Raw genomic sequence first — 72089 nt, 5'->3', positions numbered from 1 at the left:
TTTGCTTTCTGGATGAAGACGTCTGCTACCTGGAACACAAAATCAGCAGAAACGAACTGCTGCTTTTTGAAAAGAACCAGTATGCTGTGATGAATGTTGCAAGTCCCAAGAAAGCAACCGAACTACGTTCGTACATCCGTATTATCACCTACTGTAGCAAGTTTCTTCTGAACATGGCTACTTTGCTTGCTCCACTTTCCGATATTTTAGTAAACAACTTCGCTGTCACTTGAGGTACCGAGCAGCTAGAGTCGTTCTATAAGTTCAAGCAAGCCCTACGACAAGCAGAGATGTGCGCGCTTCAATCCCACCAAGCCGCTACGCCCGCACTGCGACAAATCGTTGTACGGGATAGGCCTGGATCTCTCGACAAGCCGATTGGATTCCGATTCTGCAGACTGTCATAAGCCGAGAAAAAGTATTCACAACTCGAGCGTGAAACCTTGGCGTTGGTCTTCGGACTGTCGAAGTTTCGCGGCCATCATCTTGGGGATATTTTGGTGACGGAATATAATCACCTGTTTGGATTGTTTTGTGAGGACCGCCCAACACCAGTCATGGCCGCAGCTCAGAGCCTGTACCAGACTTTAGTGCTGGGTGCCTACAACTACAAAATCAGGTGCAAGTCCGTGCACTCAGTCGACAGTCAATAGAAACTTCCGAGGAAGTGACCGATGAGCTGTCAGAGTATTTACTTTCAATCAAACAGTTGGACAACACTCATCTGACGTCACAAGTACCGTGTCAACAGACTGCAGAGGATAAGGTGTCTATGTCCTTGGACTCCTGCATACTATAATGTTGGCCACGGGAGAAAAAAACATCTGATCCATGTATGCAAGCGCATTCTTTAAAGATGTTCAAGATAACCGTGGCACAAGGTCCCAAATACTGGGGCTACAAAGCGGTAGTTCCTGAGGCTGCGCAAGATTAGATACTGCAACTTCTTTACGGTACATCTCAATGGACCTCAGGGATGAAGTCGGTCGCACGCACGTTCGTGTGGTGGCCTAGACTTGACAGTGAGATCGAGCGTCTTGCTAGCAGTCACACTTGTGTGCAAGCAAAGTCGATGCCGCCGGCGAAGATTCCCGTTAACATGCCTGACACTAATGAAAACTGGTCAGGTGTTCATCTAGATTTCACGGGACCAGAAACAGCGCCATGATTTAAATTACAGTTGATTCGAACTCGAAGGTGTAACGGTGGGAGATTAGCACAAAGAGGAGACAGGCATGATTGCTGACACGTCTCGACGCCCGAGCCCTAGGCCGACGTTCCATTTATTGGCGCGTGCTGCCTGGTGCCTGCGCACCTGCAGACGATGATGTTGCTAGCCAATTGCCGATACATCCCCCTTTCTTTGTTTTGAGAGAAAAAAAAAGCGCACACAATACAAAAACAACACACACGCTCAATATATCATAGATTTGCGTATTCCTTCGTCTGTTGCGAGTCAGTCACACTACTTGTTGAAAGTTCTCGTCATATGGCAAGCGCTGTGGTGGGCAGACTTGTCGGTACGACCGCCTGAGCGAAGGTGACGATGGTGGCGGTGTTGAATTCTGACTGGTGGTGCTACTCGTACTGTTTCTTTGAGCCGCCTGCTCCGCTGGTGTGGATAAACTATCAGTGCCCCTGTGTCCCGCCAGTGAGGGCGTGGAAGGTGGCACACCTTCGTCGGCCTTGTCATACCAATCGGAGTCAAACTCATCGAGAAAGCATGGCGCCTCTTCTGTCTTCAAATGGTGTTGGCGGTTTCTGCGCATTTCTCGTCCCTGATCTGTGAGAATTCGATATGACCGCGGGCCTTCGCCTCCCACAACTTGCGCTTTTCTGTCCCAGGCTTTGTCACCTCTGACTCTAACACTGTCGCCTTCTTTTAACGGGGCGAGTTGGTGCCCGCGATTTAGGTTCTGAGTGTGCTTGCGTACGGAACGTGCTGTCTGGTCTGGTAGAAGAGTACGGGGCCTGCGGCCCATCAGTAGCTCTGCTGGAGCTGTTCCACACTCGAGCGGCGTCGCACGGTAGTTCAAGAGACCCAGCCAAAAGTCATCGCCGGAGTGTTCGCATTTTTTAGGAGCCTCTTGACCACCTGAACGCCTCTCTCGGCGAAGCCGTTGGATCTGGGGAAGTGTGGACTGGAGGTCACATGAACGAAATCGAATCGTGCAGCGAAATCTGAAAAGTCCCGCGCCGCGAACTGTGGTACACCATCCGTGCATACTTCAATGGGTATTCCATGTCTAGAGAAAATGCTTTCCATGGTGCTGTTGACCGTTCTTAACGTCGTGTCCTGCAGTTCCGAAGCTTTCGGAAAATTTGAATAAGAGTCATAGATGACCAGATAGTTCTTTCCCGCAAAATGACAAAGGTCTGCTCCAACTCTTGCCCAGGGCTGCCTGGGCGTCTCTCGGAGCAACAGCGGTTCATCGGGATGACGATATGTAAAGTGTTTGCAGGTGGAACACTTGCTGATCCACGCAGTTATGTCTGCGGTCATTCCTGGCCAGAACATTAATTGTCTTGCGCGAGATTGACATTTTCCCAGTCCTAGGTGCCCGCAATGCACGCGTTGTAACATCTCTAGTCTTAAGCTTCGTGGTATGACTACTTTGGAGCCCTTGAGTAGTACACCATCAATGACGGAGAGCTCCGACCGGAACGGCTTAAACTTGCCTTGCAGTGGCGCCTTTCTCATCAGGCCATGGATGACGTCTTGGAGTTCACTGTCTTGTGCTGTTTCTTTGACAAGACGTGCTTTGGTCTTGTCACTCACTAGGGTGGACAGAACACCTGTTGCGTGGACGTCGACATCGTCAGTAGTTGAAGCGCTGCTCCCGGTCCTTATGCAAGACAGTGCATCCGCCAGTATCAGTTGCTTGCCTGGGACGAACTGTAACGTAAATTCGTACCGCATTAGACGCAAAAATAGTCTCTGGAGCCGTGGTGGCATATAACCAATAGCTTTTTGTGCAAAAGCTAGTAACGGGCGGTGGTCTGTTTCGATCGTGATGGATTGGCCATACACAAAGTCGTGGAATTTTTCGCATCCGAATACTATGCCTAGATTTTCCTTTTCAATCTGTGAATACCTGCCCTCACTGTCTGTCAGCACCCGTGACGCGTAGCCTACTGGACGCCATTTTTTTCCGTGCTGTTGAAACAGAGCAGCTCCTAGAGCACCTTTTGACGCATCCGTTTACAGTTTAATTGGCTTTGAGAGATCAAAAATGGCTAGAACTGGACCTTCTGTTAACATCTGCTGAAGTGAACACCACTCACGCGTGTGGACATCGCTCCATTCGACGAATAGTGAGTCTTCCTTAATCAAGTCTCAAAGCATGGCTGTATTTGATGACAAATTAGGAAGGAACTTGCCGAAGTAGTTTACGGCTCCTAACAGGCGTTGGACCTCCTTTTTGAACGTCGGCAGTGGCATCTCGCTAAGACATTCTACTAGCTCAGGGTCCGGCTTGATTCCGCTCCGGCTGATCTTGTCCCCTAAGTACCGTATCTCGTCTACTCCAAACGTGCATTTCTCAGCGTTTAGAGTGATGCCACTTAACTGGGCTGCCCTCAATGCTGCTCTTAGCCGCAAATCATGTTCTTCGCGTGAAGTTCCCCAAACCAGAACGTCGTCAATGTAAACTCTGACGCCTGGAAGATCATTAAATATTTGGATCATGGTTTTCTGAAAAACTTCAGGCGCTGAAGCGATGCCGAAAGGGAGCCTTAAATAACGATAGCGCCCAAAGGGGGTTGCGAACGTGCATACCTGGGATGTGTAATTGTCAAGCGGAATTTGATGAAACCCGTTGTTGGCATCTAGCTTGCTGAAATATTTTGCGTCAGCTAGCTCTGCTTCAATGTCCTCCCTTCGCGGCAACTGAAAATGTTCCCTTTTCAAGGCGGAATTTACGTGCTTAGAATCCATACAAACACGAATATTCCCCGTTTTCTTTCTAACCACCACCAAAGTGCTCACCCAATCGGTCGGCTCCTGAACTTTCGCGATGATGTCGCCTGCCACCATCCTGTCGAGCTCTGCTTTGAAGGGGCCCCGGAGAGCATGAGGGACACGTCGGGCCGGTATTACTACCGGTTGTGCATCGTCTTTGAGCACCATCCTGTATTCAGTCTTGGTTTTTCCCAGCCCCTTGAACAAACCCGGGAATTCGGATGTAAATTGCAGAACCAGATCACTCTTGTTTTCTATAGAATCAACTCTGTTGACCAAGCCAAATTTCTCGCAGGCCTCAAGGCCAAGAAGAGCTTGCCTTCCTTTCTTCATAATAAAGAAGTTCAACCGACCCCTTTGTCCGTGTATCTGAACGTCGAGACACACTTTTCCCATGTGATCAAGCGTCGCTCCGCCGTAGGACCACAGGGTTGTGGAACTCGGCTCGAGCGGCGTTGACAGACGAAGACTTTTGTACATAGACAGGGGCAGCAAATTTGCGTGTGCTCCAGTGTCGACCTTCAGACGGGCTTCGTGACTGCCTATCTTCGCGGTGACCATCCAGTCGCGCTTTTCTTTTCCTCTTTCTCCGTTGACTTACAAAATGTCAAAATCGTCGGTGTCTGTGCGAGAACCCGTTGTTTGGTTAATCACGTTGTCCACGGACTTTTTTGCGCTATTACAGACTTTAGCGAAGTGGTTCTTTTTGCCGCATTTCTTGCATGCCTTACCAAATGCTGGGCACAAGCGGGGCTCGTGAACATAGCTGCAATTCTTGCATTTCTTTCTGCTAGCTACGGGGTCAACGGTTTCTTCCACGTGCTCGAATGTCTTGTTTTGGCGCTTCGAGATTTCTGCGGATTTGCTGAAATCTACAGCCTTACTCAGGGTGAGGACTTTTTCACGCAGGAGTCTTTCCCGCAGTTTCTTGCTGGCGGTGCCGTAAACGATCTGGTCGCACAGCATCGATTCCGACAAGTCCTTGAAGTTGCAGGTCCTTGCCTTGAGCTTGTGGGCACCCTGGCGGCTCCCAAGCCAAGTTGCCCGACTGCGAGGCTCAAGCCGAACTCTTCCCGCGTGGCGGCGACGTCACGCCAGCCACGCGCACATCGTATGCGCCGCCTTGATAAGGCAGATCAGAGGCGGCGCACGGAGAGTCGCTGCCTGGACTCCGGCAGCGCCGGTAGCAATGTTAATCGTCTTGTCCATGTCCAATTAAATGTAGTTTCTTGTTGTTGAAACCGTCGGCTCCGTGTTATTCCTCCGGGTCGGGTATGCAGCAAGGCAAACCGACCACAATGGCGCCCAACCGTGGTATGCTACCCACTCGTAGGAATTTCACGGGGCTTCGTTTCTTCTTTCGGTAAGCCTTTTTCATATTCCCCGTGTTTCCTATCGTTGTTTCGTACTTCCGTCACGTCCACGTTTGCTGTATTGGCGTGTTTGTGAATGTGTCTTTGTGACTGGCGGCAATCGTTTTGCGCGCTTGTGTTGGGTTTTTGGGGCGTTTCTTTTTTTTTGTGCTTGCAGGAATGCTTACGCGACGCAGCACCCGGATGAAAGTCTGGCCCGGTACGTTCGGGTCATGCAGGAGCTCTTCAAGAGGGCGGACCCGAAGTCACCGGAATCGGACAGATTAGCTCGGGTCAGAAGACAGTGTCACCCCAGGTACCACGTCTACCTGATCAACCGCACCTTTGAGACCCTTGAAGAGCTAGCCCGGGGCGCCCGCCTCATCGAGGAAGCTCTTCATGCCGAGCGGAACTACGTGCCGCCGCCACCAGCCAAGTACGCGCTCGAACCGGCATGCGCATGGCGGGGCCCCGAGGCCTCCATGCAAGTGGACTGTCCGAACGAGACCTCCCTTCCCCACCACGTCAACCAGGACTGTTGCCTCCCTCGCCAACAGGTGGGAAGGTCTGTTTCGCGTGCGTGAAAACTGCTCGCCACTCACAAACTAGTCAACAGTGATTCTAGTGAAGAAACCGGACCTGTTCATGCCACCGACCTTAAACGATTTTTCCAAGCAGAAGACGAAGATTCCTCGCAGGACCGGAACGACAATGACGGCAGTCCCGTTCCGGAAACCCCCTTGTCTCCACCAAGGCGGCGGTATAACCTGCGACGTCGGTGACACCAAAGAGAGAGGAACCTTTTTTTTTGTCTCCTTGGCTTTGCCTCTCTCGCATTTTGGGGGTAGTTTTCTACTTCCACGGATCTGCCCCTTTTTCAAGAGAGGGGGGAGGAGATTGTGTGCCCACCTCAGATCCGTTATTTCAAACTTTCTGGAAGGGGTCCGAAGATAACGTCAGGCTCAGCCCTCAACTGAGTCCCATGTCGTCTGCTTCCATGTTTTCTACGAAGCTGACTCATGGACAAAACCGTCGCCACACCCGCCATCTGAACGACACGGCGGCCGGTCTCATCGTGGACCACGGCCACCCTCTACAGGACCACGGGCAAAGCAGCCACCTGGTGGAGCCCTGATCCCGAACAAGCGACAAGCTGGAGCTGACCGAGCCGCCGCGCTCGTCAGCAGCCGCCGCGCTCGTCAGCAGCCGCCGCGCTCGTCCAGCAGGCGCCGGCCGGACTTACAACGTCAGTCCGCCCAACAGCGCCATCCACCCCCTGACGCCCACAACGTCTCTGTCATCGACATGCCGGACGAAGCTTGAGGGGGGGGAAGTGTGGGCACCCTGGCGGCTCCCAAGCCAAGTTGCCCGACTGCGAGGCTCAAGCCGAACTCTTCCCGCGTGGCGGCGACGTCACGCCAGCCACGTGCACATCGTATGCGCCGCCTTGATAAGGCAGATCAGAGGCGGCGCACGGAGAGTCGCTGCCTGGACTCCGGCAGCGCCGGTAGCAATGTTAATCGTCTTGTCCATGTCCAATTAAATGTAGTTTCTTGTTGTTGAAACCGTCGGCTCCGTGTTATTCCTCCGGGTCGGGTATGCAGCAAGGCAAACCGACCACAAGCTGCAGGTCACGGAAGAAGAGCTCGAAGGCTTCCCCAGGCTCCTGCACTCTGGTCCTGAATACGTATCGCTCGTAGGTCTCGTTGACCCTCGGGAGACAGTAGTCCTCGAACTGCTGCACTAGCACATCGTAGTCTTCTTTTTCGTCGGCTGTCAACTGGAACGTATTGAACACGACAATCGCTTCCTGCCCGGCTACATGGAGGAAAATCGCAGCCTTCTGCTGCTTCGTTCTCGGTTCCTTAGTCGCTGTGGCTATGAAGTACAGTTCCATTCGTTGCTTGAAGCGTTTCCAGTTCTCGGCCGTACCTTCCGATAGTCGGAGTCCTTCTGGTGGCTTCCGCTCAGCCATGCCAAATCTCGTGTTTCGCTCACCTCAAAGTGGAAGATTGTCGAGCCACTTCTGACACCATGGGACGCTGGGAGATTAGCACAAAGAGGAGACAGGCATGATTGCTGACACGTCTCGACGCCCCAGCCCTAGGCCGACGTTCCATTTATTGGCGCGTGCTGCCTGGTGCCTGCGCACCTGCAGACGATAATGATGTTGCTAGCCAATTGCCGATACAGAAGGGAATAGAGGCAATCGCTATGCAACACGCCACAACAAAGCGCACAATGACGGCACTACGCGATATTTTCGGCCGACTTGGCATACCCTGAAACAATGGTCAGTGACAATGGCACTCAGTATATGTTAGAACTGTGTGCCAAGTTCCTTTAAAAAAAAACAATGTGAAGCACATGCATACAGCGCCGTTTCACCCGTAATCAAACGGCCTAGCGGAGAGACCATCGAAAAAGGTCTCAAGAAACTTGAGTCAGGTGGTTTTTCTACCTGCCTCGCACAACTGCTATTCAACTACAGTAGGACACCGCTGGATGAAACAAGATCTCCATCACAGCGGCTTTTGAGATACCAAATTTGTTCCCGCCCGGAAGTTTGTGTTCCGCCCCCTGTTTATTATCCTCTGGGCTCGCCGGAAGGCTTTGCAAACAATATTGGCCCGGGCGGCTTTGTTTTGGCTCGAAACTTCAGTGAGGGGGAAAAGTGGATTCCAGGAAAGGTAAACGAAACAACTGGTTCTCGCATGGTCACAGTCGAAACGTCAACACAATAACTGAGGCGGCCTGTATATCTTAGATTTACTTCGCCTGCGAGAAAGCAGGGCTCATACACCACCGGTGAGCACGACGCCAGAGCCACCTGATCAAAAGGTCATTGGTGACCGGCGTAAGCAATCTGATGTAGACTTAGACAAAACGCCCATCCTATTTCTTCGGCGGTCGAACAGATGCAAGAAACCAGATCACAGCTACATGTTGCCTCTCAGATAGCATTTGACTGTATGTGCTTTCAGCATAAACACAATGGCATTGACGCAAAAAAACAGCCTTTTGACTGACGCGCGAGACAGTGGAACATTTTTTGGCCCGAACGTCGTCTGGTTCGAAAGCACAGCTCTTAATATCAAAATAAAAAAAATAAAATTCTTTCGGGATTGAATCGAGGATCCCTGGTTCCGCAGCGCGAGCTTTCACTCCACTCTATTGAGGATTTGTAACACCTCTTGCTACGTCGTTTATACACCTGGCATTCAGATTACCACGTTGTGAAGTTATAACTTGCGCAACGTTCAATCAGAATAGAACACCTGTGACGCCAATTTACAGCTATCATGCAAGATATGACAAATCTAAAATTTTATGAAAGTTTGGTCCGGAGTCTGAACATAGCATTACGATCTTGGTCGAACCTGAGTGGACGGTTGTGAGGATCCATTTCAAAGAGTGTCAGAGAGTGTGTCAGTAGAAAAACCTATGTTGATGGACAGGACACGCGACACACACCTTGTGTTGCTTTGAATGTAAAGGTTCTCGCAGTTTTTGTTTTATGCATGCAAAACTATTTTGATATCTAATGTTCGGGACGCTCATAATACACACGAAAAAGATAATTCACGAGATAAGGGGTACTTATCAAAGAAAGCTTGCTAGCAAATTATTTCCTTCTCTGGTAAAAGTGTTATTTAAAATATTTCGTGACGACCAGTTACTGGGCGATTTCCAATTTCCCTTAGAACAAAAAATGATACATAAATTATATTTTTAAACACTCACATTTACACATTTGAAGGTGCGTGGACTTTTAACTAATATATGCTTCCTTATCTCTGGCTAAAACTGTCATGTGTGCCAACCAATATTGTTGCCGAATAATAATGTTATTAGTACTACAAATCACGCGCGCTCGCGCACGCAAGCACGCAAAATATCAAATATGCGTCCGTGAAATAAGGCTTGGGTAAATAATGTAATAAAGGCATAGCTGTGTACTTAAACCGGCCTACTGCATTTATTAAATGCAGGATATCCCATTAGAACAAGGCTTTATTGTAACGAGAATTTTACTTTGCAGCGGCTCATCAGCACCAGGCGTTGCAACCCGCAACTCTTGACGTCTTCAGGTGGATTTTCACCGATTGCTCGTAAATAAAACTCGAGGGTTGTGTCTGTGTTGTGCGTCGATGCAGACGTCGCATTTACATCTTTTTTAAGGATGTTATATTCCGCTGAATAAATTGAAGCGAACCTCGTTCCCTCACTCAGCCCTTGGTCGTAGCAGAAGGTGGCCACCTCGCTTCTCTGTTCCTCGCCGAACACGCTTCTCTTTTTTCCGCCGTCTCATTGGCATGACGAACATGCTGAGGCTTAGTGGTCGGCCACGTCTCTCCAGCAATATATATTTTTCTTAAAACGGTCCTCCTTTTTTTTTTTTTTTTGCGAGGCAGTATTAAGGCGATTAGAGCACATCGAAAAAGCGTGACTTTTATTATAGCATAGATGAATGGAGGGTTGATATCGTGTGGCAGCTTTGTGTCCTACTCTGGATTGCGCCACACTGAAAACATTTACGCCACTCCGCTTCAAATTTTGCTCAAACTTTTGTCTCTCGTTAAGTTATGTAAGCAATAAAGTTTGCGTATTATCGCGCTTTTCTAGTCCTTTTCCAGCAATCATCAAACTTGTCGGGGGATTGTAATCTTTTGTTCTTTCGTTCTTCCATCCTCGTCTGAAAAACCCAGCGCTCCCACAAAATCAGTTACACCTTCACGGAGAGCAGGAAGAAGCCACGTACACTTCAGAACCATATGTTCTAGCGTCTCGCTGTCACTACTGAATACGACACATGTGTATATCTCTTGAAAATTCCAGCCTCCACGCCTTTGACCTTGACCCTCCCGTTCCCGCCTCAAATGGTTAAGAGAATTCAGGTGAATTATCAAACACCTCTTTTTATGTTCTGTTTTTTGTGACCTGCACATTGCCAAAACGAATTTATCATGCATTCTGCTCGCCCACTTCTTTCTTTTCTGCTTTTTTTACTATCCTTTTCAATGAAATAGCCTGCTCAAGCCCTTCATTATAGACCTCTTTATCTCTGTAGTTACCTGACCGGTAGATAGAGGGTGCTGACATACGCGGTGCTGTAAGGTGGCTCTTATTTGGTGGGTTACGGTTTCTGCGGGCTCGCGGCTGTGTAGGTGTGTTATGTCGTTTTCGCCAAGTTTTGTGGTATTGTCACGGGTGGTGACCAAAAAACAAAAAATAAACAGGAAGAAATAAACGTTTAATGTGGTGAACTTGTGCCAAAAATAAAAGGGTACAAAAGATAATAACAGAGCGTCGAGGGCGTCGAAGTCGGCGTAACACCGGATTTGACCGCTGGGGCGAGACTGAATGCAGATCGCCACGCGGAGCCCCTAATGTACACGTGTAGGCTTCTGGAATAATCGGCTTAGAAGGTTTGGCGTGTAAAACCACGGCCACTCGATTAGGACTCGGAGATGGAGTGGCCGTGGTAGAACATTCTGACCTCGAACAAGCAACATGGTTCTCGAATTTACTAGAACATTACTTTACAGAGTCAACAAAAATACGCCTCCGCGGCCAGGAATCGAACCCTCGCTTTCAGCGTGGAAAGCACGCGCGATAACCGTTAGACCACGAGCGCGCTGCCTTCTTGGTCAGCTGCGCTCGCGGCAGTATAACTGTATCCCTTGTGCTTCGGAACCAATGATAGAGTGGTAATGGGCCTCCTTGCGATCTACAACGTAGTTACGAGCCTAAATTGCGGACATTTTTAGGAACACCTTCATCTGATCATGTCTTTTATTCGGCCAGGCTTGGCAGCGAAACGACAGCAATGATGCTGGGGGAGGATTACCGATGTCTACGGCCATACTCGAAGTACCCGCTGATACTTTTTTCCATAAAATGAACTAATGAAGGGACTAATTTATAGGGGCACAGCGAAAGAAGCGGGTCGACGGACTGACTGACAATGTGCCGAATCGCAGAGAACAGATGAACTCGCAAATTTAGTGCTCACTGTTCGGTCAACCAGAAGGGTATTGAATTTTATTTACTCGTAGGTACATTTATAGTTAACAACCTCGATTTTAGAAACTTATGCTCGACACGTTACCAGAGAAGTGGAGCATTATATTACTTACTTAATGTAAAAACAAACATCAAAGACGGTTACCTAATGTTTCGCTCACACCCAATAAACAGAAAAGGCTCAAAACTAATATACAGTATACAGCCCGCTTATAACGAACGCCGCAGGAATCTAAAATCAGTTCGCTATATCCATTTTTCGCTATATGTGGACTTCGAAAAAAAAAAAGCGAGAAATCAGTTGTTTCAGCACGCGATTTTAATGCTTTCCAAAATAGCCGTCGATTCGCGACTGTACGCTGTGGGAAACACGTGTTCCCCGTCTCCCTATCTAGGCCTAGCACAAGCAGGCCGTGGGAGCGTTGTGGCGACGTCATCCCGGATACGGGGGTAAGGCCGCATTCCTCGGAGAGGGCGTGTCTTCCCTCGCCCTTTTGGGTGAAAGTGCCTCCGGCGCACCCTACGGAAATGATAGTGGACGCGGCCCATCTGCGGGATAAGTCACACTATCTACCCCGGGCGCGTCCACTTTCCGCTGGCTAGATAAGCGGCCCGCGAACGGCGGCGGTGGCTCTCGTTGGGGAAGGCTCTGGGCCACGGAGCCTCATTCTTTTTGGTGCTTTCCCCTTTCCATGAATCTGCCTAATACGGCAGTGTGGGCCCCCTCCAGGTGAATCTGTCTAATGCGACAGCGCCGACCTTTTTCCGTTCTTTTCTCTTATTAGTTTGGCCGACGGGCACAGCGTGGTGGCATAGCAGCCAAATAAATCCACTTCTTCAGTATCTTTGTGTTTTGGAGTGAATCCTCTCCTCGGAGTCCACGGCAGCCTCCGGACGGACCCGGCCGTAGCAGTCCTCAACATCGAGCTACGGAGTGGGATCGACCTCGCAGTGCAGTAAGGCAAGTCGAATCCCACAACGCACTGCGTAAGGGACGTCTTCACGATCGCCTGCTCGATTGCGTCGAAGTGCGGGAAAAGGCTTTGTCCAAGTCCGACCCGCTCGGCACCAGTCTCGGAGGGTCTCCACCGCGGCGAGAGTCGTTCCGGGGGACACAGACTTCTTCGCAGAGTCGTCGTCACTGTCGTCGCTTTCGCTATCTGCCTCCGCATTGACGGGGCCACAGTTCGCGAGGGCTTCATCAGTCAAGTCCTCGGTGGCCACAACGTCGTCCTCTGTTGCGAGGAAGATGGCGAGGTCAACGCCGGACGGTACAAGTTGATCCTTGCCCATGCTTTCCCACAGCCGTCCCAGCGGCGCACGAATTTCGGCGACAGCAGGGTCATCGTCTCCGGCCAACGCTTCGTCGCCCGCAGCAGCAGAGTCTGGCAGTCTGGTTCAGGTAAGACCACCACTTGTGAAGCAATGTGCGATCGTGTCGCTCCTCACGCCCGTCCACGCGCCACTGATCATTTGCACAGCTTTGGCCAATGTCACCTTGCGGTCCTTCGGCGTCACGTTGGTCCGTATATCGATGAAGAGACGCTCGACAACCCGGCGACGGTAATGGACCTTTAAGTTGGCGATAACGCCCTGGTCCATCGGTTGAAGCTTGGCCGTGGTGTTTGGCGGCAAGAAGAGGACTTGCAAGGCGTTAAGCAACGGATTGATGTGATGCGCGCTGTAGTTATCTTGCAGAAGCAGAACTTTCCGTTTCTTGCACGCTATGTCGTTGTCAAAGACGGTCGGTCAACCACGCCCGAAGGCGCTCCCCCGTCATCCACGCCTTCCCATTTTGCATGTACATCACGGGAAGCGAAAGCATGGCAGCAAAGCCCCGCAGTTTATTGGGTTTTCCGATGACGAGCAACTTCCGCTTGTCGCTGCCGTCCATATTTGCGCACAAAAGGACCGTGACACGCTCCTTGCTCGTTTTTGTGCCGAGGCACTTGTCGTCTTCTGATGCAAGCGTCTTGGCCGGGAGCAGCTGAAAGAACAGTCCCGTCTCATCTGCGTTGTAAATGTCGCAGTCGCACTCTTAGAAAAAAGGGTCAGTATAGTCCTCCCTAAAGGGAGGAACGCTCTTGACACATGTGTTCCTTCAGAAAGGGAGAAACTTTCGTCCCTTAAACATGGTAGCAAAAGTTCCTCCGTCGACTGCATCTCATTATGGCGGCCACGAATCGAGCAAATAGAGCTCGATAAGGCTTAAGGAGAACACTAAGTCTACTGTACGAAGCGAGAGGAGCACCAAATAAAAGCGTAACACGAGCTTTCCGCGAACTGTATTTATTTCCGAAGTTTCTTTACCCCTGCAGGTAAAGAAACTTACGTTTCGAATGCATGCAGTCACTCAGTCTTCTCATCGTCAGCACTGCGATGTTCAACGGAGACAACCGGCACCCAGTTCGCGCACTTTATGTCTTACCTTTGCTATTCCTCGAGCCACAATTCCTTCGTCAACCGTTGCGTCAACCGCACAACACGGACGAGTGAAAACCATTCGCCCGCAAAACCAAAAGCTGCTCTCAAAAAAAAAAAAGCAAATCCGAAGCAACCTCTTGGCTTATCTCAGCACGGTAACACGAAATTACGGCGTAGTCGCGTAGCGTAAAAGGATGTTAAATCGCTTGCCACCAGATGGCAGGGTCAAGCAGAGTAATCGGGAGTAGCTAGGCTAGGTGGCGCTAGGTACCGTCCAATTCATGTTTTACAAAAAATTATTTTATTTTCTTACGCCACAATTGCGTTTCCTTTTCTTCGGGAATCTCTAACACATGTAGACATGTTACGCACACTACAAGCATCAGGTGAACATATATTGAGCGCATATACAGGCATCGCACATACATACATCAATACAACAGCACACTACCCCGATCACTACTCCCGAGCCCTGCGTTTCCGTCTTTTATACTGGTCGTTTTGAGCGTACGGAACTTTTCGGTGACTCCCTAAGCAATAAAAAATATTCCGAACATGTTCAATTTTTCCAGCAATGTCATACATCTGAGACTACTTTTAATGGCTCAGGGGATGAATCTCTTATTAAAAAGAAAACGCTCGATCATGCCGTAATTATTTGAAAGCCAATATATCGAGCCGCTCCAATGTGGTTCGAAGCCATGAGTTTGTTTTCCCGCACGGCCCTTCGTAGCCAGTATTTATATTGTAGTGTTTGTTTTTCTATTTGTGCTGTTCGCGCACGGCTGCAATTGCCGTCTTGAATTAATCTTTGTAGAGCGGATATTCACTCAGCTGGAAGTGATGCTTCACGGGCAGAGAAATCGCTTTTCGATCAACTTGAATGCAGTCAAAGCCGCGACTTGCGGCAACTGTTAAGTGTACCGAGCGACGCCGTTGCGAGCTCGAAAACGTCTAGCGCTCATCCCAGCGCGCCACTTGGAGAACAGTTTCTACAGGAACCGTAATATATTTAAACAGTAAAATAAAGGATAGCGTTTTTTTTTTCGATTTTACCTTTTTTTTATGCTAAACTTCCATTGTAAATATACGTACTTTCCGTCATAGGTACTTTCGTATTGTTGGGTCTTTTCTCCAGAGCGCAATCGCTCTCGGGGACCGACAGTCACATTGGCCACGGTACGATAGGAGCTTACCGTTCAGACCAGCGTTCCAACATGACTATCCACACGTCGATCGACTGCACCTAATCCCTCAAGTGGTTTTAAACTCTTTAATGTAAAGCGGAACGTCATCCTGCGACACCCCGCCCCCTCCATTCACGGCCCGACCAGCGGCATCAATGCGCGACAGTTTACGTCATCGCATCTTGTTACACCACTGATACGCGAACACACGGTCACATCGGCGATAATTCTAGTCTTCTGTTCACAACCCACAACACTGCCATCACGATTTCGCTGACACGCAGAAATACAGAACCACGTTGACGATGTTGCTAACACGCAGAAATACAGAATCACGTTGAATGCCGGTTGGCATTCGGCACGGGACAACAGAACCGAACTCAGCACGGAAGGCACCCAGGCAGCCGGCAGGAAAACCTGCCTGCATTGGACGCAGTTCTCGCGATTTCCATAACGTCGAAAACGTCGACACAGTTCCTCGTGGTTTCGCTGCTGTAGTTCCGCGTGTGTCCCGCAAATCGGAGACGGCCGTCTTACCCAGTGTATGTAGCGCTGCTGGCACTGCTCCGGAACTTCGCTGTTTCTAGCGGCTTCGTTAGCTCGTTTGATATAATTAGTGGTAAAAACGTCAATGCAACCGAAATGTTCTGCACGTTCGGACTAGAAGATGGAATTACAGGCGGCCTTCGCTGCCGCTGAAGCTCAATCAACTCAACATTAATTTATTAAACAACGTGCGCGATGTGCTCGAAAAACGAAACCGAAAGAAGATGAGTCGGGAGGGCGAAAGCTTTCTCCGGTCTGCCTGGAGAAGGAGGAAAACGTCTCGGTGAATAATAAGGACTTTAATTTTCCTTTCATCGGTCTGGGTTTGTTTATGTGTGTTTTGGTAAATAAAAATTTAAAAAAACTTGACGAAAAAGAAAAGCTCGCTTTTTTAGGATCGAACCTTTGACCACTTGGTCAGTAGCGCGATGTTTTACCCCTGCGCCAACTCAACAAGGAGGAACTCGTCCTCCTCTATTCATCCGAACTGCCGTTCCTCCCTTCTCTGGGCAACTTGTCCGCAACAAGGAGGAACAGTCGCTGTTGCTACCTTTCTCCTCCTTTTTTTCTTACAGTGCGGCATACGGGGCGAAGATTCGGTCGAGATGTTTGCCCAGCCAAGCTTGGAGCACCGTGTCGTCTACAGACGCAGCCTCGCCAACAATGCTTTTGCAGGTGATGCTGTGTCGGTCCTTAAACCTCCGTAACCAGTCGGTTCCAGGTGTGATGTCGTGCCCGAAGATGAACCCCAGGTTGCGCGCTTTGTCGGTAAGAATCGAACCGCTGATCGGGACGCCCTTGGCACGGGCGTCCAGAAACCATTTAAAGAGCGCAGCCTCGACATCCTCACACATTGGCTTGCGTAGTTTCTTGCGGTCTGCACAGGCAGCATCGTTGTCTAGCGCCGCGTCAATTTTGTCGGCGTTCTTAATTAGAGTCGACAGTGTCGACGAAATAAAATGAAAACATACATGAGAACGCCAAGATACGTAGAAATACATAACTCATTTTAAAATAAAATCATTAAAAGAGAATAAAATTTTAACATTGTTTCCAATTCATTTTCTTATATATTCCAGTACGAAAATTTTAAAGAAGACAACTTCCTCGTCGTCAAGAACACAGAAAACAAGAGGCAGGACCAAGCGGAACAACAATTAATAACTTAATACCAAAGGAAAAAAACGAAACACAAATACTCATAATTGCTCGCAAGATTCTCCAAGTTCGTTCCAATGCCAATGTTCAGCTGTCTCCCTGTTTTTCTTTTTAATTGGCTTTAAGGACTAAAGAAACGTTTGGTCAATTACGGCCCTCATTTTTTATATTATATTGGATCAAACCTGTTATACCGTCAGGTGGTGCAGGTCGAGAGGAACAGTTTCTTTCCTTTTTTTTATCTCTCACTTAGAAATTGAGTGTCGACGGAGGTATCTCGTAGTTCTTGGCGATCGCGGATTTCTTCAAGCCAAGTCGAACGTCTTCCAGAACTGTCCGCTTCACCTTCAGCGACAGTACTTTTTTTTTTCTTTTTTCGCTGTTGATGGCCCAGGGAGCGACATATTTCTATTTCACAGATTCCGGGGATAGACAAAGTCGGCAGCGGTACGTCAAGTCAGGTAGGGTTTCGTGTAATCCGTCTACTTTCGAAACGAGGCGTTGACTTTCGTGTATGTCCGTACTCAGATGGCAGAACGGAGGAGAAAAAACGCGGATCCAGTGTTGCCACAGCTCCCCCTAATAAGTAGTAGATTGCAGCTTGAAAAATCCGCAAAAATCAGTAGATTTCTAAATTTTGGTAGTCTGTTTTTTCTATTATCTTGTTTGTGTTGTACGGTTATTGCATTGATTATTTGCACAGCACATGTGAAAATGCCACAAAAACAAAAGGGAGCAGTGAAAAAAAAGTAGAAACCTACCTGCAATATCCGGAAGTCAGTTGCAGCGCGACTATTACAGAATTACCAGAAATCGCTTATCCTTTATCGCTTTGTGATCTGCTCAATCAAGTAGTTTCACACTGAAGTAGGGTGGTGATTTGGGCCAGTTGGTAAGAGTTAAACATGATGAAAAACAGTCTCAGAAAAACAGGGACGAAGAACGAGTAAAGACAGGACAACGGCTGACTCGCAACTGAAGTTTATTGAAAGAAAAGGTGATCAAAGAAACTTGCTAGAAAGATAACTGACATAGATTAAAAACACACGCCCGCCAGGCGACCAAATGTGCAGATGCATCGGTTCAAAACTTCACACTCATGTTGGATTGCTGAGATAGACCTCAGGCAACGTAGTAACATGGAGAAATAATCGTGGTGGCAAACTTCGCAATATTTCGGAATTTATAAGCAAATTAAAATCCCTTGAACCGCGATGCACACGGCACGGCATGAAAGGCGTGAAGCGTGGTGCGCCCTCTCAGATGGCCAACCATGCCGTCGCTCTGCAGTGACTCTAGCTTTGACAAGCCTTCCTCCCCCTTTCCCATTTTGTACACCAATCCACCCGCGTTTGGTTTAACACTACCCCTTGCATTGTGTTGTCGCCTGTGCGCATCCACAATTGGCCCTCTCCTCCCCTCCTCCCCCCCCCCCCATCTTCATTGACAACGCTTAGTAGTAGTTGTCATCTGTGCGTATACTCTATTGGCTCTCACTTTTCCCCCTCATTTCCTTTTACAACGCCTGCACACACACACACACAAACACACACACAAACGCGCACGCACACACACACACGTGAATTGATCCGCCAAAGTGCGCCGAAATTACTCGAGGGCGCGCCCAGAGCAAATAGTCGTAGCATTGGACCGCGTGTAGGCAAAAATGAGAAAACTCAGTAGATTCTGTGGTATTTTCACTGAATCAGCAGAATTCTGAAAAAAATCTGTAGATCTACTGATGAATCAGTAGGAGTGGCAACACTGCGCGGAGCGGAAGGGAACGGCCGAAAACCCGAAATATCCCGGGCGACGTGCGCAACGGTGACGTCACGTGCAATGCGGAGAAGACAACTTACCGAACAGCGCGAATTCCTCCCCCGCTCGGACGAAGCGCGGCGGTGACCCTAGTTGCATTTTCGGTACGAGGTTGTTTGCCATTGCGGTTACTCTCTAGAAATATACCGTAAATAGACTTTTCTGCACTTGATTTGAGTACGTTTTTGTAGCCTTTTTTTCGCTATATTCGTGGCGGACCTCCCGTGATTTTTCGTTAAAAGCGGGCTCGTGTCTCATTACAAACGGTAACAGGAAATTGAGATCCATTCACTATATTCATTCTTTCGCTATTTCCGGGTTCGTTATAAGCGGGCTGTACAGGGTCCGATCGAGGAGAGTAAACCCTACTTTTCGGCCCGTGTAAAAAACTACGCATCGCAGAACGCTCAAACTCCGCCAGAGTGTAACCCTAGCGGTCCAAGCAAGATGCCAAAGTTTCAGAACATGAGCTTGCCTGGATCAAAAGATAAAAGAAAAAAACGAGAAATCTCTACGGGGAGACTCCGACCACGGAGAGACGCAGACGGAGACCGTCTGCTTCGCGTTGCATCGCATAGGTGGCGCCACCACCTATGCGGGTTGGCGGGTTATCACGAGCATCTGCGGGGCTTGGCGGCAAATTCGGAATTGTTCTCTATCATTTCTGAAGTTTCACTTACGCACTGCTTTTCACTGCAGCGGAAATAAAGATTACACGCTCTAATTTGCGGTACTTCGGTGCATTTGCTCAGGCATTACATTTCTTCAGGCTGAATATTTTAGCAGATGTCATCTGCTTTGCTCTTCACAAACCCGAACACCGGTTCTCCCGTTGATTACTTTTAATCTATACCGTGTTTCGCTGCACTTTCCTGCCTGATGAGGCAATTAACCCAAAAGCAACGCGCGGACGTCGTGGTTTGGTATTTAAAGCGCAGAAGCTTTAAAGATGCTCGCCGCCGATACCGTCGAGTGCACCGTTCCAGGCCGCCGTCAAAGAGAACCATCTGGAAGTGGGTCCAGCGTTTTGGCGCAGTGGGCAGCGTCGCGAACAAGAAGCACGTCTTCGCCAGCACGACAGAGAAAGAGCAGCTCGCGTACGGGATCATCGGTGCTTTTGAAGCGGACCCGCACCTGTCCACGAAGAGAGCGGCGAGTTTGTTTGGAGTTTCAGACTACACTGTGCGCCGGATTCTTCGCCGACATTACTGCATGCCTACAAGGGTCACGTTCTCCACGAGCTGAAGCCTGAGGACTATGAAAGACGATTCGATTTTTGCCGCGAAGAGGTCCTAAGGATTGCGGCCAACCCCTCCCATCTGGACTTCCTTCTGTTGTCTGTCGAGGCCGTCTTTCACCTCGACGGAAAAGTCAACGCTCAGAATTGCCGGTACTGGAGCAACGGCAACATGCACTGGACAATGGGGAGGTCTCAGTACTCTCCCAAGGTAACTGTCTGGTGCGGGATCTGGAGGGAAGGTGTTGTTGGGCCTTTTGATTTCGATGAGTCTGTGACAGGCAGAAGTTATATGCGCATGTTGAAGGAGGAGTTTTTTTCCGAGCTCGAGGCCCTCCAGATGCAACGACAAGTTTGCGTATTCATGCAAGATGGAGCGCCCCCACACTGGTGGACCTCCGCCAGGAAATGGTTAAGTGACACCTTTCCTGGACGCTGGATGGGAAGAGGCTCGCCCAGCATGCCATGGCCACCACGATCCCCTGACCTAACAATCTGAGATTTTTTGTATGGGGGTTCATTAAGTCACAGGTCTACACCGGCCGAATCTTCACCCTCGAAATCCTCAAGCAACGCATTGAGGCTGCGTTTCTGCTCATTACGGATGAAATGAGAGCTGCGGCGTTTGCCGAATACGAGGCGAGACTTGGACGTTGCACCTGGCAGCTGGGAGGTCACGCTGAGGCAGAACCGTAGGACTGCGGTGTTGCCTTCCAGTGCCTGCCCCTGACGAACTCCACATGCTTTCATCCGGAAGCAAGAATAGCTTCCGCCATGTGCGCGGTCTTTTCCCGTTTTTATTTCGTTTACCTCTGACAAATGGCCCGTTTTAGGGCTGCCGATTACGGTTGTCGGCTGCTGAGCTACTGCTGCTCGGCTCTCTCCCGTGTCTCTCTCATCTGGTGTCTCCGGACCATGCAAATGGTGAACCTGGTTCTTTGACGGGGCAGCTTAATTGTCCAGCATTTAATCTAAATACCAACAAATCAAAAGTACTGAATTCTTTTAATAATATTAATAATAATAAATTCGAACGTGTTCGAGACTCGACATGATGAGTAAACCGGGTAACAAAGTCGCTGACTTAGCATCTCCTGTCTCTCCTCTTTTTAATTTTCATTGCCAACAAAAAACAGAAAAAAAAAACAAGTACGCAAACATAAAAAAAAAATTATACAGAAGTTAAAAAAGGAAAATATATTGGCCCAGCTGAAGTTCATCTGCAACCGAAAGGAGGCTCCTCTGACGGCGGAACCCAGATATTGTAACTTTAAAAAAATTAATTAGGTTATGAACGGTTTATTGCCAGTGAGCAGACTTGGCCACTAGAGGGAGCTACCACGTCCATACCGAACTTCACATAATCTGCAGCACCGAGTGTCGAAGGTGCTACCGAACGGGAAGAATAGGTGCACCGCGGCGTTCGGGTTTGCAAAGAGCAAAGCAGACGACATCTGCTAAATTAATTAGCACGAAGAAATGTTATGCCTGAGCAAATGCACCGAAGTATCGCAAATTAGAGCGTGTAATCTTTATTTCCGCTGCAGTGAAAAGCAGTGCGTAAGTGAAACTTCAGAAATGATAGAGAACAATTCCGAATTTGCCGCCAAGCCCGGCAGATGCCCGTGATAACCCGCAAACCCGCGTAGGTGGTGGCGCCACCTATGTGATGCAACGCAAAGCAGACGGCCTCCGTCTGCGTCTCTCCGTGGTCGGAGCCTCCCCGTAGAAATTTCTCGTTTTTTTCTTTTATCTTTTGATCCAGGTAAGCTCATGTTCTGAAACTTTGGCATCTTGCGTGGACCGCTAGGGTTACATTCTGGCGGAGTTTGAGCGTTCTGCGATGCGTAGTTTTTTTATGCGGGCCGAAACGTAGGGTTTACTTTTCTCGATCGGACCCTGTACTTTATATATATATATATATATAATATATGTGGTGTATTTACAAGAAAAACGGGTTACAGAAATCAGCCCGGTTAGAACACGGCTGCATGCTGTCGCTCGGGTAGGCAGTCAGTCAGTTCACGCGATAGTCTCGCGCGCACGCTGCACGTCAAGGCACGAGCACTGCCACAGATATAACATTTCCCCCGGCGTAATTGAAGAAACCAAAGGAAAACATACACTGCACACAATGCCAAAAACGTTATGCGTCGTATCTGTCTGGAGGACGACGATGTCTTGTGGGGTAGCGCTGTTGCACAGCGGGACTGTCGGTTGCCCTCTGTGGGGTGGTTGCAAACTCACTGACCACAGGCTCGTCGACGCAGTTCTCTGGATCCCTCAGGTCGGGCAGGAATCCGTCTGATGTGGCTTGCATCGAGTTTTCACGATGATGAAGCATCTGGTCTTGGTGACGGCGCCAGATATATATGCCCCGAGCAGTCGTGACTCGAACCTGGAACGACACTGGGCCAGATTGCTTCAGAATTGTGCCGGGAATCCACTTCTGGGAGCCTCTATGGTTCCTCACGAGAACATTGTCGTTCACACTAAAAATCCTTGTTTGCGCCTTTCGCTGCGAGGTCTGGACGAACTGTTGATGTCCTACTCTTCCCCCAACGGAAGGCTTAATGGCATCGAGTCTTGTGCGAAGTCTTCTGCCTAAGAACAAACTGGCAGGTGTTTCTTTTGTCGTCGTGTGAGGGGTAATGCGGTACGTCAGAAGAAACGTTTGTACCGTCAACTCCAGGGAGTCTTGCGGTCGCCCTTTTCGGAGAGCAGACTTCAATGTCTGGACAAACCTCTCCGCGAGGCCATTAGTACTCGGGTGATAGGCCGCGCTCAAGATGTGACGGCCTCCTAGATTCTTAATAAAAGACTTGAATTCTGTTGAGACGAACTGAGGACCGTTGTCCGTAACAATGGCCTCAGGTACACCAAAACGACAAAACAAGTCCTGAAGACGTTGGATCGTGTGCTGTGATGTCGTCTTCTCCATCACATAGACCTCGGGCCACTTTGAGTGTGCATCTACGGCGACCAAAAACATCTTCCCCTTGACTGGACCCGCGAAATCCAAATGCACCCTTTGCCAGGGCGATGTCGGCCATGCCCAAGGGTGGAGGGGCGCGGGGACTGGCTCGTTCCGCTGTTGATAGCATTCTTGACATGCTTTCACTTGCTCTTCCAGGTCATTGTCAATTGAAGGCCACCAGATGTAGCTCCTGGCTAATTCCTTGCTTCTGACAATACCTGGATGACCCAGATGTATCTCTTCAAGCAGGAGATTGCGCAGTTTTGGTGGTACGACTACCCGCATGCCATACATCAGACACCCTTGATGCACAGTGAGCTCCAGACGTCTGTCAAAGAAAGGCTTCATTTCCTTGTCAGTGATGGACGATGGCCAGCCCACGTGTGTCAAGTCGAGTACTTTGCTTAACAAAGGGTCGTGGCGTGTGGCACGAGCAATGTCACGGCTGGTGACAGGTAGCGTATCTAGACGCAGAGAATAGAAAGTTTCGTTTCCTTCGGTAGATTCATCTGCCACAATGTCAAGTGGCAATCTTGACAAGCAGTCTGCTTCAGTGTTGTCACTTGATTTCTTGAACTGGAGCGAGTAGCTGTACGTAGACAGCGTCACTGCCCAGCGCTGCATCCGTGTAGCAGCCATTGCTGGAATACCTGTTTTCGGGCCGAAAATGGTTTGCAAAGGCTTATGGTCTGTAATCAAGGTGAAGAAACGGCCGTAAATATACACGTGGAATTTTTTAACTCCAAAGATCAGGGTCAGTGCTTCTTTCTCAATCTGACTGTAGTTCTTTTCAGCCTCCGATAAGGTACGAGACGCGTAAGCCACAGGTTGAACTTTTCCGTCCGGAGAAACTTGAGAAAGAACGGCGCCTATGCCGTATTGCCATGCGTCACAGGCGAGCTGCAGGGGTCTTTTGGGATCATAATGAACTAAGATCGGTGGGGAAGTCATCGCAGCTTTGATTTTCTGAAAAGCGGACTGGCAAACTTCGTCCCACGTCCATTCTTCTCCTTGTCTCAGCATCTTGTACAAGGGGTGTGCCAGCGCAGAAAGTTGCGGAACGAACTTTCCGTAGTAGTTCACCATCCCAAGGAACGACTGCAGTTGCTGCTTGTTTTTCGGAGCAGGAGCATTCAGTAGTGCAGACACTTTCTCAGGGGATGCGCAAACACCTTCAGCGTTGATGACGTGGCCGAGATAACGTAGTTCGTGCTGAAAAAACGAGCACTTGTCACGCCGCACTCGCACACCACGTTCTTGTACACTCTAAATGTGATTACTCATGACATGCGGCACAAAAGTGCATCTTTTGTGCCGCTTGATTTATGCGTAATTATGTTACTCATGCGAACGTTACTCATCCCATGAGTAGCAGGACGTTACCCATCCCATGAGCAAAATCGGTTTCTTATGTTTAAAACCTCCTCACCACTCGCCCCCCCCCCCCCCCCTACGTGCGAGGGGGACCAGTGAAAGAGTGGCGAGAAAATTTTCCCGCCTTTGAATGTTTCTTGCAGGCCTGGATTTAAGAGCAGCGCTGATCCCCGAGCTCTTGTGAGGGTGCTACTGGGTTCGGCATGCTGTCAGCTTGCCCACCGGACCTGGGAATTAATATACCTATCATTTAAAGATGACGCGTGATCCTCAACCGCAATGATGACGAAATTCTTATAGCTTGCTCTCCAAATAAACTGGAAATGGGGACGCAGCAAGTTGCCTGGCGGTTCGATGGCAACTTTATAGTGAATGCAGAGAAGCGGGATGAAATCTATTCGCCAACAACCTCCCAGGTGCCAGACGGGCTTGCTGGAAGGGCAAAAATAACTGTTTGGCATGAGAGAAGCAATACTCAACTTGAAAGAACTTTATTCCAAGCAACTTTTATCGCATCTCGGGATGATATGCTTGTCGCAATTTCTAACTTAAAACTACACCCTATTTTACTCAAACGAACTTTGAAATAAAAGTACTAGAAAATTTCGCAAAGGAGGAAGATCTGTACTCTTGTCAAGAACCAGAATAGCGCTCAATTTGTTAAGCTATTTCAAATACTGTTTGCAAGCACTTATCAGGGAGCAGAGGCGAGCTGATTGGTAACCTCTGTCGAAACTTGACCCCCGTTTTACAATGAATGTTTGCAAAAATCCTAAAAGCTGCCCATAGGAAGATGGATAGCTCAAGTTCAAAATATAATAAACACCCAGCAGAAGGACAGACGCCTTGAGGTCGGAGCAGGTGCTTGGTAAGTTGACCACCTGGGGACTGCTTCCGGGACAGAGAATACCCTTTGTTTTGGACCCCAGAAAGGCTTTCGGTCCTGGGCATCCTCTCTCAACTGTCGGAACGTCTTCCTGGAAACAAAGCGCCCAAAGCTCTAATAAAATAGCTGCTACCCATCTTCACGCTCTCACTCTATAGCTGCGCTCAGCGTCAATGTGGGCTTAAATTTAATTATTTTGATTCGAAGTCAGTTAAAGAGCATTGCTTTTTGGGTAGTCAAATGGCCGAGTTATGGGCGGTATTATCACTGAGCAAAAAGGAAAATGCCAGTATAATAGCTTTGAACCCACAGTCTTAAAAAGTATCTACGCGACTATACTTCCCTGCCGAGCACTGGGTAAGTCTATTACCGTGGTCCATGAAAGACATCTGACGAATGACAATGCCGCAGGTAAGCCTAGACATAAAAATGATGTCTCTCATGGGAGACTGAGCATGACTGGACAGGGGAAATCGTCGTGCTCAGTATCCCAATGCACACTTCATTTTCACGCTAAGCATATTTGCGATCTTTTGATTCATTGAATTCATTTCGTACATCACGCTGGTTTGTCCACCGAGCACTCTGCGGGAATGTAGTCGCGCAGCTATTCTTAAAACGCAACGAGGATTGTATTAAATTTCATGTCAATGCAAGCCCCCATAAAAAATGCTTGTTCCTAATACCGTGTTTCTAACATGGCCATTACATGAAGCGTTTATCTTATTAGTAAATTTGACTGACCGCGCTCAAAGCATCATCGCGGGATGATGTTGACCGCAGAAAGGCTTGAACGTCCATCAGTGTTGCTTGGCGTATCCCGTGATCCTTGCCGAAGCCCTCCAGTATGCTGGTGCACACGCCTTTCATGCTTGTAAAACTCATGGCGAAGTGCAGCTCGCATTCTGCCAGCAGCTATCCAAGAGAGTAGACAAAGTTCATTCTTACGGTAAACATAGTCAACAATGCTCTAAAAAGAGCAGCCTGTATGATTTGGTTGGCGTGCGTACTAGAATGAAATACAAAATGCTCACTTAAGCATTCAGCATTCAAGAAGTAGACTGGAAGTTTGTCCAAGACTGCCTTTCCTCTCTTCAAATGTCACTTTGAGGAGCTTGACTACATATGGCACATTTACTGAGGCTGGGCACTTGACAGCAGAGTCGATGGACTGAAAGAGGGAGGGGGGTGTGAGGCATTGAGTGCTGGAATACACATAAGAGAGCCAGAAGACAAATTTACCTCCAGTTCCTTGAGAGCATCTGGGGTGGACTGCTGCGCTAGAGTGTCTACATCATACTGATCCGCTCCATTGTTTGCCTGCGCCTTGTCTTTCTTTTCTCGTGCGTACCTCATCTTTCGCCTCGCTGTTAACCGGCACATGAATACACTCTGCCAGAAGTCAAAACAGATGTTTTAGGAACCCTCCCCGATACCATTCGAAGCACGGGGCAGTGGTAATTAAACAGTTGAAATGTATTTACCCAGAGACGTGTCTGTCTCGTTGAGAGCTTGGTCCCAGGTTTCGGTCGGTCCCAAAGCATGTCCGGGTATTTTTGTGCCAAAGTTGACCCAAGCAATGAATATTGCACTCTTCTAAGTGCCGCCTCCTTAACGAGACTGTTTTCACTGTACGAAAAGAAGTGCAGCAAAACTAGAACACTTTTCTTGAACAGCTTTGCAATATCAAACTTGTAACCAATAAATACGGCGCATGAATCCGGTGATCAATAATTTCGGTGATCGATACATACGGAAATACAGCAAATGAATTATTTCTTCATCACCCACCCCCCTTCCCCCTTGCTCAAGAATTATTTACCCTTTTTCCTTTTCCTACGCTCGAAGAAACGCTTGAAAAGACAACGGAGTTCGGACACTGCTGACATACAACATAATGTGAATGCTGAACTCAACCACACCCCACAGGCTGCCTTCACTCAAAGTATGCGAGGCACGCGTTGCCAGAAATCCGAAACCATGGGGAAAATTATTTTGAAGGACTAAAGCTGTATTCCTGCATATATGCACTGCCTCTACTGCAAATAAATAGATATTCGTATTTATCAGTCACAGGTTGTATATGAAAGAGTGGTTTCATCGCAAACCAAACGCTATCCTTGAGTCAAGGTTCTCTCATTCTACTCAAGTTTTTTGTTTTCATTTATGTAATGGAAGGAGGTGCTTGGAATAAGTCAGGAAATTATCCTGTTTTCTTTAAGATTACTTTCGAATTTCGATATCTGCAAGCCGCTCAGGATTCACTCTCTTAACCAAATGAAAAATTAAGTACGTGGAATGGTTCTGCACAGAGCTATAAGCATTGGATATTATACACATATCAAGGGATAAGCTGAAACCTAATATTTTTTTTTATTCAGTCCCTGTTTGATGTTTACGCCATTCGTATATGTTTGGCTATTTGTTGTGGTCGTGTAGCAAAAACCTCAACGAACATAAAAATATTTTAGGCCTCATTTCAAGGAGTTATTAAGAATGAAAGAATGGAGTTATTAATTTTGTTGAAAACTGAGTGTGACGAATAAGAGCCGGGAACATTCACAGGATATAATACAAACCAGGCCTGATTAGAGCGATACACGGAGCAACATATTTTTTCTAAAATTTATTGGTGCAAAAATAGTAGAGCTGGCCGAAAAAAAGGTATAAAATAAAGCGAAGTTTTAAAAAAGGCGATGTGGAGTTACTCAATACTTTAGTTTTCATAACAGGATCAGATGTATTGAAAAGAAAAAGGCTTATACAAAATTAAATTTAAAAAGTTTCCAGACAGAGCAATTATTAACCTATCTCATTTAGGCCATAGCTAAGTTTTGCGACCTTTGCCATAACCGACCTTTAGTTTTTGTTTCCTCTTATTTTGATCACTTTGCCCCATCCTTACCATAGCAGGTCAGCTTATTGTCATTTTAGGTCGAACTGTGTCTTTCTCCCCTGCGGTGTCCTTTGTGGAGGTTCGTGAAAGCCCGCTTGAGTGGCTTGGCGTCTCGGTAAGACAAGAGAAGGTCGGCAATGGCGGCTGTAATCGGGCGCGTGTGTAAAGCGTCTATATATTGCAACGCAGCGCAATCCGACGCGCGCGCGCCATCGCTACGTCACGCTAGCAAGCCGCCGGTAGACGACGAAGCACGCTGGCTGCACGAGGCGCCGGACTATAGACTGCTTGGCTTTCGCCAGCGTGTCGTGACGATGCCGACGGAGCGCGCTGAGTCGGCTCTTGGCGCTGCGTAGGCACGACAGATCAAGAAGCTTGAGCTCTAACCAAAACCAGCCAAAAGAATAGCGAAACAGATGAGGCGAAAGCGTCGTCACTGAGCTCGAAAAAGCCACTTGTGCTCCTAATGGAAATAAGTACATCGGGAGCGCACTCGGGTTTCGGTCGCCGAAGGTGCTCCTGTCCGCTCAGTGAATCGTGCGCCGGCCGAACGCGCGCGCTCCGGGACAGAGTCTGAGCGCAGCAACGTGAGACGCGGTCAAGACCAGCCCTGTTTCCACAAACTGACTCACCTAAAGTTCCGTGCTGTGCTGGTGGATGGCCACAAATCAAGCACCAACCGGCCGGACAGTCCGCATATCCAAATGCGTCCTCACGGGTCACAAAAGCCCCACACGAGCAGGAGCAGTCCAGGGACGCGCAGGAGCCGCGAGTGGTGCCGCCGAGGTCGGTGTTCGTTAGGCCTGGCCTGACTGACATTGTACAGGCTGCCTTGTCAGAGGAGTGTCTGTATGGATATACCGAGGTCAGAATAACAAAAGCGAATCCAAGGATTATGCCGCTTCGTACTCACCTTTCTTGAAAAAGTTATGCCCGCCGCAGCGGTCGTCGGTCTCCAAAAATTATAGCAAACAAACGTCCCCTTCTCGGAGAGTTTCGCTTCCCGGCACCCGTGTTATTTTCTTTATTTTATTTTTTGCTTCCATGGCTGCTCTTTGTTCGTAGACGACTTTTCGCGAAAAGCTAGATTTAGCGGCATTACATTTTGCAGCTCTTCGTGGTCCGCATGAGGAACAATGCGAAAGCATGGGTAACGATTCGCGAGTGAAGCGCTTCGTTACCCATGAAGCTCTCGTTTTTCACGTGTTACTCATGAGGCAGCTATCTATGCCAGTGCTTCGGAAATAAATCGCAAAAAGAGGTTTGATTTTGTTACTCATTACCATGAGTAACAGTGTGCGCATCAGTAACAACATGAGTAACCTGATTTAGAGTGTAATCTCGACAAGACGGCTTCGAGATTGCTGAGGTGTTCTTGATTCGACTTTCCGGTGATCAGGATGTCATCGAGATAGCAGCTGACACCCTTCAGGCCCTTCAGCATATTATCCATTATCCTCTGGAAGATGCCTGGTGCTGATGAGATGCCAAAAGCAAGACGGTTCATGGCGTACAGCCCTTTGTGCGTGTTCAGCGTTAGCAACTTTTTTTAGTTGTCCGCCATAACCACCTGTTGGTAAGCCCTGCTGAGGTCGATCTTTGAGAATTCTTGTCCGCCAGCTAAGGCCGCCAACAGCTCATCAATACGTGGTATGGGGTACCTGTCCACCTCCAGGCAGGGATTGAGCGTAGCCTTGAAATCTCCGCAGAGGCGTATACTGCCATCCTTTTTTACTACAGGTACAAGGGGTGTCGCATACTCGTTGGTAGCCACGGGCGTGATGACTCCCAACTTTTCCATTTTTGCCAATTCTGTTTCGACTGCTGCTTGCAGTGCGAATGGAATGCTTCTAGCCTTCAGAAACTTCGGCTGTGAACCTTCACGAAGAAAAAGTTCGGCTTGTTCTCCAGAAATGGTGCCAAGCTCATCTTTGAACAGGTCGCTGTGGTTCTCCAACAAGGCGTCCAACTTTTGTTTGAGACTCTCCGACGTGTCGAGCCTGTTGACAGTGACCAGGTTCTTCCAGTCTAGCCGAATTTCTCGCAGCCATTCTCTGCCAAGCAATGCCGGTCCCTTGGTTTCCACGACGTACAGTGGAAGCTCCTTACTTTGGTCGTTGTGCTGCACAAAGACCAAGGCCCGACCCTTCGGCTTCACAAAGTCTCCTGTATACGTGCGAAGTGTCAGCGTTGTAGGTTGTAGCTGCTTTCTTGGGAACAGCTTCCGAAATTCAGCCAAGGAGACAACGGACACAGCTGCGCCTGTGTCAAGTTCCATTGTAAGCTTCACACCGTCAACGTTTATGGGTACGGTGATCGGTTCCAAGCCCGCAGCCTTGACCGCTTGGAGAGATACCGCGTCGTGAACGGACGTCAGCGTTTTCACCTGCCTTTGTCGTTTCGATTTTGTCGGCTTCTTGTTACCCGAACGGCAGGCGCGCTGAATGTGCCCTTTCCGGTTGCACTTGAAACATGTGTCACCGACGTGGGGGCACGCATCACTGCGGTGGTTGGTCGAGCCACAACGGAAACAACTTGACTGCTCTGGTACTTGCTTGTCGATCCGCGCTTTGTGGTCGACCCGAACCTTGTGGACGTCAGGGACCAATGCACCGCTGGTGTGCGTTAACGCTGCACTTTTAGTTGCTATTTCCATCGCAAGAGCCCTCTCTACGGCTCTCTGGAAAGTCAGCTTTTTGTCTTCTGTGAAGAGGACGCGCTGCACATCTTCTCGGCGGAGGCCGCACACAAAACGGTCGCGTAGCGCCTCATCAAGAAAGCCTCCAAAATCGCAGCTCTGTGCTAGATCTCGAAGTACCGCTACAAATTCGGCGATGGACTCACTTTCTTCTTGCGAACGCTTGTAGAACTTCGCCCTTTCCGCTATGACGGATGGCTGCGGCGCAAGATGATCGCCCAGAAGCTTGAGTAACGCGGTAAACGACTTTTCGGACGGTGACTGCGGGGCCGTAAGCGACTTCAACAAAGCGTACGTCTTCGGACCGATGAGACTCAAGAAGGCATGGACCTTCTTACCTTCGGGAACCTCGTTTACCAGGAGGTATGACGCCAGTCTTTCTTCATAGGAGCGCCAGTCGCTCGTCGTATCGTCGAAAGACTCGATGTGCCCGATGCGACTCATGGTCTTCGCTGAGGGGTTGCCGCTTGATGGCCGCTCCAGGATTCCGAGGCTGGACAATCCTTGGCTCCAGTCAAGCCCCCAGCAGTCAGACGATGATCCAACCCGTGGACCCGAACATCCTCGCCGCCAATAAATGTGGTGTATTTACAAGAAAAACGGGTTACAGAAATCAGCCCGGTTAGAACACGGCTGCATGCTGTCGCTCGGGTAGGCAGTCAGTCAGTTCACGCGATAGTCTCGCGCGCACGCTGCACGTCAAGGCACGAGCACTGCCACAGATATAACAATATATATATATATATATAACAATATATATATATATATATATATATATATACATATATATGTATATATATATATATATATGGGCGATTTCATCTCAAATTGTGCAGGCAAAGAGGGTCAAATCTTTAATTTCGCTGAAACGAACATATGTTATGGAGTCATCTCTGAAAACGCAGTCGCCACAAATCGGTAGTTCGTCGGATTTTTTTTGTTCTCGACTTACGAATTTTAAAAGAGGCCGGAGCGGAAAGCAGCGTTTTCACATCCGTCGTGGTTCGGATGTTTCGCTCGATCTCCCGGCGTGGATTTTCAGTTCACATTATATTAAATTTTTCAAGCACTCTGTGAGCACAGTTAAAAGGCTCTAATGCCATTAAATATTTTTAGCCGCTTTGCTTTTTTTCTGTAAAAAAATCAAAAACACCCCCTCGGTTAATTATTGATGAACTTTGACAATTAAATACTGGCGATCTACTTCGATTACATCGATATTTTTTGTCTATAGAAAGCCCAAAACACGCTCTGTATATATATTATGAAATCACATGAACTGTATAAAATATCCTTTGTGGTGCGTTTACGTTAATGTTATGCGAAAACCAAAAAGTATCAATTTTAAAATCAATTTTCTAAAAAAAAAAACATTTTTTATTTATTTTTTGATAAGATATGATAGTTGTCTACTCAAAAAGCAAGTCGAGAAAGCGTGTATTTTGTTTGTATGTTTTATATTTAAGCATCAATATCGTAAATAAACATGTTTTTGCGGCCCGAAACGGACTTGCGAATTGCGCATCTTCACAGACTTGGAAATATTCTTGCCTTTTTTTTAAACGTTATCACATAGAAATGAAGTGGTTGCACCCTGTTATATTTATAAGTCATTTAAATTTAATTATAGGCGGCAAGCTACATTGGGGGAGCAGTTCAAAATAGAAAGCAACACTTCTTAAAAGACCAGCAGGCGTCGTAAAGTTTTAATATGTAAAAATCGTCAGACGTCGTATTGATTCGGGGCCTTCATTGGCCTATATGAACGTCCCGCCATTTCGGAACCGGCAGATGACCACGACCTTTCGCGGTCGTTTTGTTAGATGGGACGGCCCGTGACAGTAAAGCGAACAGCGAACCCTGTGTCACGAGGAGTGAAATGGTGCGAATCGTTTACGAGGCGAACAGTGACGGCCACCCAGGAGGAGTAAGTCAGTCAAAGTATTGCAGAAGGGAAAGCAAAGGAAGTGTTGCCCGGGAGGATGAGGACACCACAGCCTTACAATATCGGCGTTAAACAGCAGTTCTGGCGGCCAAAACAACGCCGTGTGCGCGCTATAACCGGCAGCCCGGGACAACAATCCCTCAGACGCACACACAAAGATGCGCCGGTTCCCATAGGGATGTGGGCAAATCTTGAAACCAGCCATCCGTGCACGCGTGAAACGATACCGCGTGTTTGACCAAGCTTCGACTGCCTTATCCTTGACACGGCCGAGCTCTATCTATCTCCGCGGTGATCAGATAGCACCGAAGGGTTATCTTTTTTTGGAAACAGCAAAGCCCGGAGACTACTTGAGTGGAAGTCAGCCTCCTTGTCAACTATAACTTTTTGTGAAGGGTGGTCTTCTCCTGAGATGAAAAGTTAAGCGCGGGACACATGGACAGCAGAATCATCCAATCCAACGTCCGATCTAACAGTCCGAACGCCGCTCCGAATTGCCGCACGCGACTGTTTGAGGCACACGCTTCCGACCTTGCATGCGACACGACGATCCGTTCGGCTCCGCCAAGAAGAACCAAGCGCTTCAGCGGAGGCCCGCTTACCTGTAAAGGATACGATCTCTGGTCCCAGATTGACGGTTCAGCTCGCACGAGCGAAATTGGGAGCTCGTTCTCGCTAGCACGTGCATATTTTGCTGGGGCCATCTTTCTCCAATGGGACAGCGGGATTCACGCGTCCAGCTTCTCGTCGCCCAGGCCAGTCCCGTTTTCTTGGTCGTACCGCCAGACCCATTACGTCATCGTGACATTCGCACTAGCTGTGCTGTCATTGGCTGGACGCTTCCGACAGTCCGTCTGCCTTGCGAAACTATCTGCCACGTCGGACGCACGCCGGATCGCCGATCGGACGTTGAAGCGACCACACTTTTCGGATCAGGCAGTCGTATTGCCAGATCGGACGTCGGATCGGATGGACTTTTCTCGTATGTGTCTCGCGCTTTAGCGCCGGCTGACGTGTTCTTCTTTAAAAGGCGAGGGCAAAGAGGAAGTCTGAGTTACTTCAGTAACTATACCTCGAAAGCTCCTCTCCCGATATGGAGCTCGAGGCATGTTATGTCACAGTTACCTACTCGCGCATAAAACTCGCTGCTCGAACCTATTCCGCACAGCCACGACGGCTGTGCGGAAAAAAGTGAAGAGTAGATTCGAGCATCATCTGGACGCCGTCATCCTCCCAGGCTTCAATGTCGTGGGACTGGACTTGTTGTCGGTCAGTTAAGACTTTTTTTTTATTTCGTGTGTGTTTCTTCGCCCCGCTGAACTTTGTTTCTCGGGTGCGGTTCTGCTGAAGGTTTTCTTAAAATGTTTTCTTACGAACTGTTTTGTAGCATTGTTTCCTTGTTGGGTTTATTTCGCCATGGCGTAGCGGCCTGGCAATGCTGTTGAGAGCGTGTTGGCACGCATTTGGCTGCGTCCCTTTTAATGAATGCCCGGAGTTCGTTTTTGTTCTCGCCGAGGGCGGCTGAGTTTTTCCGTCCTAATTAAAGTGTGTTTGTTTTTTTGTTTTACCTTGACGTGTCGTCGACTTCTTTGTCTCTTTACCAGGCGTGGACCTATCGCCTTGCCACCGGTCGAACCTAAATCTTTTATTTTTTTAACGTAATTTTCGTTAAGATGGGAGTTGGGTAACTTTATTCTTATTCATTTATATTTATTCCCTGCCCCTTTTCGTGACAACCTCTCCGTGTGTTGCGGACCGTTTCTGTGTCTTCTCCTTTGTGTATTACTGAAGTGAAAGGCCATTCCCCGGTGATCTGTGCGATGAACAAACCTTAGCGTTTGTTTTCGGAAGGAATTGTATATAATATATCAATTATGTGGTGACTTTCTTTGTCTTAATAATGTGACAGAATAGCTAGTCGTGCAAGTTTACAGTGAAAGTTTTATAAATCGAAACAATACAACATCTGTACCTCCTCGATATTGAAAATTTTTAGGCCTATTGATTTGATTAAATATATTGCTCGTGGTTTTTCACTCTTATCAGAACAAAAATAACTATTCAATACTACCAATTGCGTTTATAATTGATATCAAAACGCAAACAAAAATCCGAGAAAACTTTTTCAGAATTCATAGAAACGCACGGGTCGCTATGTCTGACTTATTAGGTCTTGCAAAACGAAGACGTCTTTTTTCCGATATTGAGGCTTAAATATAAAAAAATACAAACAAAATACACACTTTCTCGACTTGCTTTTTGAGTAGACAACTATCACACCAAGATTGTAACAAAAAATGAAAAAAACAATTTTAGAAAATCGCTTTCAAAATTGATACGTTTTGGTTTTAGCAGAAAATTAACGTAAACGTACCGCAAAGGACATTTAATACAGCTCAGTGATTTTATCATATATAAAAGGAGCGTTGTTTGGGCTCCCATAGGCATTAAAAATATCAATGTAATCCAAGTCCCCTCTTACTCAAACTTGCATATAATACACTTATTGCAAAAAAAAGTGCTAAGAATAATAGGTAACGTTCCCTACATACATCATACGGATTCACTGTTCAAGTCATACAAGATTATTAATATTCACCAAATCTATAACTATCGTTTAACGATGGCGTATAAATATGCGGCATTAGGACGCTCAAATGTAATTCTTCAACTGTCTGATTTAAAAGAAAAAAGTGATTATTATTCATCGAGAAATCACCAGCCCTGGCAAATTCCGAAATGTAGAACAAACTATGGAAAACAAAAAATAAGTTATGCTTTACCGTCTATTCTGAACGAATATTTTGTTAAAAACATAGATATTGTGCAATTGTCCAACAGCCAAATATTCAATTTTTTCATTTGATTTGTTTTTCTTTTTTGACCAGTGTACTGTATGTACTCCGTCGTAGCTGCTAAATGGGGTCCCGGAGCCTCGTCAAGCTGCATTTATGCAGCTTTTTCTTCGGCCTCCCATTCACCACTTGTATTTGTGGTGAAAAATAAAGTTCGTATCGTATCGTATCGTATCGTATTGTAAGTAGATCGCCAGTATTTAATTGTCAAAGTTCTTCAACAATTAACCGAGGGGGCATTTTTGACATTTTTACAGAAAAAAGAAAAGCTCCTAAAGATAATTCATGGCACCAGAGCTTTTCACCTGTGCTCACAGAGCTTTTAAAAAAAGTTAATATAATGTGCGCTGAAAATTCACGGCGGGAGATCGAGCGAAACATCCGACCCACGACGGATGTGAAAAACACTGCTTTCCGCTCCGGCCTCTTTTAAAATTCGTAAGTCGAAAACAAATATGCGACGAACTTGCGGTTTGTGGCGACTGCGTTGTTAAAGACGACGCCATAACATATATTTTTCTTCAGCGAAATAAACACACTTCTTGCCTGCACGATTTGAGATGACCATGCCCGTTGTGTCCAGACCGGCCCCCGGCGCACCCAAGGTGGAGCAGCTAACGAGGATGTACCCCAAGCACCTGCCGACCTCCGCTGTCATCGGGAACTCGCAGACCCGATATCTCCACCAGCGCTTCAACCCCTGCGATAGAGCCGCACCCGCCTTCATCACCGTCCGTGGTGCATCCACGTTCGATATCGAGAAGGGGCTCGCCGACCTCCCATGTTCTGTCACGACGCTCGTCTTTCACGTAGGGATGAGCGAACTGCAACGATACGGCACCGACAAGACGCTACGACGGCGCAGTGACCTGGTCAACAACACGCTGCGAGTACGACCGGAGCTCCACAGGCTTGTTGTGTCCCTCGTGTTGCCTCGTGTGACCTGGTCCTGGCAAGATATCTTCAACTTTGTAAAGGAAACTACGTGCGAGCTCAAAACACCCAAGGAAGAACTTTTCATGACTCTCGTAAGGTTAAGAACAGGAATGCCCTGCAAAAAAATCGCCCGGAACTTTGGACTGTGAGTCGCACCTTTCGCAGTGGGGTTTTATGCCCAGTGACACCCTGAAAAGCATCACACCTTTTTTAAGACTCCATGAGGTCCAGAAGTTCATGCCTGAATGCTTTCGTGCGTTTCCAGACACTCGTATTCTGTCACACTCCGCCGAGGTGGGAATTCAGAAACCATCCGGCCTGGCTGGGCAAAGAAAGACATTTTCCAGTTACCAGCACTTCAACTACTTGAAGTGTCTGGTGGGAATCACGCCTGAATGTTATATTGCATTTGTGTCGGATTTGTTCGGTGGAAGCACAGGTGACCGAGTCATTGTTGAAAAGAGTGGAGTGCTCGACATGTAGAAACTGCAACTGGCAGACACCCACTGGCAGACCTTTCAGGATTGCAGGTGAAAAACAAATGAGCTGCAGTGATGTCATCTACACTCGAAAGGTGGCCCGGGCTGTGGTACACGTAGAAAGAGTTATAAGACGTGTAAAAGAGTTTCATATATTGAACTGCCCACTGCCATTAAATATGGCCGACATTGCTGATGAAATATTCACGACATGTGCATTGCTGTCAAACTTCCATGGACCGCTCATCCAGACTGCGGAGGAAGTGAAGTAACACCACCTGAAACAGTTGCTGCTAGGTGTGTCCCCTCCCCCACCACCACCGAGAATAAAACCTACAACAGTCAATCATATTTAAAATGTGTTGGCATACAATCAACGAATGCAAGAAACTCAAACCAGAACTGGAAGACTGAAACACCATGAGGATGTTAATGCAACCATCTCCGCATTTTACTCGAAGCGAACTGGGGGACGCATACTACTGCCTAGGTTTGCGTCCCAGCTTGGTACTTGACACCACAAGTAATTTTGATGGGACCAGTTTTTTTTGTTGAAACGAACTAGGAAAGACAGACAATCACGTCATGATGTGCACAGTATTAAAAATGAGACGCTTCTCCTGGCCTACACGTCATTTTAGTCTCCTTATGCACATCTTCAGATTGTCTAAATCGCTGTCACATACGTAAAATCCACGTCTGCATTTCAGAAAATGCACGTAGCCTCGTCCGGTAGTGTAAATTAAGTTCAGCCGCTTGACACGACTTGTTAACATCTCAAGCACAATGGCAAAACGATAAAAGTACACCAAGCAGGGGAACACCTCACTTTTCCAGAATACTTGGTCCAGGTACACACGTTCAACCGAAAGTGAACGACACAAAGGGTCATTGTTGGTCCACACCACAAAGTCGCTCCATTCTGCGCCAACCACTGCCATTTGCCGTGGACTTGAAAGTAGAAACTGCGTGTCTTCTTAAGCATGACGTCCCCATCTACAAGCTCGCAGCAGAAGTCGTTCGAACTGCAGGCTTCAGCTGGCGTCATCCCTTTCTTTGAGGGAGGGCATTTTACTTCTAGGAGGCCTTTCTTACCTTCCTCATACACATTGCGGCCAGGCGACACCGCGAGGTATGGATATCCATTGCGAATGTGAAGACCCGTTTCTTCGACGACAACTTTCCTGTCTTGGCATGACATGAACGACACATAGCCAGACACTACAACCTGTGCGTTGTCTATCCCATACTGCCGAAGCTCTCCAGGTTTCAGTCTGACGCTACGTGGATATAAAATGTCTCACACAAGGCCTTCAGGACGGGTGAAATCCCGTACGAAAATGTCAGATATGGCCCTGATATATTTTATATACGTTCAGATATGATAATATAAGCAGTCAAATAGGGCTGTATTTCGCCAGATATGGGAGCTAATACGGCCATATTTCGCCATATAGGTGGGCGAATACTGCCAGATCTGGCCGTATAAGTGCGTAAATACGTCCAAATATCACCATATACGCGTGCAAATATAGCGCCCCTGATAATGATATATGGGCCCGTTTCAGTCGTGCAAGCAACAAGTTATATGTACTCGCTATGACACTAGTTGATTGATCTATATTGCATGAGTCTCATGTAATTGTTAACTATTGCCAACATCCTTAAAGTGAAGTTATTCCAGGTATTGGGACCAATTAATCAATTGCGCATTTTAAAGATTGAAACACAAATGACATTTGGTTGTATGTTTGATGTGTGACAATATGACGAAGTGCAATCGGAACGCGAGTTAATCAAATATTGGATTTTAGTCGCAGCTCTCAGGCACCCGTTTCCGAGTTAAGCGGTGTTGCCGTCGCCATCGGTGTAACCACCCGCTAAATTTAGCGAGAAATTGAATTGGTACGTATGTCATGTGACGTAAATTTTCCCGCGAAATCTGGCAGTGAAACTAATTTTGTTTTCATGTTTCCCTGCTAAATTGAGCGGGTAAACACGAACCGTTAGCTTACTCAAGATGCAAGACGCTACTTCGCCGTCCCGAATCCTTTTCCCTTCGAACGGAAGCCGTTGCGCCCGGAGTACAATACGCAGCTCTCTCAAAACTGTTCGCGCAGCATCGCATCCGTTCGTTTGCGAGCTACGGCGATTCATCGTGTGTTGAAAGTCGGAAGATGTGCTGTCCGTGGTGTCTTTTATATATACCTCGTTCGTAAAAAAATTTGAAACAGTGTACACGTGATCTTAAATTTATTGGTAAATAAATATATATATATATATATATATATATATATTTATCTATTTATTTGTCGACCCCGCAGGGGGCACCTGGGAAAGCAGGTGTTTGGAGAGTGGCGTCTCCACGGACCCCGAGCCACGCAGGTTCGCCCGCCCACGTATGGCTGTGCGTGGCTTTCCCGTGTCCGGGGAAAAGGGCATCCTGGTGGTTGAGCCGAGCCCGGGGTAGGTTTGGACCCTTCGGGGCCCCCCGGGTGAGGCAATACACCACTTTGGTCCCTGCTTCTCGTAGACTGGAGTCCTGGTAAGGCCCGGCCAGGATGATTCAGTCTAGTCGCCACCTCTACTATCCCCTCTCTACTTTTATCATTGTCTTCTCCTCCTTTTCACTCTTCTCATTTCTCTTCCTTCCTTTTCAACTCCTTTGGCGGCAAGGGCTAACCTTGGGTGGCGACAGGCACTTTGTCCAGAACCACTCTTGGTTATAGAGACTGGGCAGCACTAATAGCGTAACGTCTTCAGCCAAGCCATTCTTGTTATGGAGCGTTACCTATTCCCTTCTTGGGCTCGGTGGTGGGCGGTGCACCACAATTTCCGAAAACCCTCCCCCTTTATATGGGTTCCAAGCTTAAACTTTTTGATCGGCCCCCCAAAAGGGGCCGCACCGAAGCACTGAACACGATGAAAGAATCTTTTGTACTGCAGAAATTCCCAAAGTTCCTTGTAATGTACTCGGAAGGTGACAAGCCACTTGGCAAACTTTCTCCCTTTCTGGTCCCCAAAGTTCTTGAGGGTGTTATTGGCGCCAATTACAGTGCAAAGAAGATGGCTTCTGATGATCTCCTTGTCTAGGTCAACACAAAGCAGCAAAGTGATGCCCTTCTTAAACTCAACCTTGTCTCTGACTACAAAGTAAGCGTCAGTCCTCACCGCAAACTGAACAGTGTTCAAGGAGTCATTTCTGAGGATGACTTGCTTGACTCACCTGAGCCAGAGATAATTGAGGGCCTCTCTAGTCAATGAGTTATAGATGCACGACGAATAACTATCCGCCGTGATGGTGTGGAACGGAAGACAAAACACATCATTTTGACTTTCGATTCAACCACTCTGCCACAGACTGTAAAAGCAGGTTACCTTCAGTGTCGGGTCCGACCTTATGTGCCGAACCCTCAACGCTGCTTTAACTGCCAGAGGTTCGGCCATGGGTCACGGAACTGTCGGGGAAGGGACAGCTGTGCAAAGTGCTCCAGCAAGGAGCACGTCGCAGATGCGTGTGATAATGAGCCTCATTGTGCGAACTGTGGTGGCAACCACCCGGCATACTCCCGATCTTGCCCTGTGTGGAAAGACGAAAAAGAAGTTATTACATTAAAGGTCACTGAAAACATCACCTACACTGAGGCAAAGAAGCGTTTTGCCTTTGTAAAGAAAGGCTCTTATATCGAGGCCCTGTGGAGGGGACCAGCGCGGCCAGTGGTTTCGATGGGAACGCAGACGTCTCCGGACGATCTCCGGGTCTCGTCGGAGTCCCCACCGAAACCCGCAGGGACGGTGCCAGCGGCACGATGTCCCAAGCCTAGGGAGGGTGCTGGCCCGCCAGCATCCACCCCCGAGCGGGGGATGGCCCCCCCTGCCTCTGTGTTCCCCCGGGACCGGGGCCAGCCACCCCGAACCACTGCCCCGAGGAAGCCCGGTGAGACGTCGAAGCAGTTGGCCCCTAAGGGTCAACTGACGGCGCCACCGGAAGAGCCCATGGAAGAGTGTGGGCTCAGATCCGACGACGAGGCTATCCTCTCGGGACCGGAGTCCTCCCTCGCTGCTCCCACTACCTCTAGTGGGAAGCAGAATGACTGCGCAAAAAAGGAAAACGCTCCGCGCATAAAAATTGACTTTAAACCCTAGTAATCTGCTTTTACCCATTTTTGCAGTTTTAAGTTAAAGTTTATTTCAATTTTAGCACTGCTATGACTAAACAATTAGATATCATGCAGTGGAACTGTCGCGGCCTTCTTCGCAATATTGATGAGGTTAATTTTTTTCTTGATGAGCTTCGTCCTGTGGCACTCTGTTTGCAAGAAACCCATCTGAATGACAAACACACACAGGTCTTACGCCGACACCAGGTTTTTAGGAAGGACCGCCTTTCTCCTAACCCTTCTGGTGGTGTCGCAGTTGTGGTGCAGAGCGGGGTTGTGTGTGCTCAGGTTCCTCTACAAACACCACTCGAGGCAGTAGCAGTTCGCGTTCTCCTTGACCGACTCATCATCCTCGTCTCTCTCTACCTGCCACCCAACGTTCCACTGCAGCTCCACGAGCTACAAGGACTCATAGATCAGCTGCCTAAGCCTTTTTTAATTCTAGGTGATTTTAACGCCCACCACCCTTTGTGGGGTAGTGTTCGTCAGGATTCCCGTGGTGGAGTTTTAGAACGACTTTTATTATCCTCCGGGCTCTGTCTTCTGAATAAAAAGGAGCCAACGTTTTTTAGAGCTGCTCATAACACCTTTACATCAATAAACCTTTCCATATCATCATCAGCTTTACTTCCATGCTTTTCATGGAAGGTTTTAGATAATCCATTTGGCAGCGATCATTTCCCCATAATTTTAGAAAGTTCAATACCCCTTCCTTCGCTTTCGACCCGCCTTCCAAAGTGGAAATTAGAGAAGGCTGACTGGGCTCTTTTCGGTTTAAATGCCGTACTGGATCCATCGCTTCTTCGCAGTATGTCCCCCGAGGAGGCGACGGTGTTTGTCAATGAGTGTCTAATTAATGCTGCTGCATCTTCTATTCCGCAAACATCCGGCGTCCTACCCCGGAGATGCAAACCCTGGTGGAATAAGGACTGCACAGTCACTCGCAAGAAACACAACCAGGCATGAGGTATATTTCGCCGTTATCCCACTGCTTTTAACCTGATTGAATTTAAAAAATGGAGGGCCAACCCGTACGAAAATGTCAGATATGGCCCTGATATATTTTATATACGTTCAGATATGATAATATAAGCAGTCAAATAGGGCTGTATTTCGCCAGATATGGGAGCTAATACGGCCGTATTTCGCAATATAGGTGCGCAAATACTGCCAGATCTGGCCGTATAAGTGCGTAAATACGTCCATATATCACCATATACGCGTGCAAATATAGCGCCCCTGATAATGATATATGGGCCCGTTTCAGCCATGCAAGCAACAAGTTATATGTACTCGCTAAGACACTAGTTGATTGATCTGTATTGCATGAGTCTCATGTAATTGGTTAACTATTGTTGACATCCTTAAAGTGAAGTTATTCCAGGTATTTGGACCAATTAATCAATTGCGCAATTTGAAGATTGAAAGACAAATGAAATTTGGTTGTATGTTTGATGTGTGACAATATGACGAAGTGCGATCGGAACGCGAGTTAATCAAATAATGGATTTTAGTCGCAGCTCTTACGCGCCCGTTTCCGAGTTAAGCGGTGTTGGCGTCGCCATCGGTGTAACCGCCCCGCTAAATTTAGCGAGAAATTGAACTGGTACGTATGTCAAGTGACGTCAATTTTCCCGCGAAATCTGGCAGTGAAACTAATGTTTTTTTTTTATGTTTCCCCGCTAAATTGAGCGGGTAAACACGAACCGTTAGTTTACTCAAGATGCAAGACGCTACTTCGCCGTCCTGAATCCTTTTCCCTTCGAACGGAAGCCGTTGCGCCCGGAGTACAATACGCAGCTCTTTCAAAACCGTTCGCGCAGCACCGCATCCGTTCGTTTGCGAGCGACGGTGATTCATCGTGTGTTGAAAGTCGGAAGATGTGCTGTCCGTGGTGTCTTTTATGTATAACTCGTTCGTAAAAAAATTTGAAACAGTGTACACGTGATGTTAAATTTATTGGTAAATATATATATATATATACATATTTATTTATCTATTTATTTGTCGACATCATGTACAAAAAAATAGTTGCGTTAATTTTTTCATTTCAAATTATAATGTAAAACAGCGTAAAACATAGTATCTTGAAAGTCGCATAGTTTTGAGGTCAACAGCTAGACTTCATAGAGCTGTATGTTCACTCGGTATTGACAGCAGAGTAGACGCTACGCGTGTTTTAGGCCAATCGTGTCTCCGGTTAGGGTCACGTGACTACAGTCTAGAATCTGGTGACAAAGCAGGAAATCGCACCTGCCTGGCACCCAAGGCCACACATAGCAATCACAGCACTGTCAACCTTCGTTACAAGTGACACATCTCCTCGTTGTGGCCCCAAAAGATTAGCCTTTTGTTCGTGATACCCCGTTTTGGCCTCTCCTTGGATCCTTTTCTCTCTCCCTCAGCTGAAAGCGCTGTAAAAGGTGAGTGGTCACGTGGTTTGACGGATGACGCATTAGCCATTGCCGATCTCGGAATGCGTTTAGCCGGACCTAGTTTGGCGTGTGAATTCTCCCTCTGTGGCAGATGGGTATGTCTGCTTCTGCAAGCGATTTCTTCAAAGAAGCCCAATAACTGTTTGTGATGCGTTTAGTGTTCGGTTCTACGAACGACAGCTTGTGCTACATCGTATTGAATCTTCACGGGCACCTTCTCGTTTCTGTGTTCGAGTGGTGGTTTTGCCGTGGCCGTGTCGACATATCCCTCGGACAATACCTTTCAAGTCGCGTCTCGTCAACGTAAGTGCGCTGCAACCTACTTCGTGACAATTGATTGTTTCTCCTGGATGTATTCTTCCAGATTACCTCTAGATTTAGGCCGTGTCTATCTCCTGGCAGCCTGGAGAATCATTGTGCAGAATGTATCGGCATTGGTGCGATTGCGCTACAAGCAGAAAGTTTCGACATGCCGCCGACAAAGTTTTGACGTGTCGCCATAAAACAACAGCAGCACAGACTCTTAATTACGCGTTCCAAAATTTGACGAGCGGCTTTACGAGTCGCTTGTAGAAAAATTGTTACGAATTTGCGAAATACTGGTAAACAATGCTAGGTCATCCGCGGGCGTATATCCCTCTCCTCCCGCTCGGACTTTCTCTAACTTGACGGACACTCTGTCTCGCGGTTCCTGCCGACGAAACGATCGTCGGGATACCGGGTAATTGCTACAGCCGAGCGCGGCACAGTTTACCATTGCTCCCGCTGTAGAGGATCGAGGAGTCAACTACCTGCACGGTGGATACCGTTTATTTTTTTTTTTTTTTATTCTTGCAGATTTGTTTTAAAAGAAGCCGTGAACGCTACACTTATGCGGTTTGTGCGAGAGAGATACGCCCAAGGGACTTTATGTAGTTTGCTAATCTTTACGATAAGTCGGCTAATTAAATAAAATTAATTCATTAACTTTTAATTAGTGAAAATAGACATATGGTTTTAATTAGAAACTTACTGATCGTCGTCCAAAACCCCTAAACCAGTAATTTTTAGAAAGACTGAGCGCGTGTGAAGCGCAGTAGTGCGCTGAAGTTACCACTCGTGGACCAGGTACAAGGCTGGGGCTAGACAAGAGACAGAAAAATTGTGCGGGCGCCTTACCGAAACTGCTAGCCTTGTACCTGCTCCACGAGTGGTGGCTTTAGTGCGCTTCTCACGCGCTGAAAGACTTTCTGAAAATGACTGATTTAGGGATTTTGGACGACGCCCCGCGAGCTGCTTATTGGAACCGTATGTCTATTTTCACTAATTGAAAAGTTCATTAGTGAATTCTAATTAATTAGCCCGAGTAATCGCAAAGCTTAGCGCCCACGTAATGTCTCCCTGGGCGTATAACTCACTCGCAGAAACCGCATAAGTGTAGCTTTAATGACTTTTTTTAAGAAAAAAACTGCAAGAAAAAAAAAAAAGCACCCTGATATGGGAGGCAGATATACCCCTATTTGGCAGACCCAGATATGGATATATAACAAATTGAGCAGATCTGGTTATATAAGGCTTATTTACACTGATGTGCTTGATATAGCCAGATCTGCCCAATTTTTTATATATCCATATTTGTTTTCTTTTTATATAAGTCCAGATCTGCCATTTTCGTAAGGGATGTATTATTCGCCGAAACATAGATGCTCCCATGCGGGCAATCTTTTCTTTCATCCACGCAGGGCTGGCCCGCTGCCCCACTGTAGCCTTGCAGGCTGCCTGCCTCTCCCTTCCACTCAGTGTAGGAATGGATTTTATGTAATGCTTGCTGTACGATGCATACGCACTTTTTTGAGAGGAGGCCCGTCGTGGGTCTTGAAGGAGCAGTTGCTGGTTTGGCGGCGGTGTCTCGACAGAGTAGTGGTTCCACAGTGCTGACGGGTATACAGCTCCAAGCCTCTTCAAAATCTGCGCACTGTGGAGGCCTCCTTATATTCCTGAAGTCGGTGCAGGAGGAGCCCGGTGCCACGGTTGCTTTGGGGTCGGCTTGTTGAGCACGTGCTTCCTGAAGGTGATGTCTTTCAGCGCACTGACTGCTTCTTTCTTGGCTACAATAGAGTAAAATGGTGTGAGCAGGTTTCTTTGTTTAGGTTTCGTTGCTCCGAGGCTTTATTAAAATTAAGAGCTCCCTTATCTAGAAGGTATTTGATGTGCCATATGACATGAGCCAAACCGCTGCTTACTTAAAGGCGGGCGCTCAAAATTTTCTTCAGCGTGGCAGAAATTCCCCCTCTTTTCTTTTTTTCCTCCTCCCCTTTAGTTCTCAATTTTCCTCCTCGCTTTTTTACGGCCTTCTCGCACGAGTGCTAATGGGCTTACCGGCCCCCCGACAAAATCTCTGTAGCCCTTCAAGGTTCTCTGCTTCAATCCCAAACATCAGGGATTAGTTAGGCAGCCTGGACATGAGCTCGGAAGGGTTCGGGCTGGCTCGCTTTTCTCCTTTTTTTTTTTTCCTTTTTTTTTTACTCTCTTTTTTTTTTGCAGCTCTAAAACACACTCAGATAGTCAACACCAACTAGCCCAACAACAAGTTCTTTTACATTCAGATACTTCCGCGTGCGGCCACATACCCTACAACACCGTAAATGGTGGTATATTTATCTCGAGTGAACGGAACTTGAACATCACAGCAGAAGGAAAAAAAGATGGGTATTTTTATCTGAACTTTGAGCTCTACCCAGAGATTTGAAAATTTCTCGTTCTAACAACGGCACACTGAAGAGTGATTGTATCACTATTGTGTTTTTGTTTTTCTGTTTTTTGTACAAAGTAATAATCATGAGTAATTACAAGTCAAAGATATTGCAGTTGGAGGGACACAGTCTGACCATTTCTGGGGCATAATATATAGGTTCGCACTACAGGTGTTTTCTACAGTGACGGCCGCCTCGTTGAAGCTACTAAGAAGAGTAAAAACAAACTTCCATAAAAAGCGAAACGGTTTATGGTATATTTCATCTATTTTCAGCCTTTGAAAAAAAATTCTTCGTGGCCAAACGTGCATTTAGTTTTTGCCAACAAATGTAACTCGCGTGGCTTCCTTCTGACCTGTAACAAAGCTTATGAAACATGACAAAATACCTTGTGATAAAGCGCCCGTCCCATCATAAACTCAATGGACTTCTTCCAAAACCGACGCGCCCCATCGCGGCGAAATACCACGCAGTGCACTCTGGGAACTAGTTGGCCACTCATTTTCGGTTTCGACTGAGCAGCTTCATCTCATGCTATCACGCCGCGACCGAACGCGCTGCTTGCGTTTTCGATTATCTGACTTTTCACGAACGCACAATACACTCATTCTCGAGCGATACAAAACGAAGACCGGGGCACTTGGTTCCCGAAACACCGGATATTGTGCGTGCGTATGCGAACGTAGTAAGTCGTGGCTTAGTCACCTCACCCCACGAGTGCATCTTTGAGCTCAGTGTCAGTAATCCCGTCTAGTACGATGTGAACTACAACTGAAATTTGTTCGTCTGGAGCCTTATACCCTTGTTACACGGGCACACTTAACTGCAGTTAGGCTAAGCCGCAGTTAGCGCACAATACTTGCCGACAACATTCTCCGGCTATGCAGTCAAAGCTATGGGCGAACGTGCACTTGAGCATCTTGAGCATCTATCAAAGCAGTGCACGCGCGCTCTTCACTTCTTCTGAAATAGCTGTCAGAGAGTATAGTGCGGTAACTGTGGTGCCGCGCAAAAGCAGTTAAGCGGAGTTAACCGCGGTTAAGTGTGCCCGTGTAACAGGGGTATTACACGCATTTTGTTTGCCGAACGTCCGCTTCTTGTTACTTCATTGGGCGAAAAGCAAGCCGCATCCTCACAGGGTATCAAAGTTGAGGCCAGCGTTTACGCATGAACTTTTAAGGAAACGCAATAAATTCGACCTCACTACTGCACAAAAGTTACTATGATGTCTTCCTCGTGTCATCATATATCTCCCACTCAAATTTATGCTGATAGAAGATTAATTTTTCACAAACGCTGAGATCGGCTAGCTACGACGGAGGCCCTAACAAGCGTCCCCTACTCCTCGCTAAGCCTTTTTGGACCAGCTTTTACTGACGCCTGAGATCTGTGCCGGGAACGGGTTGTCTGAAATTATCTCGGCATACTCAGGCAGCAAGAAAGAAAACACATAACAAATATTATGGCCATTAGCAACCGTCAAATGCGCTTTGAATTCGTTCGAGCACATGTCAGAAGAATGTCGCACCGTGCGCCGGACGGGTATGAACCCCAATGCGGTGCGCACTTCCGGCGAACGGTGCGACATTCTTCACACAAGTGCTCGACTTTTGCATTCTTAAAACGGTCTGTATGTGCGAATGTGCCTATATGATTGGCAGGATAACTTTATGCGCATACACGATGTTGAATATTAGTGGAATGCAAGCGGGTGGCGACTTCACTTCGTGCAGTGCTGCGGGTCAGTACAGATAAGAGATAAGAAGTGTGTTAAAATTGAGCTTTTCAATGGCACCTCCGAGTTTTACCTCGCATACTCAGGTACATTAAGAAAAACAGTAATTGCAAAAAGAAATATTTCGTCTGTGGACGCACGAAGCAAACAAACTTCCTGATCAACAACACTAATGTAAAGGCGCGAGCTCGATGTATGCATACTTATTGTTTGCTACAGCTTGTTGATTCGTACACAAGCAAGATCCCCGAGCACCCGAGCTTCACAGCGTCGACACTCCAAGCACTGGCTCGTCCACATACCTCGATTGGAGCGCTAACAGGAAGGCTCAAGTACAAAAATACAACAAGCATGTGTTAAGACAAGCTATACGTCTCGGGCTTGTGCTAAAGCTTCGAGGTCTGGCCACTTAGGTTAGTTTAGAGACCACAAATGACGCTCTCGGGACCAGAAAACAATCTCTTATCGACGTGTCGATCGAAACCGAAACCATGCCACCCTCCTGGCCAACTAGTTCCCAGAGTGCAACGCGCGCCGTGTTGCATGCAGGGCTTTATGGAAGTAGTCTATTTCGAATGTCCCGGGATTTGTTTTTATAGGCCGGGAAAAAAGAAAAAAAAGAGATGCATGCAAAGCCGCGTGTTTCACGCTTTATTTATATCAGTAAAGAACTGCCCTTTGTTTTATATACAGCGTTGGTTTTGTCTCTTTTTTTTTTTCACCTACTAGATATTAGAAAAAAACGTGCAAATTAACGTTTTGTGGATGTGAGCTCTACGGCCAGGTGAAGATTGGGTTCAAGAAAGAACGCAACAAAACCGACTGGTTACCTAAAATTTGTTAATGAACTTTTGGAATATAAAAGAAAACGGGATAATTTTTGTCAGTATATTGTCATTGTTAACTTTATTATCACTTTTTACGTGCATTTAGTGCTCTTGTTTTCTATTTTGCGCTCTCGGTGCGTTTTGTATTTAATCTTGTAACCACTTTATTCTTCGTAGCTCTGTTGGAGGTATGAATCATATTCTTTTCTGTGTGTGTGTGTGTGTTTGTTCCTCCCTGCCACGGCCCCACGGGCCAGCAGTATGTACAAATAAATAAATAAATAAAGTTGTTGGGCATAATCGAAAGCCACCAAATTGTCCAGTGAAAATTAGCGCCATTGCGATTTGTGTAGGTGAGCTATACGGCCAGGCGAGGATTAGGCTCATGAAAGAACGCAATTAAAACCGACCGATTGCCTAAAATTCGCTAATTAACCTTTTAGTTAGAAAAGAAAAACGACATCGTGTATTTAGAAAGTTGTTGGTCGTAATCGCGAGCCACCAAACCGTCCATTCTTAAAAAGATGTAACGCGCGTACACTATTATACGGCGTCTTGATACGGCGTCCTCCTAATTTGGGCGCGAAAATATAGTTCTGATTTTATGTGGGCTCCATCTCCGCGTGGCACAGCCTAACGCCATGAAGCCAAAACGACAAATCATGCGCATCGCTGTGACAACGCCACTGTAGAAGGGGCGAGGAGTGCGGCGGCCGAAAAGATTGCGGTAACACGATTCGCGTCCAAATTCGGCATTTTAGGACGCCGTGAACCACTTCACGTCCACTACATCTCTTTGAAAATGAATGATTTGGTGTTTTTGATGACTACAGATAAGGCACAAACCGAAATTGCGTAACTCGAACGTCTTTTGTAAAAAAATGTCTACTCGTAAAAAAAAAAAAAAAAAAATCGCTCTGTATAAGCGCGATTGTAAGGCAGTTCTTTACGTCCGGCGACATCATCACGGCATGGAAGGAGACGTTGACCACAGATCATAAGCTGTGTATGATCTGTGGTCACTGTTTTTTTTTTTTTCGTACGAGAATGAGCAAACATTTGATACAAAATAAAATAGATTTAGCATTCACCAAATTCTACTTGTTTTACTTGATTCAAATCGATATTTGATTTTATTACACTTATCTTGTACCCGCACACGCCTCCTTTATTCCCTAATGAGTTACAAGTGATAATTACATTGTTTTTTTGTCGTGCGAGGTCATCACAATTTATTATTAACAATCGGAGCTGTGCGATTACGCGGAGGCGGCGCATTTGAAGATATTCAAAATTGTTCTGAATACACAAACAGGCTCAAACGTCTTGCTGTCTGGGTCCTTTCCTACACATATGACCAATTATAAAGCCAAAACCTTATAGAGGAGACTATCTCTATCTACTCAACGCGCAAACACGATGTGAAGCGTGTCTGCGTACGTTGGAAAAGAGATACCGGCGAGCAAACCATAGCGTCGAATGTCCATGCATCAAAATGTCCGTGCACCGAAATATCCGCGCACCGAAAAGTCCCACACCAAAATGTCTTCGCAGCAAAAAGTCCGTACACTGAAACGTCTGTGCACCAAAACGTCCGCACCGAAATGCCCTACAGCAAAACGCTCCACGCCGAAAAGTGCTAGACCCACTACGGATGGGGTCCTCCGTCACCTCTGGCGGTTTACGAACCATAATGATACAGAACCACTGGTCTATGGAGCGCCAACCCTGATATACAGAAAACGCCGCTCGTACTTCCCGTTGTCGCCATGAATCCCACAACGAAAGATGCCAAATCAGATATTTATATTAAAATTGATACTTTAATGACTACTTCTTTGAGCAGTACGAGGTATTTGTGCTCTCACAACCAGCAAGAATCATCCTCCAAACCAATGCTAAAAAAGAGCCAGTGCAACTCGTTGGGAAGAGCAAGTGCCAAGCTCGCTCAAAACAGCTCCTCGGTTGGTTCAGCTCCTTGTCGCAGGTGTGCCGGCTGGCTTCTGGATAATCTTTTCAAATCCTTGAAGCCTTTTATTTCCTCCGCCCCAACCTTGTCAAAAAAAAAAAAAAAAACAGTTAGCAAAAAAAAAAAAAAAGTCGGAAAACGGCGAGGAGGAAACGAGAGGCGATTTCCTCCTTTCACAGTGGCGAGAAGGAAAGTGAGGGTCGGGTTCCTTCTCTCTGCTTGCGGGCCGGCCTTTAAGGTAGCTTGGACAAGGGGAACTTTAGGCCGATCGTGTAACACATATGTCAGATTATGTAATAACAACATACTGCGGAGATGCCAGCATGCATAATAATTATCTTTGATTACAGTAACCAGTCACCTTTTGCTAGTGCAACCCAGTGGCATTCCACATCTGTTGACGAAGGCTTCTGGATGTCGGCAAGAGTAAACAGCAGACCAGCAATATCTTGACACGTCCAATTCAACCTGCAGTTGAAATTTCCATGCAAGGGAATCAATAAATGCTACTCTCAGCAGTATTCTCGTTTAGCATTATTCAATGAAATCTACATATCAACATATTCACCGCAAATAGAGGCCCGAAACAATGTAAAAACGCGATGTCTCTTTTTCGGCATTTTTTAAATGCGTACGTTGACTCTGCCCGTCTGGACGGGAGATCAACGATAACTTTTCTTTTTTCTTAACAAATTTTTTTAACGAGATTGATAGTTGTTTACTTTGAGTAGATGAAAGAAACGGAAGGCGCGGTACGAAATGTTATTGTACCATAAGTTGGAGCGGCTGTTTCGTTTCGAAGTGTACGTGTAATGGGAAGGAAGGTAGAAAGGGGAAAAGGTATACGAGAAGTGCGTGCATTTTGAAACAAATAGCGAAACACGCGAAGCTGCTGACTGAACGCACAAAACAACGGCATCGCCTTGTGCTCTCATATGCCCCTCGCTTATTCTATTCTTTTATTCTGCGAGAGGCGTTGCGCGGAATGCTATGCCATCGATCAGAGCCCTGCTAGGAACAGAAATGGACTCACCCTGCTACGCAGTCGAAATAAGCTTGAACAACTTCGGAGTTCATGACGAGCGAAAGCAGCTGCTTGTAGTGCCTGGGCTTTGGAGATGGAGCCATGGGCGTACCAACCGGGGGGGGGGGGGGGGGGGACGCTTGCTTCCCCCCCCCCCCAGTTCTCAGAGTGGGGGGTCAAGGCATGTGTTTTGACCCCCCTGAAGGAGCCGCTACTGGGCAGGGCAAACACTGGCCGGCGGCGCCCAAGTAAGGGATACCAAGGGCACCGATCCCCGGCCCTAGGGCGAAGAGGGGGGGGGGGGGTCTGGTTTGCCCCCCCCCCCCTCACTCAAACAGAAGTTGGTACGCCACTGGATGGAGCGCCCAAGCTCCTCATGAGATGAATGGTCGGGTCGGGATCGAAGGTGTTCACGATTATATTCCTCACGTAGCATTCTTCCTTGAGGGACCAACCCTTGTTGGTCCCTTAAGTTGCTTGAACGACTCGACACCAAAGTTGCGACAGACACAGTTCGCACTTACGACGCGGACCGGTGTAAAGCGCAGTCAAAACTATCGCGTTTGTGTGCGCGCGTAGGTCGTGCGCTTCCCGGAAATTGCGTATTTCGTGACGTCGCGCTGATTCCTTCCGCCTTCCGGGCGCGCATAAGGAAGTTGGATGATTTCAACTTTTTCTGAAAGCGCACAGAAACGCGCTGTGACGTAGTAGGGCGCTCCTCTCCCCTACCCTCTCCCGGCCAATCGATGGAGGGCACCAGTTCCGGCCCCGCGTTTCTTCGCCGTTGGGCGCATATGTCCTCCGGGAGCGCTGAGCGCACCGTCCTAACCAGACTTGTACACGTTACTGAAAAATAGTAAGGAATTACATTCATAATTACTCAAGGCTAAATTGTAATTTATTACAATTACAATTACCCTTCCATGAAACTAAGTGCCCGCTACCCCAAAAAGTAATCCGTTACTTTCGTGGCGTTACTTTCAATATTGTCTTCAATTAAGAAACAAAGGGAAGAGGGTTATTCAAGTTCTTGTTGCAACCTGTTCCATTTGCGCACAGGCGGCGGCAGAGTATCGGGTATTGTTATTGAAGTCATCGGACCGGTCGACTAAAATTCTCCATTTTCGTAATCGTAAAGCTGTAGAAGTCATCATACATCTAGCCGAGACTAGAATAAGAATTGATTTATGTTCATCTTACTATACCGGCATATATTGCCAGACAACAGCAAAACACAGTTGTATTAGTAAGGTGATAATTAAATAGTAAATAAGGTTTGGCTCGATATTCTTCTTAATTTGGTTCTGAACAGGTCGAACATCGGTTGAGACGTTGGTGAATAAAAAAAAGTTTCCAGTAAATAAATATAAGTAATCGAAAAAAAAGGACACTCATAACAACAATTATTCAGAACGTAGGTTACAAAAATTAAATGTAAACGCACGTTTGCCGTGTGTACGTTTCTTGGTGCCGTTCAAAAGCGCTCGGAGCACGAACCGACTGCAGTTTACTCCGGTGTTTTACAGATAGACGTCCGCTGATGCCACGGGCAGCGAAGGACAGAGTAGTAAGTAAGCCGCGCTATGACCCCACTCTCGAGTTTCACTCTCTCCTGTTGTGAAAGGCCCCGGAAGACAAGTTTCGCCGTAGAGTCCAACCGCCACAGGGGAACGCCCTGGAGCGTCGTCGCCGGGCGGTGACGGTCAGCTGTGCACGGAGGCAGGGCAGGAGGCGCCCTGGGGTCGCCAACATGCCTTTTGCGAAGGGACGACGTGGCCTCCAACGAAGGATTATCAAGTTGACGGACGCCGGTGTCATCGGCCTTTACCTTCCGGACCCTCTCCTTCCTGCTTCGGTCTGGCCTCGACGCGCGGCGCCTCGGCAGCCGTGGGACGCCCTCGGCAAGAAAGGGGACTTTGCGTCCTCCCCCAGGCTTCGAGCTTCGATTGGATTATCCCCTTTACGCACGGAAGCCAAGCCACCTGCAATTAGGAATCTTTGCCCGTCCGGACCTCGATGCTCGATGGTGCCGGTGACCAACGAGATCGACAGGCGACACCGTGACCAAGGTCGTCCGCCCTTCGGTGTGCGCGACGCGTGTGGCAGAGTGTGGGGGAGAGGGAAATGGCATACCTGGCCGTTACGAACAATGAACCCTGGGAATTCCCTGCTAGGGATGTCGGGACAAGTGAGGTTACAAAAGCAGCAGCAGGCGGCTGCTAGCTAGTGTTCTCGACAGTGTTCTCGAGTGTTCTTGACAGTGTTCTCGAATGTGTTCCTGAGTTGATGTAACCTGTCCATATGTATATATAAAGTATTATATAAGAGACACCCCTCCTGCTCCCTGGTCCTTCCCGATTCCGGCTTCCACATGAGTTCCTGCCCTGGCTGGGCTCCCTGCCGTATCCAAAGTGCCCAAACAACCACGCGCGGTCCCAACACTCCCCAAGCCCAGACTATCAAGTCTACGTCAGCCACTATTATGTTTTATTTGTAAAAATATCTGCTTCAGATAAGATGCGTCCTGCTGGGGGAAAAACAAGAAGAAGAAAGGAAGACTATTACCCATTTTTAAAGTGCTCGCAAAAAGCTGACTCACAGAAAGGGTGACTGAGATGCAGATAACCTGGCTGGAATTCGCAAATAAAATGGGCCAACTCTAGAAGTTGGGCTACAAAAAAGTAAGTAGCTTTTAAAACAGGGTAAAAGAAGGTGAAAGAAATAGAAAAAAATACATCCTGTTTTCGAGAAGATAATAAGTGTGCAGCAACGAACGAGGATGCTTGTGGCAATAGCACCTTCACATATTATCACATCTCTTTTAGTGGATTTTAGGGTATACGGGGCGTTGTCTGGTGTTGTGACATAATGAAAATGATCGTAGTCATTATAAACGAGAAGGGCATTGTTAATTCTTGTCTGTGCACTTACCGTCTGGAGCTTCTCGAAGAGGTACACAATCACTTCGCGTCCTCCTCTCCCCGTTTTCGATCTCCCCCTCCCCCCCCCCCCCCCGAAAAAAAAAGGGAATATAACTTTTTAGGTTGGTCCTAAAAAAAAGTAACGGATTACAAGGAATCCGTTACGTAAAAAAATGTAAGGGAATTACTTTAAAATTACTCTAGAAAATATGTGATTATTCCGTTACTAAATTACCGATAAATGTAAGACATTACAAGTAATTTGGTTACTTGTAACGGATTACGTACAAGTCTGGTCCTAACCAACGCGCACGCTTCTGACTCAGAAAGCGCACCGGAATCAGCGCGACGTCACGAAATACGCAATTTCCGGGAAGCGCAGGACTTTCGCGCGCACAAAAACGCGTTGGTTTGGATTGCGCTTTACGTCGGCGTGCCATCCATCTTGGAAGCTGTAAAGACGAACGAAGTCGTCCGTGTCGTAGACAGAGGCCCTCATCGATGCTCCAGGATCGTGGACAGCCATTTGCAAGGAGTGACTAACGCGAAGTGTCACCGAAAGAGAGACACGTGCTCTATGGCGAAATGCGTTCAACGGGACCGCTTGACACACGAGAAAGGGCAGAGCGAAAAGCCGCGCGGTGGACGCGCCGCGTACCAACCAACGAAGCACCCAGAAATGTTTGGAGAAACTTCCACCAGGCCGCGCCACGCTCGCGGCAAAACTCTGAAAGATATATTAATTAGAACGTCGGCTAAAACAAAGAAATGTAGACTACGTTTGCCGTGTGTACCTTCCTTGATGCCGTTCATAAACGCACGCAACACGGACCGATTGCAGTTTGCTCCGGTATTCTCCAGATAGACGTCCGCTGATGCCACGGGCAGCGAAGAGCAGAGAACTAAGTTGCAGTATCATTCTCTCCTCAAGCCCAGAATCTCAAGTCTACTTCAGCCACCATTTTGTTTTATTTCTAAAAATCTCTGCTTGAGATGAGATGCGTCTCGCTGGGGTTAAAAGAGGTGGGAAAAAAGAAAGAGTGGTACGATTTTCGAAGTACTCGCAAAAAGCTAACGCACAAAAAGGGTGATTGGGATGCAGATAACCTGGCCGGAATTCACAAATAAAGTGGGCCAAACCGAAAAGTTGGACCACAAAAAAGCAAGTAGCTTTTAAAGCAAGATCAAATAAGGTAAAAAAGAAGTAGAAAAAAATAATCTTGCTTTTAAGAGAAGATTAGAAGTGTGCAGCAACGAACAAGGATGCTTGTGGCAATAACAACTTCACGTATTAACACATCTCTTTTAGTGGATTTTAGGGTAGACCGAGCGTTCTATCCTGTTGGGACATTATGCAAATGGTTGTTGTCTCTATAATCGAGAAGGACATTGTTATGTCCTGTCTTTGCACTTACCGCATCGAGTTTCTCCAAGGGCACCATATACCTTGGTGTCCTCTCCCCGTCTTCGATCGCAAAAAAAAAAAAGGACTAAAAGAAACAGACGTAGCTTGCCCTTCTTTTCTTTTCTACTTTTTTTTTCTATACAAATGCTCCTTTGGATCTTCTGATATTGTTGTCAGGGTGCAAACAAATCGATTCAATTGAGTCAGGGACTTGGTGTTGTAAAGAAAGGCTTTGGGGAACTGGAGACTGCCAAGCCTCCCTTTGTGCTGGTCAATGCGCGTGGCAGTGTGACTGCGGTCGACTTTACCAAAAGTAAAAACTTTTTTTTTTCTTTTTCTTTTTCGGGGGGAGGGGGGGGGGGGGTTGTGAGAGAATGTAAGGGATTACATCAAATCCGTAACGTAAGCATATAAGGCAATTACTTTACAATTACTCCAGCAAATATGTAATTATTCCGTTACTAAATTACTGATAACTGTAATGGATTACAAGTGATTTCGTTACTTGTAACGGATTACGTACAAGTCTGCACCCGAGCACGGCCGAACCGAAGCACCTGCCGGCCCTCTGGTTATAGCTGGCAGGGTGCGTCCTCACAGAAAACGGCCTAGGCCAGCTGCTACGACTACGAGGAGGACCCCGGAAATGTGGCACCTAGGACGTACTCAGGTAACACGAAAACATTAGGATAACATTATTTTTATGTTTGTCCCAAACGTTCGAGGAATATTCTTAATGTCCGCCTGTATAAAGCTATTTGAACGTTTGGCAGAACATTCTTATAACGTTTTGATAAACGTTATTTGAACACTTGGAAAACAATTTTGCAACGTAAATATAATGTCTGGAAAACATTAACGTAACATTACTGTAAACATTGTAAAAACATTTGTAAAACATAAATAAATCATTTACGCAGCGTTATTACAACATAAATATAATGTTTACAAAACATTAAAATAATATCCTGATATACGTTATATTAACATTCGTAAAACATGTTATTACCACGCTATAGTCGGCGACAGGTCAAGAATGAAGTGGAAGCTCCTCCCACCTCTTTCCATTTGAGCAGAGCAAACGCTGGAGAGGAGGTCGCCTCCTCTCCAGCGTTCGCTTTACTAAAGAGGATTGAGGTGGGAGGAGCTTCCACTTCATTCTTGACCTGTCACCGACTACAGCAAAATGTATGCAAAATGTTCGGAGGAGCGTTCCGAACCATGAAGACAAATATATACTGTAAAAGACTGGTTCAGACAGTTGTGTTTGACTGCATTGCCAGGGCTGTTGCCGAGAGACGGTGAATTAACATGGCAACACCTGTCACGTACGGTAACTCAGTCGTCTTACCAAGGTGCAAGCCCTGCAACACAGTCAAATTAAGGTGTCTGAAGCAGCCTTAGTTCAGATGTGCCCGACACACAGTATATATATGCCTTAATGGTTCAGAACTGTTCCTCCAAACTTTGCAGACTTTTCACCAGTGCAGTAACATTCTCTCCTGTTTCACAGGCATTAACGTTCCTTGAAGCACTATATGGTGAGCCAAAACGATTCTACACAGCAATGATATGACATCCTATTATTGAGTATTGTTTACTCAGAAGATGCTTTGCGATGAGTACAAAAATGTGAGGCACGATCATTATTAAGTCTTTTCAAGACAGCAGATTAACTTTAACATTTCAATCTTCCACACCAGTGAAAAGACTAAATAAAACAGACATGTATGGTTTGTCTCCATGGCTCTGAACAGTCTCCCTGAACATTTTTCCATGAAAGCAATTGCATTGTTCGCTGCACTTTTTTCTGGTAAATTCTTGAAAAAAGCCAACAAAGTCACAGTAGCGTGCGGCCTCGGACTACGTCTGTGCGTCATGCCAGTGGCGGAGGAAACTACCCCTTCCAAGTACTGGCAGATTGAGATTAGCGACTATCAACATCCAGTTATATGACCTGCCCTGCTGCCGTACTGACAGTCATTTGCCTCAAGTGGCGCACTGTACACTGACATTGCAATGTTTAGTCAGCTGAACAGACAATGCGCTTTTCGAGAACTTTATTTGCAACGATGCATGCTTTTCGTTCAATGTGGTTGTCGATGTGGTTTTCAATGTGGTTTTCGTTCAATGTGGATGTGAATCAAAGAAGCTTATTGTGCTTCATTGGAACTCAAGCGAAAACAAAAAGGAAAAACAATCTGTTGCGTTCCTCAATTCTAAGTATACACGATCAGCTTATTCGATAGAGATAATTAGCCTTATCGAGACGCAATGTAGAGAGTGCCACTCTAAGCGAATGATTGTTAGTATGGTAGCAGGGCGGCAGAGCAGGTCATCTAATGGGATGCTGACAGCAGCTAATTTCACAGCTAGCTGCGCAGCCATCGGTGCTAGTTCTTTTCGCTGCCTTCATAAAGTGCGCGAGTACCTCGAGGCCGCAGACTCCTGTGGCTTCGTTGAATCTTTCCACGTCTGTACATATATGTCAGAAAGGGATTCTCCTCCAAGTGGCCTTTTAATTTATGATTATTGTAATATATTTGCACTCTTCATCCAAGGTTTCAAGTGAGGTCTAAGCAGATAATGATAAGCAAGGAAACCAAATTTGATTTATGTTTATCATTCTCCCAAACCTGTCAAATCTGTTTGGCCATATACTGGTTGTCCCAGTGATTGAACAGTGTGTGTTTGTGAGAGGCATAATAATTTAAAATATTGAACACTAAACCATCACAAAGCTTCTTCGTGACAACAGCTGTAAGCATAAATATATAAAAGAGACTTGTTCGGAATATAAACAGCTGTGTGCGCCTCAAACTTTCCTGCAGAGGAATAATCATAGAAATTCATTTAGTCGGCTTAGCCACAATGCCACTCGACACACCACTAATTGAAGAAAAAGGTGTTCCTTTCGTAAAAAGTATGGAATACGACTATCACCAGATTTGGCACAGCACAAACAAACATCCATAGAGGTGATTAATTGTAGAGGAACTTGTAGTTGGGCTAGTTGGTGAATGTTGGAAATCATGGTGCAAGGCGCAAAAAAAGAACGGACACTAGAGAGAAAACAGACATACCAGGCGCCACTCACAACTATATTTGAAAAGTGCAGAAATAAATTAATACATACATTGTCATCTTGACGTCCACGGATGCGCTGAGCCATGTGTTAGATGACGCATACATCACAAGGCTAAGCGCATGCGTAGACGTGATGAAGATGACAATGTATATATTCCTTTCTTTCTGCACTTTTCAAATATAGTTATGAGTGGCGCCTGTATGTCTGTTTTCTCTCTTGCGTCCGTTCTTTTTTTGCGCCTTACACCGTGATTCCCAGGTGATTAATTGCAGTCTACCCCTGCTGTGAAAAGAAAACCGTTTGGTACATGTTTATGAATACATTTACTGACTCTCCAAATTTGAACCATGGAAGTGTACACGAGCAGCAACAATATTGCTAGGCTATGCAGTTAAAATTATTTTTCCTCTAAACTAAAATAAAAAAAATAAAGGTGAACAATTATAAACTAAATGTCACGCTTTCGAAAAAGCTTCAAGGCCTATAAATTGGGTTCATGAAGCTAACATAATTAAAGGTAGGAGCGAAAAAACTCCAACAGTGTTTCTCTACCGTAAAAATAAACAAGTCATCACAGCGAGCTCCAACTCTGGTGGAATGTAGCCCTGTCGATTGGAGTAGGGTGCAAAAGTTTGAGAACGCGACATTATATGAATCAAAAGATAATAAAGAAAAAAATTCTCTATGAGCTGACATCCATCTTAAGACTAATTTGCGGTACATAAAAAATAGCACCGCGGGAATGCATGTAGCACTAATTTTGGTGGAAAAAGCTTGTCATTGTGAAAGAAAGCATGACTATCTTTCCTGCTGACCAACTTTCTCATTGAAATGAATGCCACAAGAACTAAAATGTCATCTTACGGTTTTACAGCGGACTCGCTTCATACCAAAATTGTTTCCTTTTATTATTATTATACTAAATGTTTCTCAAACTTTCACATCCTACTCCAACCGCAAGGGCGTTTCAGAGGAGTTTGAGCTCTCCGCATTCTCATGCCGAGCAGCTATAAATGCTCGAGTTGCAAAAGTGAAAATAGAGCTATAAAAAGTTTAAAAACCTGTCTGGAACAGATGATTAGGAAAAGGCTTTAAAAGAAATGTCCACAACCAATGACTAGATGAAAACGAGATATGATAAAGAAAAACATTATTGCCATACTGAGCAGGTGGAAAATGCTCATGAATAAATTCTGTGTTTTTAAAGGATAAAATAAAAGTAAGCACCGAATCTCATCTTTCGAGAGCTGATTTTCGCACCAGCACTTCCTGCTTAGGACTTCTTTGCCTGCAAACAAAACAACACTATACTAAATGCAAAACACCTAAACATGTTAACAAGGCAATATTCAGCCCTTTGTCAAAGATTTGCAGGTGTGACGGGGCAGTTGTCGACTAATAGCAAACATTTTTGTTGAAAAAGTAGTGCGAGTTGCACCTGTTTTCAAACAAGGTTCTCGAAAAGTTCTCCTGCCCTCATTGCCATTGTGCATACCTGTGCGGACTGTCATTTTCAGCAGCAAAACAAAGACAGCCGTGTCTCCATGTGGGACCAGACCTCTCACTAGCATCTGCCGAAATTTCACGAATTTTCATAATCGCAAAGAAAGTGCTGAGTACACCGTCGCACTAATGACCTAGCCCATGTCGCTAGCTCACTTGCCAAGCTCAAAGGACCTTCACTTAAACTGGACGACCGGGTTTCAGTGCCACCCGACTCTGAATTTGTGTCCACGGAAAGTTCACTGAAACCGTTGGGTAGCACTGTTTAAACCAGAGTGTCGAACCGAAATTTTTATCGGTTCGGTTACGGTTCGGGTTCACGGCTTTCGGTTCGGTTCCGGTTCAGTTCCGGGAAGCAAAAAAATAACGGTTCAAACCGGCTCGAACCGGTTCGAACCGGTTTGAACCGCTAAATTGAGAATATAATTTCCACGTTGTTCTGGCCATATACACTATTTACGCCGTGAAACGTTTAACTATATAGCTTCTTCGATCGTCCGTGCAATTTACTTTTGTTTTTAGGTACCAAAATATGAAATTTAGTTAATTAATTTTGACGCAAGAGTAGAAGAAAATCTACATTAACGCACATAACGTCTTGTTCATACCACTCTACATCCCTTTGTTTACCACTAACACATATTTTACCTCAATCAAAATGTTTGAGTACAAGAGTGAAGAATTGAGCTTGTTGTACATACCTGTAAATAGATCAGCTTGAAATTTAGAACTATACCGTATCTTCTTGTCCTTTCTTCGTGTTTAAGTAAAATTCTAAAATTAAAGCTGAATTATTTACACGGTATAAAATATTGTCGCGAAGTGTGTTAGGTCACCTAAAATACCCGTGATTGGTACAACTTTGTGTCGCAGTACTAAAAGTGAAATCGTGATTGTGTTGTTGAACCAAGGAATTAAATACATCAGATAAAATTAAAAAAATGAACACCTCGTGGCCATATATATATATTACGAGATATTGTTTACAAAATACGCTTCACAATATATATATGTATAAGATGACGACACAACTAAGCTGAAAGCAATGAAATTTTCAAAATGTCACAAAAGTTTTAGAATAATTCCTTTCAGACTATTTTTATAGAAACACCGAGCGGCAATCAAAATGCTTGTTGTTCTCACCAAACATTGTTTACACTCAGTACCGCATGCATGCGACTAATCATGCAGCAAGGAGTAATCGCAATTGTTCACTGTAATCTATAAGCACCTTCGCACTCAGATCGAATCTGGCCCAAAATAGCGCTTGTCCAAGTGAACATTTTCTTATACAGGAGAAGCTGGCATAGCCTGGCTATTGAGGTTTGTTCTTAACGAGATGCCGGGTCAATTTAATTAGCTAATGAGCATCACCCTTGCTAAGTGATGATTTTAACGCGATAGCGTTAAGGAGCTCATGTCGCAGAAAACCCGATGTGGTGGCGTGACTAGAAAATCTTGATTGGTCGATAGGGTGATGACGTAAGAGCTAAATGCCCTCGCGCAAGAATTTCAAACAAGCCATAATGCTCATGTGAAAGGTGACATCACGCGTGAACTGAGAGTGATTAAAACATGACATGTAATGTGAATTGAAGGTCAACGTATGTCTCAAATAATTACACTTTTTATAGTAATTCCTTTGCCTTAAAGAAAAAAATTAAGAATTTTAGGCGGGACTCGAACCCACGACAGTTCGGTTGCGAGTCAGATGCTTTTGACTAGGCCACGCGAGGCACGCATTCGTGGAAAATGAGAATGCGATGCAAACGAGACCCGTTAAGGCTATTGCGTTCCACTTTTAAAGTCGAAGCTTAAGCGTCCTCCAAGATACTTTTTGGTTAAGTAAAACGAAGTAGTATTTCACGTTCTACTCGAAATGGCAGCTACTTAATTGGACACTTTCTGATGGTTTGCGTGCGTAAACGTCATAGTTCCGCCGCGCACCCTTGTTTACTTGTTTTTGTCCAGCCCACAGACACCATAAAAGTAATGTTCCCCACATAAAAGAGGCAATAACAGACTTCTATATGTTTGAGAAATGTATGTGTGAGGAACACACAGTTACTTAAATTAGCTTCAAAATCAGGACTGTGCGTAAGGCTGTCACATATCACATATCACGTGCCTGTCGAGGATAAAAACGCCGGAAAAGATTGGCAGATTATTTTTCAGATAATTTGGGGGGCATTGCTTTAGGGTGGTCGGCCACTTATATATGTTGTGAAATATTCAGTTAGTAATTAAATATATTTTTATAACGATCAATAAATTTTACTTCATAAAGTTCACTTAACCACCTGAGACTGACGCGAAAGGACGATACTCGAAACTACGCGAGCTGTGGAATCTGCGTAAAAGTGTTTTTCTGTTCGCTGATTGGCAGTGTGAAACATCGGGTTGCAGGGTACGCCAAAAATGGCTCTGTGCTCAAATAATAGATTGGAAGTCAAATACATGAAATGTTCAAAAATACAGAGATAATTAATGTTATTTTTCTAAACAATCCCTTACAAAACGCCTTACTACACAAAGAGATGCGTAAAAATGCACGCCATGAAATTTATGATATTACATAAATAGGGCGAAGGACAGACAAAGATTCTTAAAATGTTGGTATGAATCACATTTTATCAGCTTGCATGAGCTCGAAACTACACGAAATACTTCCTCGGGAGGCTAATGTTATATTCGGTTTTACCTGCACTTGTTTTGGGCCCTCACTTTAGAACCCTATGCTTGAATAGTCATGCGCTCTAACATTTCTCTAGGCTGCCGTATATCACCGCGAGACTGCTATAACTACTGTGCAGGTTTACAATTAGGAAGTCTATTGCTAGTGTTGCAAACATCACATTTCACCATATATAAGGCTGAACTGTTTAACATGGTATGCACGTGACGTCATCACACTATAGGCTGGTGGTCATTGCGATTTCTTCTTGCTGAGAAAATCGAATTCGAAAGTGCAAAATTCACGCTGCAGGAGGTTCAAGCTCAGTGAAAGCCAAGCTTTTTAAAAGCACCTATTACTATTCTTAGTGCATCGTCGTGAGGAACGGCGCGAGCGTCTGGAACGACAAAAACGTGCTATTTGGCAAGAACGTTTTTGCACACGAAGTCGTTTCCGGGGTCACGCTTTTTGGTCTGCACCAAAGATGCGGGGAAGAGGAACCTTTACAACACAGTAGGTTTTTAAAATTAACCCCCCTCCCCCCACGCACGCACACACGCACACATACACACACACACACACACACGCACGCACACTTCTTTTTACAGCGGAGCTGCAAAGGCCTAGTTCCCCCAGTACCGTGTCCATCAGCAAACAAATGATGACACTAAACTCTGGACAGCTCCCGACACCTATAAGTGACGACGGCAACCAGACAACCGGCTTGCCGGTTTTCCGGTTGCCGCCGTTGCTCATAGATGGCGGCAACCTTTCGAGCTTTTCCACTCTGGCTTGCCGACTTGCGGCCGGCAGTTACTTCATTTCCACCATAGTAGAGCTTCGCTGGTCTTCCTTCTTCACCGGAGTGGAAAGGCTGATGGTATTCCTCAGAAATTGTCTCCTCCGTTCGTGTGTGCTAATTCGACAATTTTAGTTTTCACTTGTTAACAGCAACCCTTCACTGCTTTTATTTTGCACCCCGTGAAGTTTAAAGGGGTCATAAAACGATATCGGGTTGGAGTCTTCATGACTTTTCCGAGGCGTACTGGTCCTGGTGTGACCCAAGTATACTCGCACAGGCCGCCACTGATTTAGAAACTTCTTTGTCGCGGTGAAACTGCGAGGCTAAAATGAGACCATTTCTTTTAGTCTTGCCTTCGCAAAGATTGATGTCCTAGTTGTGGGATCAACCACACCCGCCTGTCGGCAGTTGAGCGCGGCTCAAGGTTTGGACAGGAGAACTGCGTGAGCATTGTACATCGGCTCGTAACAAGCAATGCTTCGGCGGACACTTGGGTAGTGGCTCGTGTCCAACCACTACGGTGATGAGAATAGCCGAACTCTAACAATGCCTGGAGCCCAGCACGCGTTTTCTTTCTTTCCGACCCCAGTGCGGGGGTATGATTAACGTTGGCGGCATAAGACAGGCACCAGGCCACGTGGCCGCTTCTGGCTCCGAGGTGAGGGAATGAACGATGCTCATATTTCTCGAATTTTTTGGCGACTGCCATTGCCTTGAAAAAAGACCAAAGCCAAGTTCAATCAGTTATTAACGCTATAGGGAGTGATCCCGAGTACAATTTAGCGATGTATAGAAATCTTTTTATAGCTTCTTTAAGCAAAATACAGAAGGGGTCGAAACTTGGACAATAACTTGAGAACGACGCTCGTGTGAGACTTACAGCGACTGCCAACGTTCGGCTGTCCCTCTGAGGTCATTAAAATCTTATTTTTTAGGTATTCCTTCCGCATACACATGTACTTCTATGTAATGTCATATTAGTAAGTCTCATTAAGTCATTTCAATACATCTATTCTCGGGGACATCTTTCGGATGCAGTTCAGCAACAACGAAAAAATGTTTGGGTGTCTCAATGACGTACAATTGGTCTTGCAACATTCTTTTGTACTTTCAATAAATACTGTTAAGAAGTAACCCCTGACGTTGATAGCTTGCGAAAACGTTCATTAGTTTTCCCCTCCGCGCAATAGCAGAGGCAGAAAAAATAAAGGAAAGAGACAGCTGTCGCTCTCCTCCTCAACTCGCAATCTGAACAAGCGGCCAAGTGATCTGACGCTAATTATATACCGTCAGTGTTCATCATAGTCATGCCCTAGGCGGCTAGGGTTTGGAAAGCAAAAGCTTGGGCTGTGCTTTAGACATTTTTGGAGTTGGGCTTTTATCATTTATAGTTGACGTGAGCCGTTACCCGAATGTTTGACGATGCTGACTGTCAAGAACCCGAGCACTCGACTCGTGGTTATGAAAATCGCTTACGTCACGGCGTCACGTGACTCTCGGTGCAAAATCGTGATGTCATGTAACATCACGCTGTCAACAAGGTTAACACATCTAGTGACTTCCACGAATTAAATCGAGTTGACGCAGTGAGTCATGTGACGTCATGAGGTCACGTGGCATTACATGACAATATGTATTGACACCATGGCGTCAAGTGACTACGTGACACATGGTTAACCATAGTGCCAATACAAAAGCGCCACGGAAACCCAATTTACCATACGTTGCCATTCTGTATATGACAATTTTGAGCAATAGATAGAAATACAGCCGCCAATTTTTTATTCCTATTCGTTCATTTCGTGCTACTAACAAAAAATAAAAAATAAATTACCTTGAACCGTTTTGAACCGGTTACCGTTATATTTTTTTCGGTTCGGTTCCGGTTTAGTTCCAAGATGGCGGCGAAAATTTCGGTTCGGTTCAGTTCCAGTTCGGCTAAAAATAACGGTTCTGTTCCGGTTTTCGGTTCGGTTCGGTTCCGGTTCGACACCCTGGTTTAAACCCTCTTTTGCTCCGTTGTCGCTGTCGTCTGCTCTGTCGACCATCAAATCCCTACCCGCCCCAAAAACCGAGTTCGGAAAAATGTCTGCAAGATGGTCGCGCACGCCTCGGCAATTCTTTCTCTTTTTTGCAGGTTGCACAGACTTCATTTTTCCCTCTCTTGTTACTTTTGAAACAAAGAGAACAACAGGATACCAGCTTACGTCAGATTGTTTTCAAGAAAATAAGCACGTGCACAGTGGTTATCAAAAAGGTGGTTACTTACGGTTCCCGAGTCCCGCCGTCCAGGGGCTGTTCGGTTGTCCGCTTTATCAGTCAGCAGTCACTATTGTGGACGCTGCTGGACGTAGCTTAACCAAATGCAAAGTAACTCAAAGTTCACACCAGTTCAAGCTATTCAAACTGTCCCAGAAGTTCGCTCGAAGAGAATCGAAACGGCGAAACCAGCGGCCCAGCGATGGCAGTGGCGGGAACGCGGATGGATGAATATCGGCTGTTCTCTTTATACCGGGCGGTAGCTTGCGCCACCTAGCCTTAGATTAATTAATTGAGAAAAAAGTTTCCTTTTTTTCTTCTTTCCGTTCTCTCCCGTACTTAATCTTCTTCTCCCTTTACTTTTTTGCAACTATCACAGGGCAATTAGAGTACTTTCCAAAAAAATCTAAAAAATCAGGCGAAAAAGAAACCGGCGAACATATATTTTTAACACTATTTTATTGTTTTACAAATAAAGTTGCATTAATGTTTCATTATTAACACGGAAATAGCATTTGAAATATATGTTCTAAAATCATTATTTGAATGTTTTATTTTTAACACTTTTGTTGTTCTATAAATAAAGTTGCATTAACGTTTTATTATTAACACAGAAATAACGTTAGTAATAAATGTTCCAAAATCATTATTTGAATGTTCTATTTTTAACGTTATTTGACAGTTACATATGCGATGTTACGCTAACGTTAATAACACAACATATAACAGGGGTGGCCAGGCTGACCCGGCCTAAGAGCCGCAAAGGAAACCACAAAACTTCTAAGAGCCGCCGAAAAAGGGGGGGGGGGGGGGGCAAAGCAAACACCACTACCTAGTTAACCCCTCCCCCCCCCCCCCTCTCCCGAAAGCATAATAAAACAGCTTGCGGGTCACAACTGCAAGCCGGGAAAAATAACAATGAAAATGTTTCTGGTCCCTTGTAAACTTGAACAAACGTTTGTGACTAGTGGAAGCTATGAATGAAGTCAAACCGGGCTTCCGCGACCTTCAACAAGAAACGATAAAGAGGGAACATCCGTTACCTAAAGGGGACAAGTATCACCGGCGAGTGGCAAAGACCGCGAGACAAAACATTTCCTCGACCCCAAGGTAAAGTGCATGGAGGTTTTCACAGTCCCTCTCCTTGATGCCTTTCCCCCTAGGGTCCGGCAAACTCCCTCGAACAATAAAAGAAACAGGATACATACTAGTGAAAAGCGGTTCCACTGTACGTCTGGGGGCACCAGGCTGCCAAACCGCAGGCTGTTCTTTATTCTGAAATCCTTTATAGTTTCCTGGGGAAACACGGAAAGGGGCGAGGGGGCGGGGAAAGGGGGGGGGGGGGGGGTCCCCTTACGAGGGATCCGCGAGCCGCACCGTGACCAGCAAAGAGCCGCATGCGGCTCGCGAGCCGCGGTTTGGCCACCCCTGACATATAACATTATATGTTTTACTGGAATGTTATACTAATGTTTCAAATACAACTAAAACATAATATGTTTAACCTGAACGTTACATTAATGTTCAGGTATAACGCATAACGTTATTTAAACGTACGCAACAATAAAATAACGTTACTGCAATGTTTCGTGCTACCTGGGTAGTTGGACGTAGCCAGAAACCCCACTAACGTCGTCAAAGACTTTGCCTGCGCCCACCGTAACTAACGGTGGTGGAGGGGGGAAAATCGGATCGCCTTCACAAATGCCTATAACAACAAGTGTTGAAAAAAAAAAAAAAAATAATGTCAGAAAACAATTTTGATAGCTGTTGTATGTCACGACCACAACGTGCCGAGATAAATGTTTGTGCGTTGCATGGTCGATCGCTAGAAGACAGGTACAATAACTCTTATTCTGCCCTCATGACTTTCTATTCTGGTCGCAGTGAACTACCGATCTTCCAATGGTATCGTGAAGAACGCCCTACTAGACATAAGTCAACCCCGAGACTGCAAGAAGAGAAAACGATACGAACACGCCTTCCCGGTTTTCGTGTCGTGATAAGTGCGGTTCGATGCCGAACACTCAATCATAACTGCCATAGACCGATCTTATCATCCAGTTTGGCTCGTCACCGCTGCCGCAACGCATCGAGTGAACTCTTTTTGCACATGTGACAACCTTGAAAAGATCTCTGTGCGTCCAGATCACGAGACGGCACGTGTAAAGTCCCTTTATGTTTCAAAAGTAGCGCAAGGTGCGTCGATGCAAGAGGCGCGTGCAACGTGCAGCCCTCGGGAAGATCATGGCGGCACAGCGTAGCACTACAGTGTACTAGAATACTTGGGTAGTGTTGGGACCGGAGGGGCTCGCCTGAAGCGCGTTGTATTGATCGCGACAGGTGTCGACACCGGCACGTTATCCAGAAGGTGTGCGCATGCGCGGCTGCGCGTGCGAAAATATGAATCTTTGGTGCTGCTTTGGTGGAGTGCACATGGGATTTCTGATACAGCTACTACCTGCCAGCGGTCGTACCGCGGCATCAATTACGCTGGGGCACGATCGTTAGCAAAATGATACTTCAATGTATCGGACGGTACAAGGTACATTACCCTTCCTTTATATAAAAACAATTGCGACTTTAAAGAGGTGGATTGCAAGTTGTTTCAGCGTAGAACTAGCTGCGACTTTCGGTTTGTCGGATGGTGAGCATTTTAAATGAAATGCCCATTTCCTTGGTCGCAAATGCCGAACATTAGATATTTTAAAGGGATATCTAAAACTCGGAAGCAGTTTTTTTTTTCCTATCTTATTTTATAACGGAACGAAACGGCACATACTAAAGTCCAGGTTAACTTCTTTGTGTTCTTTTCTGTCCGTCTTCTTTTTCTTGACCTTAATCAGCTCGCTTCACTTGTCACTCATTCTTGTGTTCGTTTATGCGACGAACCACCCAAGCGACGGTCGCAAAGGAATGAGAATTATTTCTTCATGGCTGCCACGACCATCCGAGGACCGCCCGACGTTCACTTGTAAGAAATGGCTTATAAGCCGTGACAATTTTTATCACGCGTTTTAACATTGAACTTAAGTCCATAAACTGAGACAACTTGGGCTGAACAAGTAATGCTTTATAAGATTCAAAGAAAACAAGCAACTGTTTCACAACATTTTGATGATGTGAATGATGATGCACATTTTACAATGTACAGCGCATACATGGTTACAATATGCAGCGCATTACCCTCTTGAGGGTAAACCATCTCAAACCTACACGCTCATAACAATACATTTAACCGACAGCTGCTTTCTGACAACCAGGTAAGTCTCGCCTGAGCTAGGTTCCACAGGGGGCGTATCTGGTTCACGCAGACATACAGGGTGTTTTTGTTTTATTCTTTACAAAACTTTTCATATTTTACAAAAAAAAAAAGGATATGGCAGATATGTGGATGCCGTCTTTTGTTATATCTGTAGGGTTCGGTGGACAATAAATCGGTGAATAACCGTTGCAATGTTAAATAGTTAACCAAAATCTGTTAGTTAACTTTTTTATTAACGGCTTAATTGGCCATGGTGCAATTGCAGTTTGAAAAGGAGTCATTATTAAAGGCAAACACAATTTTGACAATTCGCGAAAAGGCAACGAGGTTCGCGAAATTTATTTTAAAAGTTTGCCTTTCTTCACTTGATTCAGAAACCGCGTTATTAACATAATACGTAGAATAGTGACTTAGTTGTCTTGATGTGTGGCGCCGGCGAGTCCACTGAAGACACGCTGTCCAGTTAGTGATGAGGGGACAGAAACAACTGTGTCATTCTCCTCCGCATCAATATCAGCACAACCTCATTCGCGCTTTCAGCGCGCGGTTTTTTTAATTAAGCGAAGAAAAGCAAAATTTTAGCGATGAATATCTCAGGACAGAACGAGCAGGTTGGTAGAGATAATTAAGCTCGAGGAAGAAAACGAGAAGGGACGGACAAACACAACAAAAACGAGCGTCTTGTTGCTTTCGCTCAAAGCTCGTTGCTTGTTCGCGAAGTTTCTAAATTGGGTTGGCCTTTAATAATGGCTCCCTTTAAAGCTGTAATTGCAACATGGCCCATTAAACCGTTCATTAACCCTTTGCCTACCGCAAAAATTAAAAAAAAATTTAAAATATCGATTTTTTAAGGTGCCCTAACTCTGTTTCACCTTGCGTTGTACCGCAGGAAAGGCTACATGCGCGAGCTCCTTGCTCTAGGGCGCGGTGAAAGAAACACATTTAGGTGATGACTCTCTGTCTCGCGCGGCGACCACATTATGTTCGGCGCACCGAGCGCGCTTCACGCGCACGGGGAAAGATGGCGTCCCCGTATAGAGGGGCTCGTGAAAGCTTGCATTGGGCAGGAGATCTCTGACCCGTTTGTTTTCCCCACGCTCGGTGTTTACTCAACTCAAGGACTGTGCACATGCCGACAGGGCTTATGGGCATGTCCATGTCATCTTTTACAATAAAGCGCGGGGCACAGTTTAATGTAAAAATGCTAACAATCGACGAAGCGACGTTAAGTGCCGGATCTATCCTCAGAGAATGCGAGCTTAACCCACTTCGGCTTTTGTGCTGAGCTGGGACCGTGCAGGCTACATTGTTCATGCAGGCCGTAGTGGAAACAAAAGAGCCCCTCCTCTTCCTCACCGGGGAACACGAACTCCAGCCGAAAGCTGACGGCGCGTTCGGTTATGTCGGCCGAGCGCTGAGTCATTTTATTTGTTGTCCCCATCCGTGTAGTCCTAAAGTTAACCGCTTGGGGCGTCACGGTCTGTCCTCCTCCCCAATTGAGGGCTTGTGAAGGAAATTATGCATTCTTTACTCAGTCCCTGTGTACTGTGTAGTGAAATGATAGATTTATGTTGGCGCATTGGCACTGACTACCTTTTCCCCCGTGCGGTTCCTGTTTTTTTTTTTTTAAACAAGAACATTCCGATGATGACTCAACGTGACAAAAATACTCCTATAAATATAAAACTTCCCAACATAATCTACTGGGCCTTCAATAATTTAGAGTAATTTAGAGTAAACACCTGGGTCGTGCTCGCATGTTTGTTAACAGTCCCGTAAATTGTTTACACACATTGCGTGGTTCTATATAAGGTCGGGTGATTTTTTCCACCCTGCTCCTGCCTTATTGAACAAAAATAAATGCTAATAATATTACATAGTGGGGCCTAAATAATTCTTTAAATGCGCATAAAGGTTTTAGCATTACAAATGGTTTATACATACAATGTCAACTTGTACTGTGGAACATACACACCTTGTGAGCAGAAAACAATTCCTATTTATAATGACACAGTGACTGAAACGGTGACACAGTATGATGACATACTGACTGACATGATGACACAGTGACTGAAAGTAAAAAAATACTAGCGGTTATAAGACATAAATCACTTTTCATCTATACTCGCACAATACGGTGTCCACCCCGTCTTACAGGAAAAAATACTAGCGGTTATAAGACATAAATCACTTTTCATCTATACTCGCACCCCGTCTTACAGGTGGTGTCACCCCGTCTTACAGGTAAAAAAATACCTGACAAATATTTTTGCTTTAAAATGTACATAAAAGCTGAATTCACTGCATACTACCAAAGAACGCCATCTCCCACATCCTGTGTTCCTCGCCCATGCCCTTAAACTAAGACGAGCACTGCTTTGCTGATTTCTTTATCTCTTAAACTTGTTTGTTCATACTCATCGTAATATGCTTACAGTGTTGTCGCATTCGCAAGCTGAAGTAGTGGTGGAGCAACTGGGCGATTGTATCTTCTTTGTGTTCAGCGCATGAAAATGTTATTGTGCATGTGTCAA

General features: G+C 46.3%; 1 protein-coding gene and 1 pseudogene across 1 annotated transcript; both read right to left on the bottom strand.

Annotated features, from left to right (window-relative positions):
• Nucleotides 1-37388: 37388 nt before the first annotated feature.
• LOC115324792 lies at nt 37389-45043 on the bottom strand (annotated as a pseudogene).
• A 276-nt stretch (nt 45044-45319) lies between these two features.
• LOC120842904 lies at nt 45320-51721 on the bottom strand (the record flags this gene model as incomplete). Its single annotated transcript, XM_040214111.1, has 3 exons — nt 45320-45438; nt 50976-51082; nt 51648-51721. Coding segments are annotated over 3 exons (300 nt in total), but the record flags the coding sequence as incomplete, so codon positions are not given.
• Nucleotides 51722-72089: the final 20368 nt, after the last annotated feature.

This window comes from Ixodes scapularis, unplaced genomic scaffold (assembly GCF_016920785.2).
Source record: "Ixodes scapularis isolate PalLabHiFi unplaced genomic scaffold, ASM1692078v2 PGA_scaffold1__304_contigs__length_218370807, whole genome shotgun sequence".
NCBI classification, from domain to species: Eukaryota; Metazoa; Arthropoda; class Arachnida; order Ixodida; family Ixodidae; genus Ixodes; species Ixodes scapularis.
The sequence above is the reverse complement of the archived record's forward strand: the minus strand, read 5'-3'. Positions and strand labels throughout refer to the sequence as shown.